The sequence below is a fragment of the Coffea eugenioides genome, chromosome 7, assembly GCF_003713205.1.
Source record: "Coffea eugenioides isolate CCC68of chromosome 7, Ceug_1.0, whole genome shotgun sequence".
NCBI classification, from domain to species: Eukaryota; Viridiplantae; Streptophyta; class Magnoliopsida; order Gentianales; family Rubiaceae; genus Coffea; species Coffea eugenioides.
Genome location: NC_040041.1, coordinates 19,264,235 through 19,336,323, shown reverse-complemented (window position 1 = coordinate 19,336,323; position 72,089 = coordinate 19,264,235). Strand labels below are relative to the sequence as shown.

The 72,089-nt window shown below is 34.2% G+C and overlaps 5 protein-coding genes and 1 non-coding gene across 6 annotated transcripts; 1 reads left to right on the top strand and 5 right to left on the bottom strand.

Annotated features, from left to right (window-relative positions):
- The first annotated feature begins 3,460 nt into the window (after window positions 1-3,460).
- LOC113778208 lies at window positions 3,461-10,278 on the top strand. The gene is made up of 7 exons (XM_027323525.1): window positions 3,461-3,496; window positions 4,021-4,758; window positions 5,930-7,602; window positions 8,188-8,376; window positions 8,517-8,694; window positions 8,769-9,626; window positions 9,981-10,278. Exons 2-6 carry the CDS (start codon window positions 4,032-4,034, stop codon window positions 9,587-9,589), a joined length of 3,588 nt encoding a protein of 1,195 aa, XP_027179326.1. The 5' UTR covers window positions 3,461-3,496; window positions 4,021-4,031; the 3' UTR covers window positions 9,590-9,626; window positions 9,981-10,278.
- Window positions 10,279-15,314: 5,036 nt separating this feature from the next.
- Window positions 15,315-21,052, bottom strand: LOC113777084. The gene is made up of 9 exons (XM_027322129.1): window positions 20,914-21,052; window positions 20,230-20,720; window positions 20,023-20,124; window positions 19,709-19,790; window positions 19,579-19,599; window positions 19,379-19,439; window positions 16,250-16,329; window positions 15,978-16,085; window positions 15,315-15,867 (listed from the first exon to the last, which is right to left on the bottom strand). The coding sequence occupies exons 1-5, from the start codon at window positions 21,050-21,052 to the stop codon at window positions 19,583-19,585; spliced, it is 831 nt and encodes a 276-aa protein (XP_027177930.1). The 3' UTR covers window positions 15,315-15,867; window positions 15,978-16,085; window positions 16,250-16,329; window positions 19,379-19,439; window positions 19,579-19,582.
- Window positions 21,053-24,935: 3,883 nt separating this feature from the next.
- On the bottom strand, window positions 24,936-28,736 carry LOC113777083 (putative late blight resistance protein homolog R1A-3). The gene has a single exon (XM_027322128.1). It carries the CDS (start codon window positions 28,734-28,736, stop codon window positions 24,936-24,938), a length of 3,801 nt encoding a protein of 1,266 aa, XP_027177929.1.
- A 14,310-nt stretch (window positions 28,737-43,046) lies between these two features.
- Window positions 43,047-46,844, bottom strand: LOC113777082 (putative late blight resistance protein homolog R1A-3). The gene has a single exon (XM_027322127.1). The coding sequence runs from the start codon at window positions 46,842-46,844 to the stop codon at window positions 43,047-43,049; it is 3,798 nt and encodes a 1,265-aa protein (XP_027177928.1).
- Window positions 46,845-54,482: 7,638 nt separating this feature from the next.
- On the bottom strand, window positions 54,483-56,192 carry LOC113777081 (protein FAR1-RELATED SEQUENCE 5-like). Its single transcript, XM_027322126.1, has one exon. It carries the CDS (start codon window positions 56,190-56,192, stop codon window positions 54,483-54,485), a length of 1,710 nt encoding a protein of 569 aa, XP_027177927.1.
- Window positions 56,193-68,463: 12,271 nt separating this feature from the next.
- LOC113778882 lies at window positions 68,464-68,570 on the bottom strand. The gene has a single exon (XR_003469349.1). It is a non-coding gene; the product is annotated as a small nucleolar RNA R71 (small nucleolar RNA).
- Between the last annotated feature and the right edge of the window lie 3,519 nt (window positions 68,571-72,089).

Here is a 72,089-nt window from a genome sequence, read left to right as displayed (position 1 = left end):
GGAAGGGTGGATGTTTGAGATAAGTTGAACGAATTTGGGAAAGGATGCTTATTTGTTTAGGTGTTAGTTTTTGACTAATACATCAAGTCAATCATATATAAATATAATTTTTAGCATGATTAAATTTTCTTTTATTTGTCAATTATTTGTTTCCTTACTCTAACGTAAGGATCCACTAAATATATTAAAATAATAACAATGAAATTTAATATATATATATATATATATATATAAGAAAACTAGAATGAGTTATTATAAAACACATTTTTAAAGAGAAATTAAGGAGATAAACATGTTAACTGGTCAAAAGCAACTTATTGAGGGGGTAAAATGGTAGAGTTCAAACCTTCTATAAGATTAGCAAGCCAAAACTTCTATACTGTTACATAATTGAAAATACGGTCTTGGGTGAATATCATATACACCACTTGATTTTTATTTTTTTTTTTTGGTACCTTCCACTCCTATGGGACCACAATTCATTGATTTTTTTACGCCCCCCTCCCCAAACTCCTTCCCAGTTCAAGGATCAACACGGACCATTTTCTCAAATAAAAAAAAATAGGTCGAATATGGAATACTGACTTCTGATCCATATTCTATGTGAACCTGTTTACATGAATTAATAGTTATAATATATATATACATATTTATAATTATAAAAAATATATATTAATATATAATTTCGAGTAAGAGTATACTCCATCTGTACGGGTCTAGGTTCGAAATATTACTCGATTCATTGACAGGTATAAACCACTCTAGGGGGGTGGCCCAATAGGGTCACGGGAAATCGACGGGAACTAAATCACCATCGTACCATACTGGTGCACAGCATCCACATGGATCTTCGAACCATACTGGTGCACAGCACCCACATGGATCTTAAGCAAAGCCACGTTAAATGACCACTTTTGATGGGAGACAAGGATTGAACCCCACACTAAAGGTGGTGGGCAACTCCACTAAAGGAGTTGGTTTACCTGATGCATATCATCATAAAACTAGTACAAGATATAATTATACAAATCAAATAATCCTATTTACACCCTCAAATATGTTGCACTATCAAATCAAATACTTATAGACGACAACTCAATTTAGTAAATTACAAATAAAAGAGAAAAGAGCTTTATCAATTTCATGAAGCAACCAAGTAAAAAGCAATCAACTAAATTTTAAAAAAATTTAAATTTGAAACTACCCAAAACATCTTCACTTCATCATATCAATCACTCACAAAAAAAAAAATTGTCCAACAAAAAATGCCCACATTGCATGGGACATAAAAGCACCCAAAGCAAGAAAATTTTGAAGATACATATTAGTCAATCTCAAATTTTATTTGAGCAATAATCATTAAAGCCAAAAATTAAGATAATTTACAAAAACTAGAACAGTCACTTTCTTATAAAACCCAGCAAAAGAAATAAAAAACAGTTGAAAAAGTCTAGCCTTTCCACTGATGTTAGCTTTGCAAATTCTCACTTACGTGTTGTATGCACATTAATCCTTTCGAAGGTTGCCACCACATGATTAGAAACTTAGCTATAGAGCTCCATTTCTAAGACAGGAATACAAAAGAAACAAACTCTATTGAATAAAATTAAAGAAATGTAGTTAAATTAAATATTTCATATAAGAAAATTATAATTATTGAGAATCACCGATTTCACCATAGAATTTTTTTTTTGATAAATATTGGTTGAAAACTACATCCATGTATAAAGAGGTTGTATGTCTAAATCTCGCGAGGTTTATGTATTTTATTTTTGTGTTTACTTTTTCCATTAGGTTTATTTCATTGGTTATATCGAACAATATGTGAATGTGGCTGTTTGGATTGTTGGTCTTCGTAGAAGAATTTTTGGAATATTCTCTAAATACGTTTTTTAGTTTTTTTTATTTCATATATAGTACATTGTTATAGTATATATATTTTTTGTCAATATTTTAAAAAAAATTTGCAATTTAAATGAACTCTAAATGTCCAACATTGATATTGTAATAATTTTTAGAAATCTATTGGATTGTGATTTTCCATAGAAAATTTTTTATGTTTTTTGTGAACATATTTTCAATTACATTTCTCACATACGTTAAATCGTTACAATATATATATATATATATTACAAAAATTTCTAAAAATAGCAATCCAAACGGCCTAAAAATTCTATGCACAGTCTATAACTTTATCTCTGAGCTTGTTTGGCAAATAAGTTTTTTGCCAAGTTTGTTTTCTACAAGTTTTTTAACAACTTTAGTTACAGTAATTTTAAAAAATTTCTCAAAATTTTTAAACTATACATTTTAAAATACCCAAAAATGTACACAATTTAAAATTTTTTCATATAATTTTTACAATAAATTATAATAAAACTTTAGATAAACACTTAAAAAAACCCATTTATCAAACGGGCCTAACGGGACATGCCATAGTTTGCCATGGCTTTGCCCAAAAGCAACCTCACGTCAACAAGCAACTTGCTCGAAAAACGTGACATGCAATTTGTTTATTCCAAGTTTCCCCCTTCAATTCCATTCTAGGACGGAACCAGGGGACAGGGAGGGGCGAGGTCCCCCTCGCCACCCCAAAGTTTTAAAAATTTAATTTTTTTTGCGTTACAAAATTAAAAATTTTCAAAATATACTTCATAAATTTAGACTTCGTTTAGATTGGCTATTTTTTCAAAAAATAAGTTTTTCAAATACAATGTTACAGTAATATACAAGAATTCAAAAAACATCCCACCATATTATTATATCAAATATTTCAAAAAAATTGTATATTAAACATATACACTGCTAGAATAAAATATTTCAAAAATACCCCTAAAAACAGCTAATATTTATGAAGTATATTTATTTTAGTATATTATACATATAAGTTTAAGTATATTCAAGTTTGCCTCCTCAAGATCAATTTTTTGGTTCTGTCTATGATTCCTTTACTCTTCTGTCATGCTAAAACTATTGGAGGATGCTAAATAAAATCACAAAACCATAAAAAAAAAAAAAAAAGCGTTGAAGGATCTTGAATTTTTTGGTTTTGTCTACGATATCTTTACTCGTCTGCAATGCTAAAAATGTTGGCTAAATAAAATCACAAAATCATAAATAAAAAAATGTTGGAGGTTGAATAGTAAAAAATTTGAAGTTAGTTTGAGACACTAGAAATTAAAAGTTCTGGAGTCGAGCCTCCCAACTTCTTCGCCGCTTCTTTAAATCCTATCCTTCTCTGCTGGAAAAAAAACAAAAAAAAAAAAAACTTGGGTTAACTATTGGTCAAAAGCGCAATTACAGAAAAAAATACTTAGGGCGCTTCTTAAATAAAGAGAAATACCTGAAAGAATACTAGTGCTAGTAGAATAGCAAAGCCATAAAAGCAAAGCAAAGCAATAAAAGCAGTAGGGGTATTGATTAGGAGTACTTTTTGGAGATTGAGAATACAACGGAAAAGACAGAGGGTCTATTCTCTTCTCATCCTCTCTAACTGGTATGATTTTCCCCTATTTGTTCAATTCCAGGACTCAGTCATAATCTTTTGATTCTCTACTGCTGCAATTGCATGCGTCATTATTTTAATTGATTACAGTAATTTCAAGAATTCTTCAGTTTTTAGTTAAGTTTCGTACTGTATTTGTTTATTTAGATGTCTATATGTTAAGCAAGTACTGGTTTTCGGATGTATTATTCCCTCATGTTTAACAAATTTCATCATTCAACTTTGTTTAATTTATGTCTGAATTGGGAATTTGTTTCTGGGTTATGTTCATTTGATTGATTGATAGTAACTTTAGCCTTTTAATTTGTGTCTGACTTGGGAATTTGTTTCTGGGTTTTGATCAGTTGATTGATTCATTGTAACTTTAGCCATTTAATTTATGTCTGACTTGGGAATTTGTTTCTGGGTTTTGATCAGTTGGTTGATTCATAGTAACTTTAGCCTTTTAATTTATGTCTGACTTGGGAATTTGTTTCTGCTTCTTGATCAGTTGGTTGATTCATAGTAACTTTTAGGCTTTGGTAAGATGATGGGTTTTGGGTATTGGGGTGGTGGAGGACCCTCTCCATCATCATCATCAGCAGCAGCATCTTCATCGGCCTCCTCCAATTTATCACCTTTAGCCCCACCTTTTAATGTTGAGCGATTTAGTTTAAGACCACCCACTTCGAACCCTTCTGTGCAATTATCTGATTCGCAGCCTTATGCTGCTGCTCATGTAACCTGGCAATATTCAAACCCTTCAGCTCCTACTTGTAGGCCCCATGTGTATCAGAAATGTGATTTGAACCTTGACTCTACTAGGACCACTTCTGTACCTATAGGAAATGACTACCATTTTGGGTATTCAGTTCCCCAGTCTAATAGTGATCCTCAAACCACTCATTGGTCCAGTGTGAATCCTTGTGCTAAATCTTCCTCCTCTGCTACTTTCTCTTACGATGCTAAGGTGAATTCGTATTACTCCCCTTATGTTTCCCCAGTGGTCGACCATGATTCTCCCCTGCTTGCCCTTACTGAACCCAGTTATGACACTTTGCCCTCTTCTGGCTTGTTATCTTCGCCAAATGTGCCTTCTCAAGTTGATTATACTCAGAGCTTATCTGGTTTGGAGTACCCGCCACACTGGCATACTGGCTGGAGTGGATTAATTGATTCAAAGCGGGGTAAACGAGCAGAACTTGATATGGGTTTCTCCTTGGATATCACAAATGCTGGTGATTCACGTGCTTATGGCAACCATATGAATCAAGGTACCTCTCCTGTCTGAGATATTAATGCTCAATATGATAGTATTTGGGTGTACTTTGTCCAATAAACCACCTCAGAATGTTTTGTATCATTAGATTACCACTAGCCTTTTATTCTCTGTAAATGATTTCTTCCTGTGTCCAACTCATCTTATTGTTTTTGATCTCTCCATCTGTCATCGAAATTCTTGCTTCAAATTACTGCATGACTATCGGTGGCTGGTTGGAAAAGCAAAAGGTAGAAATAACTTTGACTTGCATTAACGGCACAGTTAGAGAATATGCTTTTGCTGGATCTTTGATTCTTGAGATTTGAATGTACAATAATTATATAGCGTATGGTAAACTGCCAAGAATTTAATGGAATTTTACCTGCTTCTTCCCCAGCATGCTTCACTGGTGCTTCTCCTACTACTGCCGCCTCATTCTTTTTTCTGTTAATTCATGTCTTTACTGCTCTGAAATTGATGCATAATCATGTTTCTCCCAGCATATTAGCCAATCCTTTGCATTCCATTATTATTTGTTAGCCAATCTATTTGTCCTTAATGATAGTATTTCTTTTTTGGTTCACTATGTGCGAATCTCGTTTCTGGAGTTTCATTTTGGTTTACTAAACGACATTAGCTTCAACAGATTTGAAATTTGTTAGCTAATATTATTGAACTGAAATTGCAATATTCCAAGGGATCAAAGATGTGTCTTACATGTTCTTGCTGGTTTTCTTGAAGAATGAATCTGTGGTGCTGTATGACATGAAACGTGAGTTCATACTCAAAGTAGATTGTTTATAGTCTTAAAATTGAATTTTTGAATATTGATTTTTGGTTTTGTATACAAAATGTTTTCACAAAATTTTATAATTTTTCAACACATATAATGGCCCTTAGTTTTGCAAGCCAGTTATTTGCTAGGTATTGTCAATATTGCTACTATGGACTAAGTCAAAACATCTTCACTAAAGTTTGTTATGTTTTAAAAAGGCATTTCTAAAGGATGACAATAAAATCTAAGTTCATGACTTTAAGTAATTAGAATTAGATTTTTGCTTCAGAGCTATAATTTGGATTGTGTGCTCAATAGATGACAAATATTTTCTTTTAGTATTTCCAGACTTTGTCATTGGATTCTGTGCTGGATTTTCTATTTTATAAGTATATCTGTCGACTTGCAGGTTATCATACTGTTGAATACGGGGACATACTTGAAAAGGATTCTAGCATTTCTTTTGGGCAATTTTCTGATGCCAATGGAAGAGAATACGCTAATGGTTTGATAAGGATGGAACCTGTGGATAATACATCACTTTTGGCTCAAAAAATTCTCTCCCCTCCTTTTGATTACTCAAGGACAAATATTTCAAGTACCAGTTTTCAAATTTCAGCATCTGACTCTCCATGTTCATCTTTGGAGTTGCCTAAGAATTTATTTGACTTTCAGAATTCTCAGAATGCCTATGAGAAATGCATCCTGCCACATGATTCTAGCGTTAATGGTTCTTTATCTGTAACAAAATCTCCGGCTTTGGTGATTAGACCACCAGTAACCCGAAAAGCAGGCAAAACTGTTGATACTGGTAATGGTTCTTCAGGCAAAACTGTTGATACTAGTAATGGTTCTTTAGGCAAGACTGTTGATACTGGTAATCTTGCAGCCATTCATCTGAAAGGAGGACTGGGTAGCAGTTGTCCTGCTAAAGGAAAAGAACATCAGATTTTGTTTGATCATGAAGTTGAAGAAGGTTCCTTAATCTCAAGTCAGCTCAAGTATCAGAAAGAAGGTAATGGCCAGCTATTTTTTGTACCATCTGCTGTGACGGAGGAACTATCATGCAATCCCCAGATTTGGGATGGCATAAATAGTATTTCGAAATCAAAATCTGGATCACAAGTCCCAAGTATTAATGTCTCAGATGGCTCTTCACTGTCAGGAGACTGCTTTCAAGCTATCAAGTCTTCTGACAATGTACCAGATTCTTTAGATCATCATAATTTTGCTGTGGATTCTCCCTGCTGGAAAGGAGCCCCAGCTTCTCACTTCTCTCCATTGGATGTGGAAACCGAAAAAACACATCCATTTGAAAAGAAAGTGGATAGATATTGTCAGTTGGATCTTCAAGTTGATGAGAGTTTTTCTCTGCCAAATGATTCTATAAGATGCTCCTCTGCAAAAGAAGGTGAAGACAAAGTGCACGAATGTAACAGTGCAGGGAGAGGCATATCACATATTTCAGAGAATATTTCAGAAGCTGATTGCACTGCCAGACAAGTAAAGTCAATTGATGCTGTAAAAGCCAGATTTAAAGGCCCAAGTGAAGGAGTTCAACCTTGTGAGGCTTACAATAAGCCTAGAGAAGATTGCAACCTGCAGACACAATCAAAGAATGATTCTGATTTGAAATCTTCAGGCATCAAACAAGTTGGAGTCGAAGATTTTATCCCTTCAGTTCTGAATTTTCACTCTTCAGTTATGGACTCTGTGTTGAACACCAGTGTCACTGCAGAAGGTTCTGTTGCTGTTCGTGCAGCTGAAAATGTTCTTCGTTCTCCTTCCTCTGAAGAAGGTGCTGCTGAGCAAGCAACACAGCATGGATGTGAATCGGCTCCCAAAATAGATGTTCAATCATTAGTTAAAGCATTGCAGAACCTTTCGGAGTTGCTTGTCTTCAACTGTATAACTGATTCATCTGCACTAAAAGATGAAGACTTAGAGGCCCTTAAGCATGTAATGAGCAATCTGGATGTGCTTGCTTCAAGGAAAATGGAGTATTTCATTCAACCACAAGAGCGAATATTTCGGCAGCAAGTTACTTGTCATAAAATTCAAAACTCCGTTGATCCTCATGTGGTATGTTTGAATAGTGTATCATGTCGAAATCTTAGATTTGCATTATGAGATAAAGCTATGTTTATTAAAAGAAGTGTCTGCTGTGAGTTGTTCGAAGTTTTAAGTTTAATTATTTAAATATCATGGTGCATATGACTTCTGTATAAGTAACGTTGAGATTGTTATAGCAGTAGAGGAAATTATTCTGGTTATTCATGCCCAGTTAGAGGTTCGTCAGCATTGTTAATCTGCAGCTTATATAGTTTGAATTCTGTTCTTTTCATTGTGTCAATAATGTTAATTTGGTACATCTGAGGCTGCAGAAGAGAAAAAAAATAATTGGGTGATAATTTGGAGTTGCAGTTATATCTGCTTATAACAATTGCATCCTTTATCCCAGGAATTTGTGGAGGCCAAACTCAATTCACAACATACTTTGAATATTTTGTTTCCATTTGTTTGTCCATTAAGCATTTTTTCTTTGTGGTAGAGATTTTTTTGTTTACCACGTGTAAACATAAAGACATAATACGCGAGATAAAGATAATCTTTTGGGTATATAAGCAGCATCTGATTATGTGTAAAACCAAATGGTATCTTTTACAGAGCAATGCTGCAGGCAGACATCAGTTTGAAAATGAAGTGGGTACAAATTCTCATTGCCATCTTGATTTTCAAAATACCGATGATGAGATGGGGAATCACAATGTTACCCAGGAAAAAAATGAGAAGCTTCAGCCCCTTTCTCCTGTAACAGATGGTTTAGAAGTATTGAAAGATGATAATATGGCCCAGGTAGGGTTATGTTCCTCCTAAGAAACAGTTTTGTGTTTGCATGTGGTTAACTTGAATGATCTATGTATCTCTGCTAAGTTGTTCTGGAATTTTTTTAAAATAGAATTCTCAATACATTTGTTCGGATTATTGTATTTCAGGCAATAAAGAAGGTCCTCGAGGAAAATTTTCATTCTGGGGAAGAAATGGATTCACAAGCTCTCCTTTTTAAGAACTCGTGGCTTGAGGCTGAAGCTAAATTGTGTTCCATTAGTTACAGAGCTCGCTTTGATAGGATGAAGATTGAGATAGAGAAATTGAAATCCAACCAGAAAAAAGGTAGGGATTTCTTATTGCAATTCTCTATGTATGATTGATTGCTTACCTGATTTTCTATGCTTTAAATTTTTCAGAAAATGCAGCTGCTTTGGAGAATATGTCAACTTCTAGTTCACATGACTTGAGAATATCTGATGTGCCACCACCTAAGGTTGATGGCTCGCTGCAAAAGACTACAATCTGCAGCTCAAGTTTGAGCTCAACCAGTAATCCTAATGATGTTGAGGCCTCTGTTATGACCAGATTCCATATCTTAAAATGCCATGATGACTCAAGAAGTCCGAATGTGGTAAGAGAAGATGCAGTTATGGCTGATGATCTCTGTTCGGATGAGATGCCATTTGTTAAAGACCAATTCCTGGATGGAAGACTCAATGTAGCTGTGGCACCTAATTCTCAAAAAAAATATGATATTAATCAAGGGCAGGCTGACTTGAATATAGGTTGTTCCCAAAATGAAGCAGTCAAAGATGATTTGAGCTCAAATAGGAATATCGATAATGTTGATGCAGCCATTATGACCAGATTCAATATCTTAAAATGCCGCGATGACCTGAAAGGGACAAATTTGGTATGGGAACATGCAGGTTTAGTTGATGCTGTCTATTCTGATACCATGCGGTTTAGTAAAGATCAATCGGAGGATGGTGGATTAAATTTAGCTGTGGAACCTGATTCTCTCAAAACAGGTGATGTTAACCAAGGCCATGTTAGCTTTCATGTTGGTGGTTCTGGATATGAATTGGTAAGAGACTTTTTCCCCTCTATCCCAGATGTTGCAGTAAACCAATCTAGTGCAATGCATGGACGGGGAAACCATTTTTCTCTGGGGTTTAATGATAATTGCTCATCAGATTGGGAACATGTGCTAAAGGACGACGTGTCATGGCATTAACAGAAGAAACATCTAAAAGGGTTTGGAGGGCTTCAAGGTGAGTGATTTCTCCTTATGTGCTGTTTCTCTTGTGAAGCTTTTGAAAGTAACTGATGTATATTTGTAGAAAGAGGGGATAATTGATGAACTTCTTTTGTCTTTGCTTTTCACTTGTAAAAAATGTGCTTCTGATTTCTTTGGCATTTTATGTCCTATGTCATACTGATTTATATGACACGTCCTTTGGCTTCGGGGTAAAAGCGGCTTGTGATGGTGAACTTCTTATGTTTTAATTGCCCCATCTTTGCCCAAACAATCGATTTGGTCACTAGGTGCTTCCTGTATTAGATCTGTCTGCTTAGCAGAACTTGTGTTTTCAATGAAGTGTAACTGTAGTGTTCATTCATTGCAGGTGCTTCCTGTATTAGATCAGCTATTGAAACTCCTCCTCTCTCTTGGATCGTATGATGTCATTGGGATCGAATTAGGAACCTTTAGCTGTCTTGCCGTCTTTTGAGATGGGGTGGTTGAAATTAATAGCAAATGTATTGTGAGAGTCCTATGTGATTTTGTGGTATGCAAATTGAAAAAGAATTCTAATGTCCGACATGGACAGGAGTAGAATGGCTGCTTTTTACGATAGTAAGGTCACTGATCCTACCTCTGTGGTTTTAATCTTCATTTTCTATTTATACAACTAGTTCAAACTATGGATAGAGAAGGCATCACTCCAATAAAGGTTGAGTGCTTCGCGAATGTACACACCAAATAAGGACCTAACTTAGACGGTGAAGTAGAGCAAAGTATCTGGGTAGTTACTAAGAGTTTTAGCCGCTCAACCATTAATAGAATGCTTTTACCCATTGAACTATTAAATGTATAAATTTTGGATCATTCTGCTCGATTTTACCGTTAACTATGTCAAATTTAACTATTAATAGTATATCTCACAAATTATGTGATTTTTTAGGTCTGTTAAAGTTAACGGTGAAATTAGATGGAATGGTTAAAATTTACATATTTAATAGTTCAATGGATAAAAATATTTTATTAATTATTTTTTTTTTAACAAACGATAACATTTTATAGATATTAACACTTGAAAAAACAAGAGTTAATTACAAAAAGGGTAACTACTCCCATATCTTTCCTAGCTAAGTCTGCTAGCCACGTTGGGAATGAGGTTTCCCAATCAATGTTTCTAATTGACTTGGCTGCAAATTGAGCCATTGCATGACTACAGCCATTCGCAATTCTGGGGCCAAAAGAGACTAGGCAGCTGTCAAAGCTATTCTTTAGGGTCTCAATGTCTTCTAGGATTGTTTGTATCTTACAATACTGAACATTACCCGCATTAATAGAGCTCACTACATTTTTGCAGTTAGACTGGACTTCTATATTTGTCCAACCTGCAACTTGAACCATTTCCAGCGCACTTTTGATCGCTAATGATTCCTCTGTGGCGGCTTCCCCTCTTCTCCTTCCACCGATTCCTCGAGCTTTCACTAGTTCCCCACGCCAGTTCCTTGCAACTACCCCTAGTCCGGTCCTGACCATTTTAGCTGAGATTGCTGCATCCGTATTAATCCTCATGACTCCCTCCTTGGGTGGCTCCCAAGCATGCTGAACCAGTCTTTCCCTCTCTGATGATGCAGTTGGTCGGGAGTCTGTGTCATTTGTCGCGTCATATTCGATCCACTCCTGCTGAGCTTTGTCGATTATCATTTTTGCATCCACACTCTCCATCTGGAATACCATCTTGTTCCTCGCTTTCCAGAGCTGCCAAAGAATATTCGCTGTGAGCTTGACACGATCCACTCCTTGCACCACCTTTGCTGATTCCATCACAGCATCCCACCATCTCCATATGTTGCCTTGCAGCTCAACTATCCCTTCCCATCTCACAGGAGCTAGCCTCCAAACCACTCGAGCTTTTGGGCAAAAAATGAACATGTGTTCAATGGTTTCAGTAGCCTCTCCACAGCAATGACAAAGATTGCTTCCCTTTCCAACTCTCTGATAGAGTTCTTCACTAGTAGCCAGCCCATTTTGCAAACACCTCCATAAAAAGTGCTTCAGTTTCATCTTAATATTTAAACTCCACAATCTTTTCCACACCGTATGCTTCCTAATTTCCCAGCTAGTCTCAGAGTCAGGTGTTGACCTGCGGTTCATGGTGTCCCTTCCCCCCTTTGCAACCACATAACCTGTTTTAACTGTATAAACCCCAGACTTGCTATGCTTCCAATATAATCTGTCTTTCCTGTCATAAAGGCTAAGAGGAATGCTAGTTATGTGCTCCACATCATCTGCATTAAACCAGAGCTGCAAGTGATCTGTCTTGCACCCCCCTCCCTCTATTAGCTCATGAACGAACTCTAGCTGACAACCCGCTGGTTTTGCCTGGCTACTTTCCCATTGATAGATCCAGGTAATTGGGTAGCCAAATTTTAATTATTTAAAAAGTACTATGCGGATAATTTGTTCGGTGAAATATGATTGCTTTTGAAGCAGTAAGTGGCATTGCCACGGGTCCGCCTTGGCCATTTAAAATTCCTGAAGATAGAAGTGGATCGTGGATCTTGAGAAGGTATTGCATGCTTTATGAGTGCCACAAGGTGTATGCAGAGCACCTTACATTTTTGCTGCTAAAGCCATTGTTCATCATTATATGATTGCTAAATGGTATAGGTGGCAAACAAATCTATTTAGTTAAATTTATCTATGTCCGTTCATGAGTAGAGATGGGTATGTGTATCTTAAGTTTTTGCATATGGGTATTATTGGGTAACCTATCAAATCTAATTAATCCATTTAGAATAGTCTTCTCCCACTCTTATTGAGCATTATAAGTAAATATTTAAAACTAATTATAGGTGTAAAGGTTGATATAAATTGATAAAATATTTAAAACTAATGACGGGTGTAAAGGGTGATATAAATTGATAACTTAGCTTGCAAAAATGAATTCAAATGAGTTTATAAAAAAATTAAAATAAATGGTTATAAATGGGTAATTGGGTTACCCAATTCATTTTTTAACATACACATTTATACTCATATAATTAAATGGGCATAAATGGATTCTCACTTATATCCATTACTTATTTTAACCAATCCAAATCCATCCAAGTTACCGATTTTGACACATCTAGTTTCAATTGATCAAAACTCATCAATTGTCATGCAGGAAAGTCATTCAAATAAGATAAAAATGGATTTTGTAATTTTGGTTTTGTTTCATTTACAAAATTCAGATGGTCTTTACCCCCTTATTCGTCTCCTTTAAAATTTTGTTTCTTATCTTTAGATCCTAAGTGGGGCTTAGTTATTGAGACAATTAAGATGGTGCTTTTCTGGGATCCTTACCCATCATTGGGTTTAGACTTTATACATTTCTTCAGTCCTTAATCCTTTCAAAATGGCAACAACATACCAGTTACTGGAATTTCCTCCTGGCGTCCTGTGGACAAAAACACATTGGGCCAAAAAAGTTTGATTTAGCCCCAACAAAATTTCATTCTATTTCTATATCGAATGTATAGTCACGAAGTTATTCCAATTTATTAATTTGTATTAACCCAATTCTTGCTTCAAGAAATCAATTAATACTTTCTACATGAGCTCTATCCTGTCATAAAATAAAATATAAAAGGAAGAAACTAATGAATAAATAGAAATAAAAAAAGAAAAAAGTCTTAAATGGGACTTTTGATGCAATATTTAAGATACCATAGGAAAAAGCCTATCAAAAACCTCAAAATGTCCCCTCAACTTTGCATTCTAGGTGTATAGAGTCACCAAAACAATTTCGTGCTTAAACACTAATAATCTTTTGATTTTTTTTTTCAAGTCATTTTACTAACCTAGAGCTGTTAATAAGGTGAATCTTGATCTTGTTGGAAGCAAGAAACTTTGGCTCGGGAGATTAATAAAGACAAAGAATGGTTAAGTTATTAATCTCAATATTTTCCTACTCAGTAAATTGATTGCCAGGTCACGAGTCTTAAGATCCAAAAGAGTTCATTTATAATAAAACACATAAATTACATATCACAAAATTTGAAATAAATGAAAATAAAACATGCAAAATTCATAGAAAGTAGTAAAGGAAGTTACCCAATCACGAGCCTTTATGAAATAATGCAAATAACATTTCTCTATTTAAAAGACAGTTTGCTTTCAACTGCTTCTCGAATTTCGAGTGCCTCTTCAAGCTTAATACTGTCATTTCATTATGATTTCATATGTTCTTATTGCATTGGGTTCAAGTGAGTGGAGCTTAGAGTTTTGGTACCACCTACTTTTCTTTAATTCTTACATATTTAAACAAATATGAAATCCACTTTCAGTATCTAATATCAATGGATCGAGGTTAGAAGTAGATATTGCATGTATGCAAACATATCATAAATTTGAGAATTGGCGAGCATGGGTACCCGACCCATATAAATATACCAATTAAACTTTTAGAGATAAGGATAACTTTTTTTATACACTGTTAGTATACAAATTTTATTTTTACACTAATAGGTTAAAATCATGCCGTATAATATGAATTTAAATATAAAATTTAAATCATGCACATATGACATATATAAAAATTTGCAAATATAAAAAAATTACTATACTGTTAGTTCATAAAAAGTTAATTCTAGAAATAATTTCTTCAATTTGATTGTGTACTTGCAATCAAATTCTCAAAATCTATACTTTTGACATAAGATTGGCTTTGTAAAACACGTTAATTTAAAAGAAATTCAGCTGATCTAGAAAACATAAAAATTGGTAAATAATTATCACACTACATTTTCCGTGTAAAAAAAAATCCTAATACAAACTACAATTAAAGTTGATTTCTTTTGGTCTTGTGCTTTTGTAGAAACTTCATGCTTAACCATGGAGCAATTTTTTGTACTAGATAATGATGGTTGAGAGGTGTTTTGTGAATTTTTCTTTGGGAAATTGCTTAGAATGTCTCTCACATATTGTAAAATGACTTTTTCCTTACCTTATTTTTAAAAATGTAATTTTATATCCCTTATAAATTTACATATATAAAATTTGGTTTCTACTTAGGTTTTTGACTTATTCTTGACTGGAATTTATCACGAGCCTTATACGTGATCATTTTTTGGGATAAAAATGTCAAATCACATTTCACATAATCCGATTTATAGTCCCTCACAATTTATAAGATGAATTTTTTTTGTCCCTTACATTTGACAAAATAAATTTTTTCATCTTTCATTGATCATGTGTACAAATAATTTTTTCTTTTTTTCAAAATTCATGTATATATCTATTTGATTTCACCTAAACAGTATGAATAACATGTAATATATCTCTATTTAATTTTATCTGAACAAGCTAATTGTAGTTGTAGGTGAAATCACATAGACATATACATGAGTTTTAAAAAAAAATTATGCATACACATGATCAATGAAGAATGAAAAGAATTCATTGTATAAAATGTGAAGAATGGAAAATTTTATTTTTGTAAAATGTGAAGAACGAAAAAATTCATTTTATAAAATGTCAGAGACTATGAATTGGATTATGTGAAATATAATTTGACAATTTTACCCCTAAAAATAATCACGAGCAAGATACAGAGTATATTCCACCTAAAAACTAATTAGAAACCTAGATAGAGATCAAATGGATCAATGTAAATTCATAAGAGATGTAAAATTACACTTTTAAAAGTGAGGAATAAAAAAAGTCATTTCATAAAATACAAAAGACATTTTAAACGATTTTTCCTTTTCCTTTTAATTGAGTTATATTGGACATTACACAATGAAGTCCTATGTAATTATGATATTGTTTCTAACACGATGTTTGTGGGCGATGAGACTATTCACAGGTGGATACAATGATGATCCTAAGATAGTCATGTGAGACAGATGGGGATTCTGATGAAATGGTTCATTGAAGCTACCTTTTCTTTTTCTTTTCTTTTTTTTTTGTTTTGGTGAAAATTGAATTATCATTGAGCTGGTACTCTTTAAACCCCTGTCCGAGTCTTGAAAATGGAGTATGGAACTGTTCAAATCAAGGCTAGAATCTCTCTATGATGTCGCATCTCTGATGATAAGAATAGGCATTGGCTTTTGGAATGAAGAGGACGAGTCTCAACTTCTTGCTTCTGTTTAGATCATCTCCAGCTCCATCCAGTTGGCTGCATCCAAGCATTGCAAGTTGACTGTAATTTATCCTGACATTTATTACTCATCATCAGATGAACTATCTACATCTGGTCGCAACCCAAAGTCATCTACAGCAGCTGTGCCCTGCATCGGCAAGAAAGGCAGAATTTCGACAAGCAAATGAGATGGGATGTTGCGTTACAGAATGGCTATCTAACACTCCAGAAAAAGGAATGATTTCGAGGGATTCTCACTGGCATCTTATCCCAGTCCTTCAACTTAGAGTTTGTTAACATGTAATTATCACGCAATGGCGCCCATGCAGGAGCATCAACAGAACCAGTGCCAGCAGATGCACCAATCTACACATAGTATAGCAAATTAATTGACTGCCTTATTAAGAATTTAAAAGGGCAAAAAAATTGATGAAATCCAAAATATGTCATGCACAAAGAAAAAAAAAGGTAGAAACAGAAAGCAATTTAGTTCAAACACCACGACTAGGAACAAACATGTAGAGATTGACCTTTTCTATGCTCCCGGTTTTTTGGGAAGGGGTCCAGCCCAAGACTGAGAAAAAAGCCTCTTTCCTCCGCTTCTTAATTACTGCAGGTTTAAGATAACAGCAAAAATATCCATATCACTCGATGTTAAAAAAAATGAGAAATTGTATAAAGTTGCTCAAGAGTGAAAGCACTTAACGTTGGTGCACAGATTAAAAAGAAAGGCAAATTAAACCTAATCGATGCAACTATGTACTTTACCAGCCAAGAAACTCCCGACAGCCAAGAAAGGCAAATTAAAACTAATCAAAATGATTATAACCTCAGCTCCCAAAGGGATACTCAATAGATGCAACTATGTGCTTTACCAGCCAAATTCATGTATGCTTTGAAGGCCACAAGCAGTGAGATGTACATTATGATTACTATTTAAGTGCACAAATGAGATGGAGATCACCACCTCCCAGCTGAAATGAAATTATCATTTCCTAACTTTCATGCTAAAACAATTCCTAATAAAGGTTGACATGAGGTCACCATTTCATAATCACAGCATAAAGGACATGTATTAGCTTAAATTTGAGTTGAAATATCATGTCAATGTACTTTTGCAGCTCAGGGAGAATTACAAATAAATCCCCTTAACTAGACAATCAAAAACCTACTTGTTTCTTTCTAAAACTGATTGAAAAATGACTAATCAGAAGACCACACTTTTCAGTTGCAATACAACCACTTGAAGTAGTAGCTCTGCCTAATATTACAGAGGAGGCAGTGTGAGAGCAAGTTTCGGCAGAGTGAACATTTGTAATTTTGAAGCTCGATAAATATACTCTCTCTCTCTCTCTCACACACACACACACACAGTTCTCTGGTTATCCCATGCACTACAAGCTAGATAAAAAGAGACCAACATCATATTTAAACTACAAAGTATCTTCATATGACATCTCAAGTTCCAACTATGGAAATTTGCTGCTTTCCAATTTAGGCACAATGATCTGCAACTAATACTAGTTCAGAAGACTTGTATTATAAGGCAAGTAGAAGTGGGCAAGTACATAGTCTTCATGATCACACACAGGTTTAGGAAAACCAAGAGAAAACCTTGAATTGGGCTGTTCTTTGCAAATCATCAAGTTCTTAGACAAAAACAAGTTATAGTATTTAAAACTGATTAGTGTTAACTACATCTGAAGGCTCTAAGAAATTAAATAGGTAAGTTATATCTCTAGAGAAGAACTTAAAAAAAGTAATCTGTATCTTCTAATCCTAATGGCTAACATCCTCATGTAATTCAATTCCTTCCTTCCGGTCCAGATCTCAGTAAACTTCCATCCACTCCCTTGGCTCGTATGACACTTGTCCATGCAATTCGAGTTTTACGTAGACTTTGTACCATCAGAAGAATCTCCGCCATCAAAAATATTTCCACCAAAGAAGATGTTGTCAAAGGAGATGCAATTTATGATAAAGAACAAAATTAAACTGATTTACGTAGCTCAACAAGAAAACTTTTAAGCCTGACCACTAAATGGAATTTTAATCTAAATAGCTTATTATTTCTTTTTATTTTAAATTACTAAAGTCCTAAAGCATTTGACTAATTATCGTTTTTCTTCACATGCTTTCTACTTATCTAAAACTCTCTCATCTGTAATCTAATCTAATAGAAAACCTGTATCAGTTCTCAATGATTTGAAGCTTCATCCTCTTGAGGATTCCCAATTACAACAGCTGGCTAAGAATCTGCATATACGTCTTAAGTCTTAACTATGGACTGGAATCTGATCAAAACCAAATCTTTCATCCTAATTTCATGTAATTCCTTACCTTTTGACTGCAACCTGTTGTTATCCAACTTATCTAATGGGATTTAACCAGCATCATCTTAATAATGGTTTCTTATATTTGCAGACATCAATGGTCAATATGTAAACCAGGATATCACTGATCACCAAAAATGAAAAAAAAGAATAGACAACCAGTTATAGCCTAAATTAACTGCTCAGAAAAGCATCAAATGCTGAGATTCGTCACCTATAGCTTTCTCCAGTAAAAGTCTCAATTTCTTTTTATTTGATTGGAGATAAATTTGACACACAATCTCACACTCCTATATTTAGTTCTTAGCATAGCATAAAACTTTAACACAAACAACCCTTTGCTACTACTGTCAATATCCAACCGAAGATAAAGTTCCATAGCAACACATTCTGTAATAACTACTACATTGTGAAATGAAAAAACAAGGTACATTATTTCACTGGCAATAGAAGGTTAACTATCAATTATCCTTGTTAATTGTGGTTTTATATCTTAAACGAAATTCTTTTATACAATGATGACGCTTTGCACAAATTCCATCCGCATCCCAAGATGAAACTCCAAAAAACTCATGCAGAAAGAAATTCATGAAGTAACATGTCATCAGACAAGTTCATGACTACTGCTTAACAATTCAGGGATCATGGCATGATCCAGAGCAATTCGCCATTAAAATTTCGAGGTGAAAACATTCTAAAATTAAACCAGCTTGAAATTGCACCCCATACAACTTAAGGATAAAAAACAGAGTAAGGATTGAAGGCGTGAATTAGTAATGAAGCACCATAATCCTCCTGGGAAGGAAGTTTTGCTCCCTAATATTGTTAGCACTCTTCTAACCACACACTGAAAGGGACAGAGGAATTCATCTTAAAGAGAGCAACTGACTAACACGAACCTGTGTACAAAATTAATTATAATTGATTACCTCAGGTTGTCTACTGTGATACAAGCAGCAGTAATACTAGAAAATCTCAAACCCAGCACATATACGTTCTAGTGACTGTAAATAAGGAAGTTATGTTAATTTCTTGGTTGAGGATCCCCATTATAATGCATTTTTTGGAGCAAGAGAAAGCTTTTGATAGACATTTCGAACCAAGTAACTAAAGCCTCAAAGTCTGAATACAAATTCAAAAAGTAAAAGAGAAGGTATTGATGAATATCAAGTCAAAGAAAAATATTTGGCTTCAAAATTAGATTGTTGTGAGAACAGAAGCTAAGGGAAAAGATAATAGGAATAAATACCATGTACTTGAAGCAAGGACCTTGTTGTTAAAAAATAATACATCAAAGTTTGAAATGTTGAATTGATTCAGTCCTACCATTTTCATCTTTCAACCTTGAGGGATTCAGTCCTCTCTGTGAGTGTTGTGCCTTATTGACCTGTATGCCATATAAATAATCATTTAAGTACCACAAAGTTCATCTACATAAACCACAAAAACTAGAATAAAAAGAAACTACCAGTCATATTTAGTTGGAAACAAAATCTGAAAATAATAGGTTTGGAGAAGCCACTTACAGCATTAAATAATTATGACCACTGGAAAGCACAGCAAGACACGTGAAACACAGAAGCTTCATCAGTTAAAAAATAGACCTTTATTTTCCTTGCAGAACAATTATTCCATTATCAATAAAGTCAGGAATACCTCCTCTAGTAGCAACTCCAATGAGATGCTTTTCATGTGAATCCAAATAATTAGCAGCCTTCACATGCCCCTTCTCTCCAACCTTTTGATGCAAAGAAAACCAAATCACGTGAGAACTAATTATAATGGAAAAGGCAAAATTTGCACTAATTTGACCATTAAGGCTAAACTTCACTCATGTAAAACTCAATGAAATTACATTTTCTAAATTCCGCTACTTGAACCTAAACATGAAAATAACAAATTTTTTTTTTTTTTTATCAAAACGGCAACAATGAAAATAACAAAATAACTAAACAAATTCATCAATATACCAGGTGTTTTTCCTTCTTTGCCTCACCCTTAACCTTTCTCTCTGCTTCTTCTTCAGCTAGCTTCTCGGCAACAAGTTTTTTATGTGCTGATAACACAGGACCCTACCAAAAAGAAGAAGCGCCCCTAATCAAATTCAATCACAGTTACAAAAATAATCTCCAAACATGATCAATAGCAGAAGTCAAGAATTTGTTAAGCATACTCACCAGTACATCATGATCGGTTGAAGCAGTTTTCTTGGTAATCTTCTTGAATGCCAACCTAAAAGCCTTACAACCCTCTGAAAATCTCATTACTCCTGGCTGAATTTCACCATCTTCATCCTCCGAAACCTCAATTTTCTCTTCACCATTCTCTTCTCCTTCTTCCTCACTATCCGAAAATTTCGACTCAAACCCACCTTTTACCTCATTTTTCACTACTCCTGACTGCTCTTCTCCCCCCTTCAAATTCCAGTCTTCTTCTTCCACCTCATCATCATCTGAATTATAGCTTCTAGCCTTTTTCTGAAGAAACTTTTTCATCTTTTTATCCATTTTCTTAACCCTCCCATCTTCTGAACCAGGCCCTAAAGTTCTCACATTTTTCTTGTTTTTGGATTTTTTAGAACTCCTTTTCTTCCATTCCTTCCTCCTTTTGACACCCTCTGCTGCAGTTCTTCCATCATAGATTGCCAAATATAACAATCTTCGTTCCCCTAAGCATATAAAGAAAAAAAGCAAATAAATTTCTCACAAACAACACGGAGGGAACTAAGAATAAATTAAAGAAAATTATCTCAGTAAACTTACTAGCGACTCCATCAAAATTTTGAATTTAGGCCACAATTAAGAACTGACTGGGTTAAAAATTAAGCTGGGGCAGAATTTGGGACATGAATTTAATCTTACCTACTGTCCGCAGGGGTGCTACTGCCGCGTGCAAGATACCGGCTGATGGGACTGTAATCTCGGTAGCTGTCAGTCTGCTAAAAACGATTGACAAGCAAGAGCCGAGAGAAACTGTGGCCCGAGAGGAAACACAAGTCATCTGAAGATCAGGCCAGGAAAAAACAGGCCAAAAAAAAAAGGAAAATCGCTAATTTAGTCCCTAACCTTTTTTGCTAGTGTCCATTTGGTCCCTATCTTTTAATTTTGTCCAATTTAATACCTAAACCTATTTTTCACTTTCAATTAAGGAGCGCTGCTGCGGCGCCACCAAGAAAATCGAACATGATTCCTAATTGACCGACAAAAGAGGGGTATTTTGAAACATCATTAACGGGTCGTTAATTAAATTGGGTAATCTGATAAATTACACACCAAAATCCTTCAGAACAAAACAAGATAAAAAAAAAATAAAACCTGTAGAAATAAAAAAACCAATTCCCACAAGCATAATTCCGAAAGCATCATTTACTAAATACTGCACGGAAGTCAGAACTTCACATAGGTGAATTTTGTTTCCTTTCCCATCTTAGTTATCTCACATAATCAAATCCAAATTACTCAGCGAGAAAAGAAATGAACTTACACCTTTAATTTTCCCAAAAAAAAAGAACCTTAAAATCGAAAAAAACACATCCCAAGAAAAGAGCCAACAAAATTGATAAATTTCCCACCATAAGCAATGCTAAGGTTTTGTTCAGCTAAAGGCAAATCCTAGACAAACCAACTTTTGTCATCAATTTTAGCAAACAAATTCAAAATTTCTCCCTCCAATTCTATTATACCCACAACAAGATTTTAAATTTCTGCCTAAAAAACCAGAAAGACAAAAGAAAAAAAATTGACAAAGATGAGCCACAAATATGCATAAAAAGTAAGTAAACCAAGATATAGAAAGGCAACTTACCAGAAATTAGGCAATGGAGTTTGAGAAGAGAGGTTTAAGGTTAGAGCTGTTAAACGAAACCAACTGTTCAGTAACTCGAGTTCGTTTCGGTATTATCGTGTTCGTGAAAGACTCGTTCGAAACCTAAAATGAACCGAGTTCGAACGAATTTTTTTGTTCGATTAATAATCGAGCGAACACCAGCATCTTTGCGAGTTTTAACGAACATTCGCGAACACTAATATGTTTGCGAGTTTTAATGAACGTTCGCGAATATAGACATAATTATCATATGATAAATTTTAGGATTAATTTTATGACTAAACTTTTATATTTGGAGGGTTTTATTTGTTATTTTTATGTTAATGTTAGTTATATAGTTAATGAATAATAGAATTTAATCACTTAGTGCTTTAATTATTTTTTAGAATGATTAATGATTTGTATGGCATATTTAAGGCTTAAAATAATTTGGATTCGGCATTTCGAGCATGTTCACAAATGGCTTGTTTATGTTAAACGAGCCGAACTCGAACATGAACTTTGCTTAACTAACCGAACACGAACACAAGTTTGAAGTTCGAAAATTAACGAACGAACACGAACGTTGTTTGAATCGCTTAACGAACAGAGTTCAAACATAAAATACTTGATTCGATTTGACTCGTTTACAGCTCTATTTAAGGTTAAGGGCTTTAGTTTATAAGAGTAGAACAAAAAGGTAAATGGTAAAGTGAACAGTAAAAATATGTTTTTACTATTTACATTCTCTCTTGGGTTAATTTCTTGGGGGTAAAAGTACAATTGCTAATTTGATCCCTCGAGTTGTCATGTTCTAACTTCTAACGTTTGCCTGTTTCTTTAGTTTTCATTTGCACCTCGTATAACAGTAGTGTAGTGTAGGAGTTTGTGTAAAATGACTTTTTTAACCTTTATTGTGAATTTACTATATTAACCTTAAATTATAGTCTTAATTCAAGGTTGGCTTTTTAAGAATATCATGCTAACCAATCAATTAGAAGTTGTTAAGATAGTTTTAATTGAATATATCATCAGTGGATTTTTTTTTTTTTTTTGGTAAGTGAGAGGTCTCGAACCCAAGACCTATGACTTACATTACTTTCCCCTGTACCACCCAACCAATCCCACCCTCCAGTGGATCAATTTGTTTTCTGTCATTACAACCACAACTATTTTGAATTCTTTTTATTTTTTCTGAAGAGATTTTAAAAGTTCTTCCTGACTACTAGACCAACCAAGTGGTTAACTCTTTTTAAGTTATTGAATTTGTATTAATTACTATCCTTAATATATCTTACTAACCAAGTGACCCCTTCTCCCTTAAAATTCCATTCGTTTCCAATTTCTTTCCATATAATGCTTTCAGTTTAGCAATCAAGACACATCGACAAATAAAAAAAATTAATCAATACCATTTTTCATCTTTTCTATCTTTATTTTTTCTTTAATCCAAAAGTTTTTGATTGCATTATATGGTTTTACCAATCTGTAGAAATAGGCCTAAAAACAGTCAGTAGGAATTAGATTCAAGCATTCAGTTGTAGTTTTCATCCCCCTTCTATGGTTTTATTGATTCTCCCTGTTTTCCGTATTTGCTTAATTCTCCAGAAACCCCCTCCAGCAAAGGAAGTGCACAAAGAAGATCAAGTCGCCAAAGTTAATATCAGATGTGGAAGCCTCATCACAAGTGAAATTCATGCACATGGATCCCAAAATGCTCATGGTTCTACTGAACTTCAGAGATTGAATTAAGTGGTAATGATGCATTCAGGATGTAAAGTGATTTTTTTTGTTTATTCTTTGTATGAATTTTGAAAAAGTTGCACCTGTTTTTTTCTTTAATATCACTCGTTCTTTTTACCCTTTTTCAAATATCACCTTAGAAAATTATATCCGAGAAACAACAATAATTACATTACTGAATGTCCCTATTTTATGTAATCTTCTAAAAGTTGCTTCTGTAATATCTTCTTTTTCCAATGCACGTGCTCAAATTTTTCTCTGTTGTTATGTGATAAAAAATTTCAGTAAAATGGAGTATAAAAATGTAATTATTTTCACCAAAACGTAGATGAAAAAAATCATGAACGAAAAAAGATAAGTTGGAATGCACAAAGTAGTTTTGCCTAAAAATATACTTTGATTAGTAAAGATGTTGGCTTTAGAAAAGGTAAATGGGAAAAAAAAAGGCTCCGCTATTTGAATATATTAATGAGTGTGTTTGGATAAGAGATCATTTGGAAAAAAAATTATTTCAAATATTATATAACATTTTTTGTGATGTGATATATATAAGATTAAAAAAAAAGTTGTTGAAAATTGTGTTTATGATGTAAATAGGATGATATTTACAAATTTTTTTCGCCAAATTAGACTATCCAAACGGATCAATTGTCTTCTTGTGCCAACAACGAACTTAAAAATAATGAAAAGATGTATGTCTTTTCACCCTAGGGACCAAGGTGCAACAAATATAATATTACACAACAAGAATAATAAAAAGAAGAAAACAGAAAGAACTAATTTAAGGGACTTGACTTGAGCATGCAGGAAGACGACCACCTACTAATTTAAGGGGGATTTGGACATCATCTTTTTAGGTTGAATTAATCCACCAGATGTACATTGTAGAAAATGGAGAGGAGCTCAAGCCCCTAATTTAAGCACTCCTTCCCACTTAATATGTAACTTCTTTTATATACAATAGTTCCAAAGGTAAAAAGCAACATAACCAAGTTTCTTTTCCCTTTTTTTCTTGTGTCTTCTTAATATTTGTTGCAATAAAACAAAAGGGATGCTTCAACATATTAATTAATTGAGTGTATGGTTCTTTGTTGAGGAAAAAGAGAAGCAATTAAAAAGTTTCTGTACTACTCTGACCGAAATACAAAGAAGGAAAAGTGTATCTTGCGTGCGTATAAACTTGTGCTTAGCTAACTATAAGCATCATATCAATCTGTAGCAGAATTGAAAAAAAGAATTGACATTTTATGGCTAGCTGCATCTAGTCAACAACAAAAAAGGGGGATTCTCCAGAAATTGCTTTCAAGAAACTTGAATTAGACTTCTTGTGAGGGATTTACCATCCTTCTTCGTCTTCGCTGGAACTCCATGTATCAATGCAATCTTCAATTAAGATCTTTAGAATCTCATTTCCCATATCTATCTGTTCTTGTTGAATTTGCTTCACTGAATTTACAACAGACTTGCGACACCCACTCACCTCAATCATTTCAAGAGTCGGACATTCCCCTAAACAAGAAGGCACCTCTTCCAACATCCAACAATTGTGCACAATCAATTTCTCAAGACGGGGAAAATTATCAGAAGATGCAGTCCAGCTGCGAAAGCCCCACAACCTTGACAATTTCAAGACTCGGAGCTTAGGGAACTCCTCTTCTTTCATTTCCCATTCTTCCCCAACGAAGGAGCCATCGAGTAATTTAAGCACTTCAAGTTTGGGCAACTTTCCAATTGTTGAAATTTCACTCCATGGCTGTTTAGTTATTCGGAGTGTCAACTTCTTCAAATTCAAAGGGAATTTAAATCTGTACCTATCAAAGTAACGCAGAGTAAGTGATTCTAGTTGATTCAAACAGTCAAACATGAGAATCCCGTCGCCAACTCTGGTAGGTTCTTCTCTTGATGCCGTCTTCTTACATCTTAGCCTGCGGATGTTTGGTAACTTTGTCAGTATCTTTTGCAAGCTTTGAGAGGAGGGGTCAATGGCAAGGCTTAAACTGTCTAAACGATCTAAACCTGAGGATACTTCAAGATTTTCAACAGGAAAAATAAAACCAACTTCGGGATTTGTAGTCCATAGATGCCTCAATGTCTTCATGTTCCAGATAGTCTTGGGTAACAATAAATCAGAGACATATTCTCCTCGTACCAGAAAAGTTTGTAACCTTGAGAGGTCTGCTATTGCAGCTGGGATAGAATCTATCAAGTAAAGACGAAGAGCCAAGTATCTCAAGTGAGCAAGCAGAAGTACTTCCATCGGAAAATATTCAACAAACACCAATTTCCCCAAATCCAACACTCTTAGAAGTTTAGGTAACCAAAACCCCAAATCATCCTCCTTAAACGATAACAAACTGCGGGCATTGGGAAATTCTAGCATTGACTCCCGAATCATCAAATTCCTAGCACTTCGATCACAAACTCGAAGGGGGTTGCTTGGGCTAGTAAGAATAAAACAATCATTCTGACTATGCAAAATATGTAGAAAGTTTTCTTCTTGGGCTTTTTTCACACAAAACTCGTGTACCAAATCATGAACTCGGCAGGCTTTGGCACCACCCTTAATTCTTTGTTCGGAAACTATAACTAAACTTCTATCAACCAGATCCTTCAAGTAGTCATCTGCCACATCCTCTAATCTCATTCCTTCGGTCTTTCGTACAAATCCTTCAGAGATCCAGAGCCAAAACAACCTTCGGACGGGAACGTTTTTGTCTTCTTGAAATGCACCAAAGTAAAGAATGCACGGCTTCAAATCATCCGGTAAATGAGTGTAACTCAGCTCAAGTGTCTTCATGCAGTATTCATCATCAAGAACAATACTAGAAGTTAGACTCTTTGTAACTTCTTTCCAGCAGTCTTCTGCAGTATTAGCAAGAATTCCAGCAACAAGGACAACTGTGAGAGGTAAGCCCCTACAAGATTTTGCTATTTGAGAAGCAACTCCACTTAATCTTGGAGGACAACCTTTTTTGCCAAATAGCTTTTTCTGTAGCAAATTCCAACTCTCTTCGTCGGTAAGGCGGCGGAGATGGTGAACCTTGCTATCAGGTTTGAATTGCAGAGACAAATTCTGCAATCTGCTCGTGATGAGAATCCTGCTTCCATTGGCGTCATCGGGCAATGATCTCTCCAACAAATTCCAAGCCTTAGCGTCCCATAAATCATCCAAAACCAAGAGATACTTATTTCTCAACAAAACTTGTTTTAGCTTTACAGCCAAATCATGTTCATCCATCTTTTGATATTGTTCAAGTTTCCCAGATTCAATACCACCCAATATCTGAACTAACATGTTGTGCATGCTATATGATTGAGAAACAGTGCACCAAGCACGAATATTGAAATGCAACATTACTGATGGAGAATTGTCAACTATATTGGCTAATGTGGTCTTACCAAGACCAGGCATACCCACGATGGGAACCACATCCAACTGCCTTGATCCTTCTCTTGTAAGACCATCAGTGATAGTTTTCACCTCGTCGTCGAGAGGCACCAGCTCTTCATTGTACGCGGCGACAGCAACTTGTGATGGCACGCGAGTGAAAGTCTTGGTAACTCCCTTGATGGTTTCACCAACATAGCTTATGCTGTCATAGATCTCTTGAGCCTCAATCTTCATAACATTGATTTCTCTAGCAACATCATCCAAAAAATATTCACATCCATCACCAACAAGTGTCCAGTCAATCACTAACTCTGCTTTATATGCAATCTCCATAACATGACTCCAGAAAGCTTGAAGTTTTTCGTTCTGATTGCGTTGCTCCTTGATTTTCTCCAGAAAAGATCTTAAAAATTCAAAATCTTCTTGGATAGTCTGGATTTTATCCACTGGAAAAGCATTCGAACCATTAATTTCATCAGACCTTGCTAGTTCCTGTAGATTTCTTAGGAGAAAATCCATAGAGCCCAACTCACAGATCCTAGGAAAACCAAATCCCGATACTGATGTTAGTGGATGGACCTGTGTAAATTCTGCCCTCATAAGCTTGAGCACTTTGAGCAAATGAAAAAGAGCAAGATCGGTTTCCTTGGCCAAGCCTTCTTCGATTGGATTCACAAAAAGAGAGAAAATTACAACCGCTGCATCACAGGCCACAACTCCAATAAGATTCTTCATTTCATGGCATAGCTCTTTGAACTTCTCCTGATGCCTGAGAAGGATTGTCAGGAGTCTTAGCCCCTCAACAATTTCGAGCATTTGATCCATAATCGGGACTGGAGTACTAGTACAAGGTTGCAGTAGCTCCATAGTAGTCTGAACGAGACGATCCATAAAGTCAGCTACTGTTTGCTTACTCTTCTCCGGAGCTGAAGTGTCTGATGATATTGATAACTTTGAAGCAGTCAAGACATGGATGTAAGTTTCTAGCACTTGGGGCTCAGTGGGATTAATCTTCTCACTTATTAGCCGTGAAATTTGAGGTTTTACTTCAGGAGGAGGATTATGTCCGGAACGGTCACGCCGCACTATATATCTGAAACAGTCAGACCACGATATAGAAGCCAGGCGAAATGCCTTCATAGACACCTCTTCAGTATGAATCAAGAGACCTATCAATTGCTGACCCTCGACACCGCGAAGCATAGCAAAGCGAATGAAACTCTTCAAGAACATTAGCCGCTCGTCAAGGCGTTTGAAATGGGGTTCTTTAATTTCCTCCAGAATCTCGGAAACAGAATCGATGAAATCAATAACGAGCTCTGGATCTCGCAGCCAGTAACAGTCCAGCAGATAGTTGATGCACGATTCGTTGATAACTGTTTCGAAAAACAACTTGATTGCCTCCAGGAATATGATGAGCTTACTTCCAACACGAGTCGAATGAAGCGATCGAGAATGATCCGAGCATTCACTGCAAACAAATTCAAGATCTTGCATTCTCTTGATAATCAGATCTTGAATTCTGGAAGACGTAACATCCTTCTCCTCCTCATCTTGTTCCAAACAGGTTTCATGGTTCCTCCTCCTCCACAGTGTCAGATACCGATCAAAGCTTTGTAATAGTCTCAGTCCGATCTTCAGATTCCAGACAAGATAAATGTGCTCTGTGCCGGTATCATCCAAGCGGCGAAGATATTCTAGAGCGAACTCGAAGCAACTAGTGCTGCTGCTGCAGGATATCTCCATTATTGTATCTTCTATTCACTCTGAGATCAAATTTGTATAAACATTATTAGTTCAAGGTTTACAACTTTCTCATGATATGAAAATGGTCAAATGTCGTCGGCAAGACACTTTAATTTTCCTGGCCTGGCCTGTGGATACATTAGGGGCCCTTTCCTGGGGCCTAAAGGGATCAGCTTTTGTCTACTTTCGGCCGAAGTGCGTTTCCAAGTAAACGATGCCAAGTCTAGATGCTAAAGCAGTAATAAATGTTTCATAATACTTGCTGTTCATTTTCGATACCCACAAAAACTGTAAATAGTTATAATTTTCATCAATACCATCATTATCCTTGCCAATGCCAACTCAATTAGAAGTTTGAGGGAACCCAAAGCTCCAGACAATATTAAGGTAACAATTCTTCATAAAACTCCAGGTCACATTTGCTAAAAATCCATGCACAAACTCACCAGACAAATTATCCTGCCAATTGAGAAATATGATGGACTTTTAACTGTGATTCTCTTGTCAAAACGAATTGTTTGTACGATGGACTACTGTCTAGGAGGACAGCAATTAGCTAACATAAACCTCAAAGGTATATAATAATGGGTCTAAACCAAACCCTACCTCTCCCCCTTCCTCTTTGGGGCCGGGCACGCTTATTTGGTGGTCTCAGGCTACAAAAATAGAAAAATCATAATTTTGAAGCCAACTTTCTGTTAAATACTTCAACAAGAGTACACACGTTATTTCAAACTAATTACTTTATTTGTATCATTTTCATGTCAACCACTATGAGGATTCTATATTTAGAAGAATATATAATATCGTTCAGTAGAAACATATACGGTTCTCAGTAGAAACTATTTTTTATAAAATATATACGGTATCCTGTTAAAAAATGTATCAAGAAATATTTTATCTTCATGATTGTTGTATCTTCCATTCCGTCTGAGACCCGATTGGAGCAATTATTGAATAGGATAGGTTAGGCTCACTCATAACAAAATAAGTTGAATAAGAGTATTTAAAGAAATTAAAAATTAATTATATTTTTCAATTAGAAAGTGAATTATAATTTGGGATAGATAAAAATGAAAAACAAGACTATTAAAATGGAACTGAAGGAATTATTATAATACTAAAGCAGTAAATAGTTATTCCTTCTATCCTAAAATAATGTTCATTTTTCTTCTGTGATTGTCCTACATTGCCATGCTCACATTTAATGTACATCTTTGTCAATAAATATACTACTACTTATTTTCAGAGTAATAAAAACAACACTAAAACTAGTATTAGGGAAAGGACATATGAGGAAATTACTAAGCAAAAATGATTGCACTAAGTATACATTAATTTACGTATTTTAATCTATATATATAATTATATATATATATAAGTAGAAGTTAGCCTACACTTACGAGAGGTATATTTTTTGGTGTACATACATATGGATGTTCAGTGCATCCTGCGTGTATAACCAACTGGAACATGCGGCATGTAAGATTTTTTTTTTAATAATAAAAAATTTGAATGGTGAACATGGCCATGGATAGGGGTAAGTCTACCAGATTATAAGTCATTTATAGGAGTTCTTACACATTGCTCACCAATACGATCATCATATAGATAGCAGAATTCAAACATACGATTTTTTATAAGGAGGTGGCACGATATTACTAACTGATCCAACTTGTACCGGTAAGGGACATGTAGGAGTGGATGCTAAAGTACAAACACTAGCATATTTGAATGATTTTGCGATTGTGGATGAAAAAGGAAAGAGATAGACTGGTGTATATTTTTATCACATTTTATCATTTTTCCGAGGATGTGCCCATGATGGTTCCAATTGGGCAACTTAACTTACCTGACTTATGATTGCAAGCAAGAGAGGTTTCCATGGACAATTTGTTGTGCATTACCAATTAGCAGTTCCATACACGTTCAAACAAAGTCTTGCTTAATGTATTCAACCCGAACCTGTGTCCTTCAAGAACTTTACGTTAAAAAAAAAAGGAAAAAAATCCCCAGCCTGCCTTGAAAATGCATTCCTAGTGAAAAAATGCATTCCCACAAAATTGATTCTCTCCCAAGTACAACATACAAATACACATAAGGAAGAATCACTATCTATGCACAAAATCAGTGTGTAGGCTCAGTGTGTATAGCACTTCATCATGAAATTTGTCTTCATCATCTATAAACTGCAAAGGATAATTCTCTACATTTTATTCAGTGAACTGCAATTGAAGATCGACTTACATCCAATCAATTGTAATGGTATTGCTCAATATCGCGACTGAAGATAACTAGGAGCAAACAATGTAGAAGATTAGTTTATTAATCCAGTTGCTTCCAAGAAGAAGAGAAAAGACTATAAGATTATTAAAATGATGCAAACACTGGCAAGATACCAACCCAAATACTATAATGCCTTGGGCCATTTGCCCAGTCCACAGGCTAATGATAACATTTTTTTTTCTTAATCTTCTATCATTAACACACGTCATTTCAAATTAAAGAATAGCTATTGACTAAATAATTCCGTTTACTTTTTTTTTGTCTTCCCATTTGATACAACATTCACGAATCTAGAAATAACTAAGGGATGACTAAGAAGGAAGAGAATTGACATTGCTCCCTTCATTTTGGGTTGACACCAACTTAATTAGGAGTTTAAGAACACCTAAAAATCAAAGCATATAACTCCGATAAACTATACCTATTGCGACTACGAATATTCACGTAACATTTCTTAAAAAATTCAAACACGAACTCAACAGACAAATCTTGCCAACTTAGCAATAAAATGAACTTTTAACTGTAATTCTCTTGGCAAAAGGAATTGATTGTCCCTTAGACTACTAGCGGAGGGCAGAAGAAAACTATAGCAATTAGATAGCATAAAAGCCATCATCAAGGCTGAATTGCTAAAGTCATCTTTGCGACAAGAGCTTGCCTCGTCAACTAACAATTATCTACCTGAAAATTATGAAAATACACCGTGATAAATGCAAGGTATTATCCCGACATTGAATTTTCCAGCTGAAAACATAAAACTGAAGAAATAAAACACCCCTTAAAAGAAGTATTGCCCATCATCTTAAATATTTGGGAGAATTTAGGACATGGAAACCGGAAGAACCAATAGTCAAAAATGGTGGGGGACTTTTCAAAAGTTCATAAAGTGGGAATAAGATTCAAAATGCAGTGCAACTATTCAATCAATATTAAATGTAATAAGATTCAGCTTAAATTACCAAAATGTCCAGGAAGAAAAACGCATTCAACTTCTACCAAAATGAATTCCTTCTTCATTTCCCTCAGTCACTCACCACCCTTAACCTACCACCACCAACTTTTCCACAAAAGATCCATCTTACATTCATTCAAAATTCAGGTCAATTTGGATTGCTATATTTTGAATTTTTTTATAGAAAAATATAATGTAGTAATTTGATGTACGAGATGTAAGAAAGCGATTAGAATTCATGAAAAACATAAATTTTTTTGGAAAAATTACAAACTAAACAAGGCTTAAATTTCCCAAGAACTAGATAAGGGAGAAAGTCAATCAATGCTTACTATCTCTCACCAGATTGACAATTATCTATCGCCCAAGTTTGATATCATAACCCTGCCATCCACGGTTGGAATCATTGGTGATGCACTAGAAGCATTTGCAGGGGAGTTTTAGAGGTCAATAATTGCTGTACAAAGTTATCCAATATTTGGACTTTCCTGAATGCAAACTTTAGTTCTAACAGAACTCAAGACTGCTTTCCGGACAATGACAAGTGTCGAGCCTGTGCAATAATAATTATTAAAAAACCCTAATTACCACCACAATTAGTTATAGAACAAATTCGAGTACTGGAGCAGGGATCCTAGGTGTGCAATGGGTTACTTGATTCACCCTGTTCCCGAACAATTTGCTTGATCCGATATACCAGAATTGTCTATAAAAATATTAAATTTGCATACAGTAGCAAGTAGGGTCAATTTCACAAGGAACGGGTAGGAAGTTATTTCTTTCCAAGTCAACAGAGTAAAATTGGGGGATATTTAATGGAGTGAAAATGAAAATAAAATAAACAAAATTCAAAAACTAACTTACCAAGTAAAATTTACTAAAAATAGCAATTAATAAAATTCTACCCAAAGGATCAACTTTTCAGACACGGTCCAATTAAATGATCATCGATACAAAAATATTTCATCCATCCGTCACTAGGTTGGTTATAGTTATCAATAGAGCTGTTAATCGAGCCGAGTCGAGCCGAGTATTTGGCTGCCGAGCTCGACTCGAGTTTAATTCGAGCCGAGCTCTCTTCGTTAGGAAAACTTTAAAATGTGTTCGAACTCGACTTTAAATGTACATGTGGCTCGAGCAGCTCGAACTCGTTTATCACAAACGAGTCGAGCTTCACGAGCTCGAGCTCGAGCTCGTGCAAATTAACCTGCTTCTCTAATCAGAAAACAACCCTAGGTATGATCGTAGGAATTTAATTATCAAGTTAGTTATCAACAAACTCTGACAGCCAGTTCTTCCTTACTTTTTCGACAGTCAAGGTACGACCATTGACTGCTTCTCTAATCAGAAAACAACCCTAGGTATGATCGTAGGAATTTAATTATCAAGTTGCATTAGAACTAGAAGAACCCAACCCTAACCAATAAACATGCTAAGAGAGTTCATTTAAATTAAATCTTGCATTCCCCCAATATAAAGCCAATTATGATGGTTGTCACTAGGTATCAACTAAACGAACAATTACGGATTCTATTTAGTTAATGTAACAGTAGGCTATTAAATTAAATCAAATACTCAACCGTTGATATTCAATTAATAAAATACCTATGAACAATTAATCCAGGAAATGTAGGAATAGCAACAAGTTGGAAGAAATAATGAAAATTCGATTAGATCTCACAGAATTATAAACCGCGCCTTTACGTCGACCTCTGGGTAGAGAAGAAAACTAGCCGCTCCTCATCGTATCAATTTCGCGTGATTTGATTGATTCCAGCCGCACAAACATCAAAGAATTTGGAACGATGAAGTACCGAAGAAAGAAAAAGGAAAAAGTCTTCCTTTTCTTTGCGTTGGTGTTCTACTGAAGTCGAAAAGTACAACGCAAAAGCCAACGAAAATTGTACAAGGCCAAAGCAAAAGCAAAAGTGTCAAAGCTAAAAAGCAAACAAAAGTTTACAATGTCTGACTACTATGGGAAAAGAAAACTAAAGCTAATGTATCAATTAGATGTGAATCTGGCTTTGCTAATTGCTGCTGAAGACCAAAGGAAAAAAACGTCTGACCGAACAAAAGCCAAAGCTCCTCTCTTTATTAGACATGAATTTGGCTTTTTTTTTCCTTCGTTGAAGCCGCCAAAAAGAAAAGAAAAGACTCTGCACTTTACTTCCCCTTTGAAGAGGGTTTTGATCCTCTGCATCTCCGCGGCCCACGTGATTCACTTTTGGTTCTTGATGTTTCACTTGTTTTACCAATTCCGCAGGTCCGGCTTTTAGGTGTAACTCTTCAGTTTTTGCCATGGGCACGCCATAAAATAGAGAGTCTTCTGGAAATTTGCCTCGTGAAAGCACTTTTTACACCAACCACCTACAATTCATACAAATATGAAATATGAGCAAAATCTCAATACTTAGTATAGTAAGTAGCCAAAATTATGACAAAATAACAGTGCAAAATGTGCCCAATTATTGCTCTATCAAATCCCCCCACACCTAGAGAATACTTCCCTCAAGCATTTCGAAACTCAGAAGCCTAATCAAGATAGCAACAGTTTCATAGTCATCTATACTTAACCCAAACATCCCACATTCCCGACAATATCGCCAAAATTAGAACATACCAGACAAGTGGTTATCCAAAGAATATGAACAGTAATACACATCACCTTCAAGAAAATGTATAAATACTGGGAACGCTCAAATCAACATCACAGAATGGAATTACCATAGGCTTGCACATTTATTACATCTCCACCACTGAAAAGTGAACTCAATACAAAAATCAAAGGGACTTTAATAGAGTTGTAATGGGGCTTAGGTAAAAAGGCAGGATAAGAAGGTAAAGATAGAGTGTAATGTGTCAAAAGAATGTCTGATATCCGCTACGTAACCACAATGATTTGCCGGAAAAATTTCACAAGCAAGGCGTTTCCATTTGCTATACCACTGTGCAAGTGTCGAAACTCTCTCTTTTTTTTTCTTTTTTTTTGGAAGAGGAGCCGTCTTGTAAGGTGTGGGCACGCCCTGAAATACAAAGTCTTCTATTCACCAGCTTATCGATAGTTCTTTTTCTCTCTTTTTTTCGATCTCAGATGCACAGAACTGGCACCATACAACTTCTATTCCGACAACACTTGCGACTCTAAATTTATTTGTCTTGCACAAGCAATGAAATTCAGACATCTCTCAACAACACAAGGTTGAACAAGAAAATCTAAAAAGATCCTGGGTTATAAAACACGGCTAACACATAAAAGAGAAGGCTAAAAGCTCAAATTGATTCACTATTGGGAGACAAGATGAAGGCATAGTTTGTAAAAAACTAAAGAAGGTTAAATCCTAAATGCCCTTATCATTTCAAATGCATCCAGTTCAACAAAATGTGGCCTCGACATGTATAAAATAGTAAGTTCTAGAATGCCAATACTATGTGTGATACCCACTCAATCAAACAAAAATAGAGTAAACAAGAATAATGTGCTCATGCATGACTCAAAAGCTCCAAAAAGTTACAAGAATTGGTCAAGTCCAGCACACTCAACATTCAATGATATTGCCCAGGGAAAACAAATGCCCAACTAGCATATTTGACCACATACCTGTGCATCATGATTGTCTAATTCATCATAGCAAAATACTCTAACAAAAGTGAACTAACTAACCATTTTTTTCTGCTTTTTTTCTGAAGCACGAGGAAATGATAAAAATAAACAGAAATAATAAAAGGGAATCACCCTCCCACACCTAAAACTTACATTGCCCTCAATGTAGAAAAGACAAATGAAGTATTAAGAGAAAAAGAGAGAAACTTCTCTGACCACCGAGCGGAGTAGCTAGACACTAAGGGGGAGGAGGGTGAGGCGGAGTGAATCTAATATGAGCAAAGAAAGCCGCTTGATTCTCTGCCTGAATACGGGCAAAGACCTGCATCGCTGCAAGACGGGCACCTAGTCCCTCAACTCGGTCGCCCAGGTCATAGATAGAGTCTTGGAGGGAGCGATATTGGGACTCCCAAGCAAGGGGAGTATGATAGGAGGACGGACCCGTTAATGGCGGAAAGTTACCACTAGGGCGAAATATAATATCCAAAATGTAATATCCACTAGGGTTGCATTCGAATCGAATCGAGCTCGAGTAGTGAGGTAAAATAACTAAGTTCGAACTCGAGCTCGAGCTCGTCAAGCTTTTAAAATTCGAGCTCGAGCTCGAGCTCGACATCAATTTATATTACTCGAGCTCAAACTCGAGCTCGAATTTAATTAAATGTAATCAATTGAAATCAAGCTCAATCAACCTTATTCGAGCTCAATCAAGCCTAATCAAGCTCAAGTAATAAAAATTAATATTTTATATATAATTTTAAATAATCACAATAATAAAAATTAAAATATATATTATAAAAAACTCGATTAACCTCGTTGAGCTTTCAAGTGCGAAATATTGAAGCTCGAGCTTGACTCGTTACTTCTACCAAGCAGCTCGAGCTCGGTCAAAATGAGCTCGAGTCGAGCTGCTGACCGAGTAGCTTGCGAGCTCGAGTCAAGTTACTCGGTTCAGCATCAGCCCTAGTATCCACTAGTTTTTTCTTAGTTCATTAGTATAGTGTAGTTAGTGTAGTTTATCTATCTTGTACTTATAGTTAGATTTGGATGAAAAATTAAGTAGCAAGATGGAGAGTTGAAACTCATATGACAAGTGTAACTTCCCTCCTATCACTTTCTCTTTTGTATTTGGGTTCATATTTAGTTATAATACAAATATGGTCTTTTCTTTCATTCTCTTCATGTTTTGCTAAAGGTTATGCCTAGAGTTATAGATGAATTTTCTATATTTTATTAGTGATATTTAATTGGTTATATGATATTATTTTGAGCAAGTTATGTATCATTTAACCAATTCATGGGACTGGCATGGCTAACACAAGGCAAAGTCATGTCAGTCAAGTTAATAATGAAGAATTGCAAACTTCCAGAATCAACTCGATATAAATTAGTTTCATAGGAGAAAGAGATGGGAGAGATTGGAATCGCAATCCCCAAAAGTAATTTGCAATGAGGAGGTTGGGATATGTGAGATTCATGTAAGAAAATGGTTTGATTATTTCCAATTCTTGTAAGAGATATTCATACTAGGCCATAAAGACTAGAGACTCTGCCCCATAACCTAGCGGAAAATGTGTTTTGAGGGACCTTAAAAGAAGGATATCACTAAAACAATCGAGGGCTTGCAAAATGATTGGTTCAATTGTTCCAGGTTTGGCAAATTTCAAGTATTTAATTTGAGCGATGGATTTTTTAAAAAGGCACAAGTCTAAGGTCCTATCTTCTTTTAAATATGATTTGTCTTTTCATTAGACAGGAAATTCCTAATAAAAAAAGGTCAAAGGCAGAAGAAAGAAAAAAGTTATTTTTGCTTGAATTGATCTTCATCTATTTCATTCTTTTTTAGAACCAATTGAATAATCTTCTTCGCCCCTTTCAATTTATCCTATAACATAATGTGCAATCCATCACTTAATGAGAATACCTCTAAGTAAGCTGATGACTGAAGATAATATCCAAAATCTTTGCTCTTTGTAGCATAGGATAATAGTATCTTCTGAGAAACTTCATATAGCAATAAATTTAAGGCTACACAAATTTCAACATAAACTCCTTATTTGCTATTCACAGTACCAGAAATTTTTTTTTTTCCCTTTTTTGGTAGGTTTAGTACAAAACCTATCTTCTCAAGTCTAGCTTTTCATCTAATACAAGTCATCCAGCTTTAGCCACAAGCATAAGGATTGAAATTAGTGAAAACTGGCGTTCATTGCTATAGATAGTATAATTAGAGTAAACATTGACATTGTGCCTGTTCTATCTGCATTGACCCTCAAAAGATTAAAAATTCACAATGGTTACCATTTACAAGAACTTTAAATCTACTTAAGGTTAATTATGGAGGTTATTTCGAGAATAATTTCTTTCAGAGTTTCTAAATGTAAATAGAGAGAACGATTTTCATTTCTAAATTTAAGTGCAATATGACTTTAAAACGTATTAAACTTAGAAAAATACTACAATATAAACTTCAAAGCGTATTAAACTTAGAAAAAAGAAGTTATATTTCACATAAATATTTATTGGTTTTAATTATATTATTACTTCATTTCATGTATTTTCGGAGGTGGAATCCCCCCAACCTAAGGTCTTGACTCTGCCACCAGTTATTATAAACAAACCGGATATGTTTTGGATACTTAGCGTACTTCAAGGCAGAGAACAAACATAAAAGCAAGTCAATTAGGATACCAAATTAAGTAGTTAGCACAAAGAATAAGAATAAGTTGTACGAGATTATGCCAAGAAGAAATGTAAACAATGAATGGGAATTGTCGAGTTAGCAGATGTTTTAGACAAACAAATGCATAATATTTGGCAAGATCAAACTTGAAAGCATGGGCCTGTAGTTTTTGCTGGGAAAATTGATAATGGAGGAATCAGGACTTGAATTAAGAATTAAGCAGCAATTAATCAAATTTAGTTTTTAAAAAAACTGATAAATTCTAAAAAGGTAGTAGGTTGTATATAAAAAAATGATAAATTTTGACATAAAAAAGTGAATCTTTTTTGCTAAAAATCTAGTAAGATTAGGTATTTAAATAGTAAGTTACATAAATTACGAAAGTTACTTGTTTTCTGCAAAAAACTTACAATTAGTTACACCAAGTTCACTACTACAATTTTGTCGCCAGTGAAAGGTGTAATAGTAGGTTAAAACCTACCCGTGGCATCATATCAACAACTCATTTATGAGTTATAGCAGTGACTCCTCGTCATCGCAACACTCTCCATTTTCAAATTGTATATGTAGTGAAAAGAAATAGATTACGTCCAACCCTAAAAAAAATTGATACAATTTTTCTCTACAAATTGTAGAGCACAGAGATTTGTGTAATAAAATTAAAAAAATTATGTTAACAAAAATATGAGCTCTTTCATTAAAAAAAAGTATTTTCTGGAAGAGAGAATTTTGATATGTGAAGCAAAGTGCATTATGAATTTTAAAAAAATCCTTTTTGCAAAAACTAGTGATTATTAATGCAGTCAACTTGTTTCCATCTCAAAATATTTTAATTTGATTGTCATTAATTTCGCTAGAGGAAGGAATAGTTGCAGAGCAAGAACAATTGATAAAAAAAAGTACAAAAATTGCTCTACAAAATTGTCATCTAGTTTCTTTGAATTTTCATTCTGATCAGTTTGAATAGCTAATCACTTAGAATGAAAACTAAAACATGAAACTGTTAAGAAAAAGTTTTAGAATATTTACTTTCTTTAGACTTCCAAAAGTACCGCTAATTAGAGAAAGTTAGCACATAAAAATAGTGTAACGAAGAAAGACACATATAAAGATAACTGTCGCACAAGTTTTTAGATCCTTTTCCTTTTGGTTTGATGGAAAATATTGTAGTAACTATAGTTATGGTAACTAAACAGTTTTTACTTGATATAATAAGTTATTATACTTTTAGCGATCATTTGATTACCTGTTTGACCTATCCACCTAAATAGGATAATGCCTAAAAATAAGGAAGTAAGTTTCTTATCTAAAATAGTAAGTTAACCGTAATAATTAGTAACTTTTGTGTCTCAAAAGGTAAATTGGAATAAATATAAAACTTACTTTTTAAATAAATAAATTACTATTTTATATCCCAAACATACTTTTGAGAGAGTAAGTTTAGTTCAAGTAATAGTAAGTTTTCATACATAAATAGTAATTCTTACTTATAACATAGTAAATTTGATTAATGACCAAAACTTACTAATTTATGGCACAAATGTACTATTTTGCTTAAAAAAACTTATACCAAACCAATACTAGGAAGTTTGTTTGAAATAACAATAAAATGTTTTATTAATGATTAAAACTTAGCACCTTAGTTAGTAAGTACTCGTAATATATTTGTATAATACATGATTATATGTATAATTTAAAATTTTTTTGTATTTATATATTTTAAAATATTGTGAAAAATATTTTGACCTTTCACATAACCTTATAAAATAATAAAATTTTGTTGTATTATAATTTTGAATAATTTTTGAAAAGTTTAAAAGTTTGGATAATAATAACAACACATCTTCCTAGTTATATATAGAATATTACTTATCTATGTAATTTCTATAATTTAAAACCTATTAATATAATAAGATGATAAAGTTTTAATATATTTATTGTCTGGGACACAAGAAATAATAAGAATTAAACTTGTATTAATATAGACCTAACAAAATGAGAGAAATAGTGTAAAAATTAATACAACAATAAAAATAATAGAATTAGTATAATCTGGATTTTTTTTTCTCTGGAGATTGTTCATGAACATAAGATCCAATCACTAAACAAAAATCACATGCATATATAATCTATTGTATAATTTAAATTAAATTTAGTTCATGTACAAAATGATCCTAAAATAATTAGCACACTACAATACATATTATTTTAACAACAAAAATGTTTTTTGCCAAAAGTCTCCAATATCCATTACATATGTATGAGAGATATTTTACCATATTTTTATCTCTTTTTTCCATTTTTGTATCTCATGTCTAATCATTGATGTTAATTTGAGGACGAATATTTTTTATAATAAAATCATTTTGAATTTAATTAACAAGTTGAGATTTTTTAAAAAATAAAAGTGAAATATTTTGGGAACTTATTTTTTATTTTCCCAAAATTAAAAGATTGCTAATTGTTACCAATTGTTGCCATTAGCATTTCATTTTCTAGACTATTTTTTATCAATGTAAAATTAGTTTAGTTAACAATAATTGAAGTTCTGTTGGTCCGAGGATTGGCACGCTATTGTTGTTATTTTACATGTAAATATATAACCTAAGTAATAAAATAAATAATAGCTACTTAAAAAAAGGAAATAGGTGCACAATTGATTGCATTCAAACTACGAATTCTGTTAATGCATAATTATATTTTTATTTATAAGAAATCAATATGCATCATATATTGACCAGGACTAAATTACTGATTATTTAACAAATCATATCTAAACACACGATGTGATATATATTGCATTTGGTCACCTTTATACTCATACCATTTTCCTTTCTTTCTATTTATATTTTAAAGGTGCAAAATTCTCTTGATTATATTAATGAAAATGCATAAAATCTTTTACAAAATTATTTCAATTTATTTACAAAATATTATTACTTTTAGGAGAAGCAATGCATTGTAGGAATGGTTTACTAATTTTTTAGTACATATAACTACTACATTAAAAAGTTAAAAAAAACTTGATTTTATTATGCTTTAATTAGGAGTGCTTTTGAAGAGAAGAATTAGGGGATTAATTTCTTTGATTCAAGAATTTTTAGAGATTGTAACTCTCTTATTATTTGATTTAATAAATTTGACATTCGTGTAAGTTTTCGTGTCTTTTATTTTTGGCAATGAAATTTGTGCTTACAGTTAGATACAAATACGGTAAAATATCCCTCATATGTATGTCATGGATATTTGAGACTTTTAGTACAAAAATTTGTTGTTGTTAAAATAACATTGTATCATAGTGCGCTAATTATTTTAGGACCGTTTTATACTTGAACTAAATTTAAGTTAAATTATACAATAGATTATATGTGCAAGTGATTTTCATTTAATTGTTGGATCTTATTTTTCTGAACAATCTCCCAAGGAAAAAAGTCCAGATCATACTGATTTTCTTATATTAACCGTTATATTAATTTTGTCATTTTTATTGTTATACTCTTTCTCATTTTGTTTGGACTTTAACTCTTATTAATTCTTGTGTCCTAGATGTAAATTTATTAAAAATTTATCATCTTATTATATTCATAGGTGTTAAATTATAAAAATTGTGATATATAAACAAGTGATATTCTATATATAACTAGGAAGATTTGTTGTTATTATTATCCAAACTTTCAAACTTTTCAAAAATTGAAAATGATTAAAAACTTATAATATGACAAAATTTTATTACATATTTTACAAGGTTATCTGAAAAGTGAAATTACTTTTCATAGTATTTTAAAATATATAAATACAAAAAAAAATTTAAATTATACCTATAATCATTTATTATACAGATATATTACGAATACTTACTAACTAAGGTACTAAGTTTTAATCATTAATAAAACATCTTATCATTATTTCAAATAAACTTCCTAATACTAGTTTGAGATAAGTTTTTAATGTAAAACTGTACATGTATTCCAAAAATCAGTAAGTTTTGATCATTAATCAAATTTATCATGTTATTAGTAAGAATTACTATTTATGTATAAAAACTTACTGTTACTTGAACTAAACTTACTCTTTAAAAAGTAAGTTTGGGATATAAAGTAGTAATTTATTTATTTAAAAAGTAAGTTTAATATTTATTCCAATTTACCTTTTGAGGTATAAAAATTACTAATTTATTAAGGTTAACTTACTATTTTAGATGAAAAACTTACTTCCATATTTTTAGGTGTTATCCTATTTAGGTGGATAGGAACTACAAGTAATTAAATGGTCGCTAAAAGTGCAATAACATGTTATATTAGGTAAAAACTATCGTTACCATAACTATTGTTGCTAAAGCATTGTCCTTGGTTTGATATCCAAAGCTATTTCTAGCTCTAATGCCAATGAAAATGGGCTGCATATAACAACATTACGCAAATTGCATAAGACAACCATTTGAGGCAAATTTTACTGTTCTTTTGCTACGCCCTTTCTCTTTTTGAAAAGCAACATAACCAAGTTTTTTCCCCCTTTTTCTTCTGTCAATGCTTAATATTTGTTGCCAAAAAATACGGATGTTTTAACATATTAATTAATTGAGTATATGGTTCTTTATTGAGGAAAAAAAGAAGCAAGTTAAAAGTTTCTGTACTACTCCGACTAAAATACAAAGAAGGAAGAGAAAAGTGTATCTTGCATATAAACTTGTGCTCAGCTTGCCATTGCAGTCACAAAGTTACAGGTAGCTGCATCAACTCAAACCAAAAAAATAAAAAAGGAAGCTCCAGAAATTGCTTTCAAGAAACTTCAATTGGACTCTTGTGAGGGGATTGATTCTGTTTCTGAGGGATTTGACACTTCTTCTTCTTCGCTGGAACTCCATGCATCAACACAATGTTCAATCGAGATCTTCAGAACCTCATTTCCCATATCTATCTGTTCTTGTTGAATTTGCTTCACTGAGCTTGAAACAGACTCGCGACACAATTTCACCTCGATCATTTCAAGAGTCGGACTTTCTCCTAAACAAGAAGGCACCGCTTCCAATTGGTGACAATCGTGCACAATCAATTTCTCAAGACGGGGAAAATTATCAGAAGATGCAATCCAGCTGCGAAACTCCCACAAGGCTCTCAATTTCAAGACTCGAAGGTTAGGGAACTCCCCTTCTTGCATTTCCCATTCTTCCCCAGAGGAGTGCTCAAGTAATTTAAGCACTTCAATATTGGGTAACTTTCCAATTTTTGAGATTTCACTCCATGGCTGCTCATTATGTATTAGAGTCAACTTCTTCAAATTCAAAGGGAATTTAAATCCATATTCATCAAAGAAAGGCAGAGTAAGTGATTCTAGTTGATTCAAACAGTCAAACACCAGAATCCTGTCGCAAATTCTAGTAGGTTCCTCTCTTGATTTCCTCATCTTACATCTTAGCCTGCGGATGTTTGGTAACTTTGTCAGTATCTTTTGCAAGCTTTGAGAGGAGGGATCAATGGTAAGGCTTAAAGTGTCTAAATGATCTAAAACTGGGGATACTTCAAGATTTTCAACAGGAAAAATAAAGCCAATATAGGGATTTGTAGTCCATAGATGCCTCAACGTCTTAATGTTGCAGATAGTCTTGGGTAACAAACAATCAATGTCGTTTCTTCGTAGCAGAAAAGTTTGTAACCTTGAGAGGTTACCTATTGCAGCTGGGATGAAATTTACTTTTGTAGTACGAAGAGCCAAGTATCTCAAGTGAGCAAGCAAAAATACTTCCATAGGAAAATATGCACCAAAATCCAATTCCCCCAAATCCAACACTCTAAGAAGTTTAGGTAACCAAAATCCCAAATCATCCTCCTTAAACAATAACAAACTGCGTACATTGGGAAATTCTAGCACTAACTCCCAAATCCTCAAATTCCTGACACTTCGATTACAAACTCTCAAGAGGTTGTTTGGGCCAGTATGATCATTCCAACTATGCAAAACATGTAGAAAGTTTTCTTCTTTGGCTTTTTTCACACAAAACTCATGTACCAAATCATGAACTCGGCAGGCTTTGACACTACCCATAGTTCTTTGTTCGGAAACCATAACTAAACTTCTATCAACCAGATCCTTCAAGTAGTCATCTGCCACATCCTCTAATCTCATTCCTTCAGTCTTTCGCACAAATCCTTCAGAGATCCAGAGCCAAAACAACCTTCGGACAGGAACATTTTTGTCTTCTTGAAATGCACCAAAGTAAAGAATGCACGGCTTCAAATCATCTGGTAAATGACTATAACTCAGCTCAAGTGTCTTCATACAGTATTCATCATCAAGGACAATACTGGAAGTTAGACTCTTTGTAACTTCTTCCCAGCAGTCTTCTGCAGTATTAGCAAGAATTCCAGCAACGAGGACAACCGTGAGAGGTAAGCCTCTACAAGATTTTGCTATTTGAGATGCAACTTGACTTAGTCTTGGAGGACAATCTTCTTTGCCAAATAGCTTTTTCTGCAGCAATTTCCAACTCTCTTCGTCGGTAAGGCGGCGAAGAGGGTGAACCTTGCTATCAGGTTTGAATTGCAGAGACAAATTCTGCAATCTGCTCGTGATGAGAATCCTGCTTCCATTGGCATCATCGGGCAATGATCTCGCCAACAAATTCCAAGCCTTAGCGTCCCACAAATCATCCAAAACCAAGAGATACTTATTTCTCAACAAAACTTGTTTTAGCTTTACAGCCAAATCATGTTCATCCACCTTTCGATATTGTTCAAGTTTCTCAGATTCAATACTACCCAATATCTGAACTAACATGTTGTGCATACTATATGCTTGAGAAACAGTGCACCAAGCAAGAATATTGAAATGCAATATTACTGATGGAGAATTGTAAACTATATTGGCTAATGTGGTCTTACCAAGCCCAGGCATACCCACGATGGAAACAACATCCAACTGCCTTGATCCTCCTCTTGTAAGACTATCAGTGATAGTTTTCACCTCGTCGTCGAGAGGCACTAGATCTTCATTGTAGGTGGCGATAGTAACTTGTGATGGCATGCGAGTGAAAGTCTTGGTAACTCCCTTGGTGGTTTCTCCAACATATCTTATGCTATCATAGATCTCTTGAGCCTCAATCTTTATAACATTGATATCTCTAGCAACATCATCCAAAAAATATTCATATCCATCACCAACAAGTGTCCAGTCGATCACTAACTCTGCTTTATATGCAACCTCCATAACACGACTCCAGAAAGCTTGGAGTTTTTCGTTCTGATTGCGTTGCTCCTTGATTTTCACTAGGAAAGATCTTAAAAATTCAAAATCTTCTTGGATCGTCTGGATTTTATCCACTGGAAAAGCATTTGAACCATTAATTTCATCAGTCCTTGCTAGTTCCTTCAGATTTCTTAGGAGAAAATCCATAGATCCCAACTCACAGATCCTAGGAAAACCAAATCCCGATACTGATGTTAGTGGATAGACCTGTGTAAATTCTGCCCTCATAAGCTTGATCACTTTGAGCAAATGAAAAAGATCAAGATCGGTTTCCTTGGCCAAGCCTTCTTCGATTTGATTCACAGAAAGAGAGAAAATTACAATCGCAGCATCACAGGCCACAATTCCAATAAGATTCTTCATTTCATGGCATAGCTCTTTGAACTTCTCCTGATGCCTAAGAAGGATTGTCAGGAATCTTAGCCCCTCAACAATTTTGAGCATTTGATTCATAATCGGGACTGGAGTACTGGTACAAGGTTGTAGTAGCTCCGCAGTATTCTGAACGAGAAAATCCATAAAGTCAGCTACTGGTTGCTTACTCTTCTCCAGAGCTGAAGTGTCTGATGATATTGATAACTTTGAAGCAGTCAAGACATGGATGTAAGTTTCTTGGACCTTGGGATCACCAGGATTAATCTTCTCACTTATTAGCCGTGAAATTTGAAGTTTTGTTTCATGATTATATCCGCTACTGTCAGACCACCATTTAGAAGCCAGGCGTAATGCCTTGATAGCCACCACTTCTGTGTGAATCAAGAGATCTATCAATTGTTGACCCTCGACCCCGCGAAGCATGGCAAAGCGAATGAAACTCTTCAAGAATATTAGCTTCTCGTCAAGACGTTTGAAATGGGATTCGTCAATTTCTGCCAGATTCTCGGAAACCGAATCAATGAAATCAATAACTAGCTCCGGATCTCTCAGCCAGTAACAGTCCAGCAGAAAGTTGATGCACGGTTCGTAGATATCTGTTTCAAAAAACAGCTTGATTGCTTCCCGGAATCTGGTGACCTCCCTTTGAATATGAGTCCAATCAGACGAACGAGAATGAGTCAAGTATTCGCTGCAAACAAATTCAAGATCTTGCATTCTCCTTATAATCAGACCTTGAATTCTGGAAGACGTAACATCCTTCTCCTCCTCATCTTGTTCCAACCAAGTTTCATGGTTCCTCCTCCTCCTACACTTTGTCAGATACAGTTCAAAGCTTTGTAATAGTCTCACCTCCATCTTCAGATTCGAGATACCATAATGGAACGCTAAGGCCGTATGATGCAACCGGCCAATATATTCTAGAGCAAACTTAAAGCAACTAGTGCTACTACTGGAGGATATGTCCATTATTTGTATCTTCTATTCACTCTGAGATCAAATTTGTTCCTTGAATAAACATATAGTTCAAGGTTTACAACTTTCTCATGATCTGAAAATAGTCAAATATTGCCGGCAAGACTTTATTTTCCTGGCCGGGCCTGTGGATACATTAGGGTCCCTTTCATGGGGCCTAATGGGGTCAGCTTTTGTCTACTTTCAGCCGAAGTGCATTTCCATGTAATGGACATTTTTAGGCCGCATAGAAATTATAGCAATTCGAGGCAAATCTAGATACTAAAGCAGTAAATGGTTTATAATACTTGCTGTTCATTTTCGATACATACAAAAATTGTAAATAGTTATAATTTTACCAGAATGTAAACGCTATAGTCAAAACTGCCCATATTAATATCAACACCATCATTATCTATGCCAATGCCAACTCAATTAGAAGCTTGAGGGCACCTAAAACTCCAGGCATATTAAGGCAACAATTCTTAAAACTCCAGGTAACATTTGTTAAAAATCCACACAAAACTCACCTGATAAATCCTACCAATTTCGGGATATGATGGATTTTAACTGTGATTCTCTTATAAAAAGATATTGATTGCTCTTTGACTGCTATACAGGAGGGCGGAAAAAGCCATAACAATCAGATAACACACGGAAAAGTCTGAAGTAACGATAGTTATGGTAACGAATCTATTTTTACCTGATATAACAGGTAAAAATACTTTTAGTGACCATTTGATTACCTGTTGTATTGGTCATCTAAATGAAATAGTACCTAAAATTTTGGTTAGTAAGTTTTGCATAAAAAATAGTAAGTTAACTCGATATATTAGTAACTTTTATGTCTCAAAAAGTAAACTTGAATAAATATGGATCTAACTTTTTGTTTTTGAAGTAAAATACTACTCTATATCTGAAACTTAGTTTTTGGAGAGTAATTTTAGTTCAAGTAATAGTAAATTTTTATAGATTAATAGTAAATATTGTTGATAGAATAGTAAATTTGGTAAATCATCAAAACTTAATAGTTTGTGGCATAAATTTACTATTTTACTTAAAGAAACTTACAATTGTACGTATCATTTATAAATGTTATATGTTTGAAGCATTTTAAATATACCATGAAAACTTTTTTTTTTTGCATATGACCTTATGAAATATGTAAGAATAATTTGTCACATTTTAAATTTTTAATTATGGGAAAATAAACAACTAAGTTCCCAAAATATTTCACTTTTATTGTTTAAAAAATCTCAACTTGTTGGTTAAATTTAAAATAATTCTATTGTCAAAAATAGTTTTTCTCAAATCAACTTTCATGATTAGATGTGAGATACAAATATGGTAAAATATCTCTCATACATATGTAATGGATATTTCAGACTTTTAGTAAAAAAAATTTGTTGTTAAAATAACATATATCATAGTGTACTAATTATTTTAGGACCATTTTATAGGTGAACTAAATTTAATTTAAATTATACAATAGATTATACATGCATGTGATTTTCATTTATAATTATTGGATCCTATTCTTATGAACAATCTCCCAAGGGATTTAATCCAGATCATACAGATTTTCTTATATTAATTGTTATACTAATTTTGTCATTTTTATTATTATATTATTTCTCATTTTGTTTAGGCTTTTACTCTTATTATTTCTTGTGTCTCAGATGTAAATTTATTAAAACTTTATCATCTTATTATATTCATAGGTGTTAAATTATAAAAATTTTGATATATAATCAAGTAATATTCTATATATAACTAGGAAGATTTGTTGTTATTGTTATTTGATAGGGTGTTAATTGTTGGTTATTTTATTGTTAATTTTCCCCTTTATCCTTGCCAAATATTGTTTTAATTATTAATATTTACTTATATTTGGTATTTGACTCAATTTCAGGAAGTGAAACAGAAAACTACAAAAATGAGGGACTTTTTGGAGATAATTGGGATTTCAAACAATCGGGCCCACATGGTACTACAAAGAGATTGCATTTCCTTTGCTGATTAGGAGATTGGAGTCCTACGGGCAATAGGAAACTAAAAGCAAGGAATTCGATAGAGTCCCACTTTTGGGTTGATTCTCAATTTCAGCAGGGGACCACAGGGATAAGAAGCTTTAGTCATTGTTGGCTTTAAAAAGGAGACAAACATACAGAGAACTCTTATCAATCAATAGTTTTAGCTTAGTTTTTAGCATAGTTTAGTTTTATTCTTTCTTGGTTTCTCTTATGGCCTGGACCTCAATTAAATTACGTGGAGATTTTCTCATGAGGCGTGGCTAAGTTTCTCATCTAGTCGAGGAACAACGAAGGACTTGGTTCTACTAAATTTGTGAGATCGAATTAGTTTTTATTTATTTCCTATTATTCACTGGTATTTGTCTATCTTCTGCTTTATGTTCATATGGTTGTTTTATTATTCGATTATCCAGGGCCCGGATTCTAGATTAATTCAATAACCTGAAGCCAATTAGGGTAGTTAAATCCGTAATTGTTTAATTATTCTAAACTGGTGGCAACTGGCATGATTGGGTTTGTGTCAGGGAGATAGACAGGCTAACTTAAAGAGACCCTCGTAGCGTGTTGATTGGTTAGAATTAGGCTCTTCTAATTATTCATGCAATTAGGGAATTGAACTTCTATGGTCGTACCTAGGGTTATTTCCTGATTAGAGAAATAGTCAACGGTCGTACCTTGGCTATCGACAAATTGAGGAAGAGTTGGTTGTTTATCGCGTGTATGACAACTATAACTAATTTATCAGATAGTAACTGGAATAATCCTTGCATCTGTGATCGAATTAAGTGAACCATCTCCGAAGTTGTCTCTTGACTAGAGTTCGTCCATTATTATTTTTATTGTGATAATTAGTTATTTGAGTTGTAGTTATTTTATTTTATTTTAATTTATCCCAAGTAATTTAGTTACTATCATTTTCAAAAAACCCCCCATATCTGGAACTTGAGAAGAAATTAGATTATCCCCAGTCCCTGTGGATTCGACCCTGCTTACCGCTTTATACAGAATTTGTAATTTATTTAAGCAGGTATTTATTATTGCACAGGTTTGACGCCTGTCATTATTCGAACTTTCAAATTTTTCAAAAATTGAAAATGATTAAAGGCTTATAATACGACAAAATTTTATTACATATTTCACAAGATTATGTGAAAAGTCAAACTATTTTTCATAGTATTTTAAAATATATAAATAATTTTTTTAAATTATACCTATAATCATGTATTATACAGGTATATTATGAGTACTTACTAACTAAGGTACTAAGAATTAATCATTAATAAAACATCATATCGTTATTTCAAATAAATTTCCTAATACTATTTTGAAATATGTTTTAAAATAAAATAGCACATGTGTCCCATAAATCAGTAAGTTTTGATTATTAATCAATTTACCATGTTATTAGTAAGAGTTACTATTTATGTACAAAAACTTACTATTACTTGAATTAAACTTACTTTCTAAAAAGTAAGTTTGGGATAGAAAGTAGTAATTTATTTATTTAAAAAGTAAGTTTAATATTTCTTCCAACTTAGATTTTGAAGTATAAAAGTTACTAATTTATTACGGTTAACTTATTATTTTAGATAGAAAACTTACTTTCTTATTTTTAAGTGTTATTCTATTTAGGTGGATAGACCTAACAAATAATCAAATGATCGCTAAAAGTAAATAAAAAAATCAAAAATGGTCATCCAAGTGTTATCCTATTTATGTCTTAAAAAGCAAATTGAAATAAAAATGAAAGTTACTTTTTAAAAAAAAAATAAATTACTACTCTATATTCGAAACTTACTTTTTGGAGAGTAAGTTTAGTTCAAGTAATAGTAAGTTTTCACGGATTAATAGTAAATCCTGTTGATAAAATAGTAAATTTGGTTAATCATCAAGACTTACTAGTTTGTGGCATAAATTTACTATTTTACTTAAAGAAACTTATATGAAACAAGTATTAGGAAGTTTATTTAAAATAATGCTAAGATTTTTTTATTAATGATTGAAACTTAATATTATAATTAGTAATTGTTGGTAACGTAAATGTATAATATATGATTGTATGTATCATTCATCAATGTTATGTGTTTTAAGCATTTTAATAAATGTATGTATCATTTACAAAGGTTATGTGTTCTAATAAATTTATTTTCTAGGTCACAAGTATAAAAGTTAAATTTGTACTAATGTGGCATAATCTTTGAAAACTATAGTAAATTTACTCACATATTAAGTTTCGTGAGATTCAAATATATTTTGTATCATTTACAATATGGGTTTATATGCACATTTTTTTTATCAAACTTACTTTTAATTGGCAAATAGTATGTAAATTATTAAAAAATATCATTTTATAATAATCATAATTTGTATAGGTGAATTGTATATAAACTGCTAAAATTGCCAATTTATAAATGATCAAATACTACTTTATGGCATATATTAGTTTGGTCAACTAAAAAATTATCGTAATTAAGTGTACGTTGGTTGTTGATTTGAAATTTGCACCCCTGTCACTATTTCGTTGTTTTTACCACAAGTTTTTCTAATCAAAGTAAAACAAAGTCAAATATCTTTTCCTTTTGTATGCAGTATTTATATTTAGTTAAAAATTAATAAACCATGATTACATTTCATAATTTCTAATGAAATTAGTAACATTTTCTAAATAAATTGGAATAATTTGTAAAATATGTTATTTTTTTACCAATATAATTAGGGGTGACAATCGGGTCCAAATCGGAGTGGCGGGTCGGGTTGAGACCCAGGAATAAGAGAAAACTGTCTGACCCGAACTTGACCCGCCAACCCGAAATGGGTCAAGATATCTGACCCGAATCTGAAAATTCCAGGTTGTCTGGTTGGCGGGATGACCCGAATGACCCAAAACTTAATTTTAATTTATTAATTTACCACTATAATTTCTAATTCACACAAGACTAATTACATAATCAAGTAATAAAAATTTAAATAAATAATCCCAAATAATGCCCGTACTAGTGTCGAATGCATAACTAAAATAGGAAATTGCAACAAAAAATAATTTTTACAGGAAAGGTGCAAATAAGTAGAACTTTTGCTAACTTTAACCCAAAATAAAAAAAAAAGGATAGGCTTTTTTGTAGTGTTGAATTCAAAAGTGTTGTGGTTGTGATAGAATTCTTTATTAAATTTTGAAACAGTTAAGAATTCAAGAGATAAGTACCAAGGTGACTTTTATTAGCCATTAATTTTAGTTAGAGTAGGAAAGGTCGATGCCCTAGTAACGCTTGGATTTCTTTATGCCAAAGAATTCATAGTACCTAAAGCTGGTAGCCTTTTTCCGGATTCATTGAAGGTATTTATGAGACCCCCACAATTATTGTGTTGTGGTTCCAATCCCCCGTTGCTCTCTCCCTGTTTATTAATCAAGCACAAAAATTAGGTTCAATCTATATTTTTTCCCCTTACCCTATAACGAAGACAACAAATTGAATTATGGATGAGCGACAAATAAATGATGTAAGTAAATTATGGTGTGAGATTTTATGCTTGTAAGATCTTTTGTATATTTTATTCCCGCTCATAAGCATGTTCTATTATAGGTATTTTTTTATATTCACCATATTTAGTGAATATTTATTGCTAGAATTGCTAAAAGTTATTTTCATTCTATTTCTTTTGGAAGCAAGGTGAAGCAAACAAACTCCTTTAAAGATAGATTTTTTTTTTTTTTGGGTAATAGAACGCTGAGGTTAGAATTGTAGCATAATTGATGTCGTTCATGGTAATGCACCCCATAATTGCAATAGGAGGTTAATATTGATTGGCTTAGGATATAATATAGTAACGCACCCCATAAAGAGTTTAATAATTGTTGTCGTATCCGCCTGTTTCCTTAATTTGGTGATAATATTCTTGTGATTACTTTTCCTTGAGTGACCATTCAATTGTAGTATGGAATCTTTTGACAATGGTAATATGATAATATTAATTTATGGATGAAACGTAAACAGAAAGGCAGAAAGACTTAGCACTACTTATAATAAATATATAATCACTTGACTTCTCGTGGCCAAGTACCCATAGTTATAGTACTACATGATTAAGTAGATTTTATTTCTGGGTTTTGGGGGAAGTTGTTAAAAATATCGCCATGGACTTTAATAACTGCAGTTTCCACGATAAATTTAAGGTACCTTGCTTAAGTTTTGTTAATAATGATATGGACACAATCTATGTTAAGTTTTGTTAATAGCATGGATTTTACACAATATATGGACACTTGAAAATGATACAATTCATAAAAAAAAAGGGGAAATCCCATGTTCCAAGGTGAAGTACTATATATAATATCAGTTGCGCATCTTTGTTTGTGTTTAGTCCTGTGTTGACTCGGTGACTCAGTGCACCGACCATTGTCTATTATTTAGTCAATGTTAAAATGATTAACCAACTTCTATCTCTACTCCTTTATACTTTACGCACCCTGCCAGTTTCTTTTGTTGGAAATTGTCATGAGTTTCTCTTTTACTACGGAACACACCCAGCACTCACATATGTGGAAAAATCCTGTGTTGAGTGTGCATACAAGATCGCCCTAACTTTTACACTTTTCTCGTCATTTTTATGTACATGTACAACCAAAAAAGTGCCTGAATAGTATAAGTGTCTCAATAATATTTTCTTACATGAAATTATGTATAAGTGCCTCAATAGTATCATTGAAAATCTTTTTTCTTGTAGTGTCTATTGATTAATATGGAACTATGTTGATAATTATTATTGTTTTTTTATGTAGGCTAAAGTTCTACGGATTAAGTGGAATTCACTATCCCCTACAAAGAAATCAATGTACAAAGAGCGTCATCAAAAAACTAAAGTTGACTACATCGCAAACAATAGAGATGACAATGCCAAGGTATGTAAAGATATGAATTATAAAATTACTTATTGTTCTAGAAATTTGTAATACAATCTACTAAACTAGGTTATTAATCTTTCTTTGAAATATGTGGCATTGGTGATGGAATTTAGAGATATCACTTATTGCTATGTTTTCATAATATCTTATGTTAGAGATTAATCATAGTTGTGCTGCGTATTTTCAGTTAACTATTCCAACCAGAACATCACTCCGAGGTGTACATGACATCATACAAAATCTAGTTCCGGAACAAAGAACCTTAATCACGGGAATTGGCATGGGAAGCTTACTTGAAATTAGGTGCAAGAACATTCATAATGCTTTATGTGAATGGTTAATAAATAGATTTGATTATAAAAATTGTACACTGAATATTCATGAAAAGGTCATTCCAATAACTACAAAAGATGTTGAGATAGTCTTGGGTCTAAGTTGCACTGGGGTTGACGTGAGTACAAATCGATGCATAGCAGATGATGTTAAAAAATTGTCAATTGACCTTGGTTTTCAAGAGTCTGGTTTAACGCTTAGCAATTTGAAGGCAAGGTTGATGTCAAGTAATGGTAGCTGTGATGATAATTTTAAAAGATGTTTTATTTTGTACATGTTGGGAGCTATCCTATGTCCAACTACCGGACTAAGTGTTAAGCGCGGTTTTCTTCGAGTTGTGCAAGATGTTTCCAATCTTAGCAATATCAATTGGAGTAAAATGGTTCTTCAAGAGTTGATCACATCTATGAATGGTTCTTCAGATTTATCCAATTCCACTTGCCAAGAGCAAATTTGATGCAAGTACTCAGTGAATGTATATAACTTTACCTTATCCTGATCAACAACTGAAACGAGCCGGAGTGAAGCTTCAGCAGAAATTTCATCACGAATCTTCAAAAAAATCTTTCTTGTGAAAATGCTTGCAGCATTTCCTTCCAATTCTCTCAAATGAGTAATCAGAACAGGAGATGACTGACTTGTGATACATTCTTCCTTGTGTTCATTCCGTCTAACTTTTGATAAAAAAAGCTCAAATCGTTGAGCAAACGGGTAAAGTAGCATTTTGAATTGAAGGTACTTGTGTGCCGTAGCATTCAATTGCTCTGATCTTTGGGTTGATTTCATTCCAGCAAAAAAGTGTCCTCTCAAAAATGCAGCAGCCCATTTTTCCCTTTTGTTGTATAAATCCACAACCCATTGGTTATCTCTCAAATTGTGTTTCTCAACTAGCAAATGCCACCTTCTCTCAAACTCCTCATGGCTGCAAATCATGTTCATAGCCATATCAAAATCAAGAACGAACCCCTTATTTGTATTGGTAACAACATTTCTTTTTAAATGCCAAGCACATAATCGGTGACGGGCATAAGGAATAACTGCCTTTATTGCATTTCTCATTGCACCATCCCCATCAGTGACAACTGAGATAGGTGCCTTTTTTTCCATGGCCTCCAAAAATGTTTCCAATACCCACTTATATGTGTCCTCGGTCTCATCAGCAATTAATGCACACCCAAAAATTGTGGTAACATAGTGATGATTTACGCCGGCCAAAATTACTAGTGGCTTTCTATAAGCATTAGTGCGGTATGTGGAGTCAAAGACAAGAACGTCACCAAAAGATTGGTAATCCAAACGAGATTGAGAATCTGTCCAAAAGAGTCGTATCAATCGCTTCTCCACGTCAACGGCATACTTGTAAAAGAAATTCGGCTCACCATTTGCTCGACCATCCAAATATGCCAACACCTGAGAGGCATCACCAACTTCAAGTGGATTCCTATGGAATTGGTCAACAGCATTTCGTAGATCCTTTTCTGTGTATCCCATCTTGTTGTGGCCCCCAGCTTGGTAAGCTTGAAGGTCCACTATTTGAGGAATTCGAATACCAACTCCATGCATCAAAATAGCATGCTCCAAGTCTGCTGGGTTGACACTCCTATGTGATCGAAGAAATTGTACAAATTCTTGATTTGCCAATTGGTGATTGTGATCCATAGTAAACTGCTTAATCGTAAACTTCTGAATATTCTTGTTCCATTGCACAATTATAGTTGCCAAACAACCAACTCTCGTAAGACGTTTTGCCTCTTTCTTACGGTTAACTAAATTTAACCATTTGCTATTTCTAAAGCCCTCTCTGTTGCATACCCATCGTTTGTATGTCACAATACCTTTCCGATCTTTCTTTTCATCCCGTTCTCTAATACCAAAACCGACCATTTTTCTATGACATAGGTAAAATTCTCTGGCATCTTCAATGGAATCAAATGTTAATAGTTGAATTTCATCAGAAGATAATTTGTCAAGCCGATCAACAATGGTTCTCCAACTTATACCACCACCAGGCTTGGCCGATTTGTTAGATAACTGTACTAGCTCATCTACATGAGCTGTCATTTCTTCCATTTTCAGCATGATTCTAGAAGCTATCATGTTAGTCAAAGAGGCTATCATGTCAATGTTTGTGTTGATGTATGTTTTCTGAGATTTTACTTAAATTCTTTGGATTACAAAAGAAAATATTACAACTTTGGACTCCTACGCAATCTATACTCAATTTGATCATACCCAAAGATTGGAATCCTAGGCAACCCATACCCAAAGATTGCTGAAAGTTATGTTAAATTGCATAATTCCTCTGGAACGACTAGAATTTAAGAGGGAAAGAGAAAAATACTATCTAGATTCAAAAATAATTGAGTAACTATAGTAACAGTCCATTTGGCAATTAGAACTTTTAATTTTCTGACTAAAACTTATCTTTCAGGCATATACTTACTAGTTTTAATTAAAAACTTACTAAAGTTAATATTAATTATTTTAATAAAATATTTAAAAAAGTCGCTAAAATTTTGATCTGTCACTAAAGGTAATAGAAACCTATAATAGTAGATTTTCCTAATATCGTTACCATAACTATAGGCACTGTAGCATTGTCCCTAAAGGAAAAGAGTGAGCATCAACAAACATGTCATAATAATTATGAATCTTAAAATTAATTTTCCAGTCAGCCCACCCGAACTGAAATCGCGCAAATTTAACACATGTTTCACACCATAAGCACCTACAAATGCTAAAGCAATTCACTCCTATCTATCTGCAGGAAAAGTAGTCGCAAATTCTCAGTTTTTACTTCAACCTCAATAATTGAAAACTTTGCTTACCAAAAAAAAATAAAAATAAAAATAATTACAATAATAAGCAACGCAATTACACATTATTGACTATATATGATAAATCGACCGGAACTGATCAGTGGTCTAAATAATGGTATTCCCAAGTCACTTTTACACAAATTGATGCTTAATTCCTTGACTTGGAGGGAGACTATCTGAAAAATTTTACGAAGGAAATCATACTACATATAGAGCAGAGATCAGTTCACTTAGCTAAGCCTTAATTAAACATATGTTATCTGCATTTTCCTTCAGAAGATTCCAAAAAGAACCAATTCCTAGCCATGAGATCTCCCCCCCCCACCGCCAAAAAAGAAAAAATCTTTAGACAGCAGGGCAGGGATTCACGAAAACTCTACATATTAATGAAATTCATAAATACTTCTACTGTAGGAAATACTCTAATCATGTTCACTGCCCCAAAGTCCACTGTAGGAAATTTGAGTTATACAACAGATTCTCAAGTCACCTATGCAAGTAAGTTCTAACTGTTTCTTGCAATAAATAAACCACATACATAAATTTTCTTTTAAAACGAATTTGCTAATGTTATTCTCAATAAACCAAAAATTGACTTATTCTCGATAAAAAAAAATGAAAAAAAATCATAGTTTTGCATAAAATAAGACAAAAAAGTCCTTTTTGGCCCCTTTACAAGATAAGGCAAAGAAAGTCTTACAACTCTAGCTATTGTATTTGACAATAATTTCACCTTGTTCTACAGCCGTTGTTTAAAAAAATGATACAAGTTTAACACTCGTAAAATCTCGAGTGGATACTACCAGAATAAGATATATTCAAAATCACCTTTTGAATACTCGATTAACAATTGAGTAAGCAAAATTGTGGCTCTCAAAGATAGACTGCTCCTTTCATTTAAATTTTGGAAGAATTATTATGAAGCTGTTAGGTTGGATAGCCAAGAACAACTACATAACGATAGAACAATAGCAGAATATGTGCTATTCTTCCTTCAGGTAATTATTTATGGTATTTTTCATCCTTTTGTAGTGATGAAGTAAATGTTAAGGGTTATTTTGTATGGTCATCCACGGAATAATTCAACTGGAAGTAAATACATTTCAAAATGTTTCATTATTGCATAAGATTGATTATGTCATTTTTTTTTATTTGTTTGTTCTTCTATACTAAAGATGAAATAAATGAAAATACAAGTAGGCACATTGATTGCGTATTTGTTTAGCAAGATGTACTTTGTACCATGCGTTTCCTGTCTTAGGAAATATATAAGTGAGCTTCTCAAATATTGAACAAAGTTGATTTTCTCAAAGAACATGCGACTCAAAAAAAAATTTTGGCAAATGGGATTGGTCAAAAAAAATAGACGTTTTGGTTTCCTCTTTATTTGGGGTTCCTTGCCAATTTTGTTCTAGTCCCCATGGTATTGAGAATATTTGCATGCGGTACACATATAGATGGCTCAGGTTAACAGCAATTTGTACAATTTTCTTCACATAAAACCTTTTCTAATTAGTTAGTTAATACATCCTATATGATTCCCCGAGCTTGATTGAGATTCACCAGATAAACCATTAGCTCTCCGGATTCTGAATCCAACACTTCTTTTATTTTTTCCTTCTTTTAGAGGAATTCAAGAAGACAAAATTGAATAAATTAATTAGCAACTTTCTAATTGCAGTCACATGCAAGGCATATACTGCTATTTATTTATTTATTTTGGGGCTAAATTCCGGCATGTATACCTTGATTCAAACAACTAAAGAATCCCACTTGACTTGGTGGCTCTTGAGAGTTGAGCCCATGAGATTCTGAAATAGTATTGCAAATTATTCATTTCAAAGCAGCCCGAGAAAGCAAATTATTGGCATTTTCTCCAACCTTCTTCCATGTAATGATACGTGCATGGATGTTCTTATGGCCTTTTATGTTCTCATTATTGCTCTTTTATGAATGTTCTTACAGATATAGAATCATTTGACTGCTTCTGAAAGTTGACCCTAAAAGACTATAAATTATGATTATGTATATATGCCAGGAACGTGCTTACGAAATTATTAGAGACAAAGTCAATGGTAGTTATCAAAAAGCTTATTATCATCAAAAATATTAAAATGTTTAAGAATCAATTGTATTTTGTCCCCCAAACTGAAAATCAAAACCCAGTTTTCTACGAAATTATTTCTCTTTGACATTTCACCGAACATCTTATATGCATTCCCAAATTAATCACATTTAACTTAAACACCTAGTCTCAAGTCCTTTCCTAGATGTTTCATATGGCTATTAAGCATATTTTACCCGTAGACAATCTAAACTACAACCATTTCCTAGATGTTTTAACGGACAATTTCAGCCCCAAAATTGCAATAAATTCTTCAAATTCTCAGCCCTGATTTCACAAGAAAATCTTGACAAACAAAACAAATGAAATATAAATAAATTACAGCAATATAATCAAACGATTTCAAGAGAACATGATGGTCTAACCTCGTAACCGCTATTTTTCATATGCTCTTTGGTTGGCTACGTACCACCGTTGCTAACCTTTTGTTGTGTCTGACAGGGGGGAAACCCTTTCTCCTGAACCTGGGCTATCTATAAAGCATATTTAGCTTTTCCTCCGCGCCTAGGCAGGCCAATTGATTGACCGAAATGAGAATCAATGTAGTAGAAGGCAGAAACAGAGACTGAGGCATGAAACCTACCAGAAGAGTTCAGCCTGAAGATATGATAGAATTGCTTAGCCCGCTTGATCAATTTTCTAAATTTTAGCAAAAGCTAATCCTGTTCCATAAGATGATGATTGTACTCCTTCCTTTTCCAGGAAAAAATTTCTACAATCTTCCGTGAGGTGAGAAGATAATAAAAAGAAGGGAAGCAACTTTAGAGAGATGTGGAAACCCAAACCGTTTTCAGAAACCGATTATTTTCTTACTTTAATATGTAAATTTTTTACTTTTAGTATTAATAAGTTTAAATTAAACAAAAGTAACATTTGTCAAATAATAAGTAAATTAAATTACTAAAAGGGTAAATTTCTATTTTTGACTAAAACTTATCTTTCAGGCATATACTTACTAGTTTTAATTAAAAACTTACTAAAGTTAATATTAATTATTTTAATATAATATTTAAAAAGTCGCTAAAAAATTCGATTTGTCACTAAAGGTAATAGAAACCTGTAATAGTAGGTTTTCCTAACATCGTTACCATAACTATAGGCACTGTAGCACTGTCCGATAACACACACCGTCAAACGCTGATTTTGTGGTCTTAGGCTACAAAATAGTTTTGGAACCAATTTTGTTAGGATGCTTCAATAAGTAAGAATACAGATGTTTATACTCTAATTATTCTGTTTGTTGTCAACCATGAGGATTCTATAGTTAGATGAATATTCGCTAAGTAGAAACATATAGGGTTCTCAAGATTGCAGTAACGAAAAAAAAAAAAAAAGGAAAAACTGCATAAATAGGTCTCAATATTGATTTTGGGAGTTTTACGAAAAAGATACAAAAATTCATTTTGACTAACTATAAGTTTTTTGAATTTTTTTTTATAAAACATATACTGTACACTATTATGATTTAATATATGTAAATTCAAAAAGTGATTGAAAAATGCATCAAGAAAGTGATTGAAAAATGAAGATAAAATATTTTTCAAATTAGTCCAAAACACAATGGGGTTCTATAGGGGTTTTCAAATAATAAAGAAGTTTTATGATGATAGAGTATTATTTGAAATAATTACTGTAACACTTTTTGTAATGTGATATATGTGAGATAAAAAGATGATTGAGAATATAAAAAGGTGAATTGAGAAATATGTTTATGATACAAATGAAATATTATTCGAAATAATTGGCTATCCAAACACTCCCTTAATATATTTTACCCCTTCGGATTTGTACCTTGACTAAAGTTAGTCAAATATTGTGGGCGAGACTCTTTCTTCTTTCCTTGTTGCAGCTTGCAAGACTCCTATCTTCTTCTACTGGTGGAGACTTTAGGCGGCAGGGGAGCAATCAATACAACACCAAAACTAGTATTAGCCAAAGGAAATATGAGGAAATTAGTAAGCAAAAATGATTGCACTAAGTATACGTTAGCTTACATTTTTTAGTCTATATAGAAAAATAGAAGTTAGCCTATACTAGCGAGGCGGATGCAACAGCCAACAGGAAAGACATAGTCTAGTGTTTTGGCAACTTGTCTGATTTGTTCTTTTCTTGTTGCAACTTGCAACCTGCAAGATTGTTTTGTCTTCTGGTGGTGGTGCTGACCTCAGGTCCCTACCCTGGGGCCTAAACGAGGGAACTTTTGCCAACTGCGGCCAAGTTGCATTTCCAGGTAATGGACATTTTTACACCGCATAGAAACGAATTTGAGGCAAATCCAGATACTAAAGCAGTAAATGATTTATAATACGTACTGTTCATTTTCAATAATATCTAAAAAGATTGTAAAATAGTTATAATACTAAAACAACTATTGAAAGAGTAACTTTATTAGTATCCTTACATTAATATTAGGAGTATGATCAATCATTATATCTTTATATTAATTACAACAATAATATTAATGAAAGTTGTATCATTTAAGGCATGAATTAGAGCAATTATTGAATAAGATAGATTAGACTCACTGATAACAAAGTACATTAAATAAAAGTATTCTAAAGAACTTAAAAGTTAATTATACTCTTCAATTAGAAACTGAATTACAATTTAAGACGGTTAAAAATAGAAAACAAAAGCAATAAATAGTTATTCCTTCTGTTCTATAAGATAAGGTCATTTTTCTTTTGTGATCGTCCTAAATTATGAACTTGTTCCCTTTGAAAGAGGGTAGTTAGTTTACCAATTTACTACCATGCCCACATTTAACGTGCATCTTTATCAATAAATATATTATTAATCATTCTAAGAGTAACAAATACATCACTAAAGCTAGTATTAACGAAATGACATATGAGGAAATTATTTAGCAAAAAAGATTGAGTATGCATTAATTAACATTTTGAATCTATACTAGAAAAAAGAAACAATAGAACTAATCCAAGATATAATTTATAGAAGGTCAATTACAAAACCAATACTATGATTGCCAACTATGCTAAATTAGCATACTTAAATGATTTTGTGACTGGTGGATGCGATAGGAAAGAGATAGTCTGGTGTCTGCTTTGCATGACGAGATTTTTTTATGAAAAATTAGGAGCATGAGATTTATTAGATAAATGAAGTAGAGAAAAAGTGGGAAATAAAAAAGAGAAAATATATTTTTATACATTGTTAATGTATACTTGTGCGGTATTAAAATATCTTCTCTAAATAAGAGTGCAAGTAGCTCACAAAGCAATAACAAAGAGGACAGTGTAGAAGATCAGTTTATTAAAATAAAGACTGTAAGATTATTAAAATAATGCAAACATGATAAGATACCACTAGTAGATATAAAGTAAAAACCCATTAGGAAATGTATTATTTGTTTTCCTACTTACCCAAATGAAATTCTAACCACGTATTTCCTTTGAATTTTCTTTTAAGGACAATAGTATGGAATTAATTTAGGTACCAAAGGACGTACATAGATGTATGGTTGGACGTTTTGCATTTTTTTATTTTTTAAATTCGAAGAACGCTAAACTAGAAAAGAATTTAAAGCCTTTTCCTTTTTTTTTGTTTGAAGAGGCACTACTTATTATAGTACTCACAGAAACAAAAGTTTGTACATCTGTCCATGTTGAACACTGATAGTACATAAAAAAAAAAAATCACACCTATATAAATTGACAGTGTATAAAAACATTACCCTTAAAGATTTCTCTAACTACAAGACCGCAACTCTATCATGGATTGTTTCATATCTATTTCAGAACTTTCTTTTTTAATATAGACACATAGCATATTTACCTTGCATCGGTCTTCAAGGGATTCACTATTAAGGCCTCAAAGGTCCATAAAATTTAACATATAAATACCATATTCAAAATTGCTCACACTAAAAAGTATTGTTTAATGAATACCATCATTATCATCCTGGTGAACACCGACTTAATTAGGAGTTTAAGAACACCTGAAAATCAAGACATAGAGCACCGATAAACTATACCCATTGCAACTATGATTATTCACGTAACATTTCTTAAAAAATTCAAACACGAAGTCAGCAGACAAATCCTGCCAACATAGCAATAAAATAAACTTTTAATTGTAATTCTCTTGTCAAAAGGAATTGATTATCCTTTTAGACTACTAGTGGAGGGTGGAAAAAACTATGGCAATTAGATAGCATAAAAGCCATCATCAAGGCTGAATTGCTAAAATCATCTTTGCAGCAAGAGCTTGCTCAGTAAACTAATAATTATTATCAAAAAAATTATGAAAAAACAACGTCACTAAATATAAGATGTTATCCCAACATAGAATTTTCCAGCTGAAAACATAAAAACTGAAGAAATAAAACATCCCTTAAAAAAATATTGCCCATCATCTTAAATATTTGGGAGAATTTTGGATATGGTAGTCGGAAGAATCAATACTCAGAAATGGTGTGCAACTTTTCAAAAGTTCATAAAGTGGGTCTAAGATTCAAAAATGGAGTGAACCAATATTAAATGTAATAACGTTTGTCTTAAATTACCAAAATGCCCAGGTGCAAAAACTCATTCAACTTCTACCTTAGTGTGAATTCCATCTCCATTTCCCTCAGTCACCACCCCTAACCTACCGCCACCATCAACTCTTCCATAAAAGATCCATCTTACATTCATTAAAAATCCAAGGTCCATTTGGATTGCCATTTTTTGAAGTTTTTATAAAAAAAAATATTGTGATGATTTGATATATATATATATATACATATATATATATATTATAAAACATGATTGGAAAATATATTCATAGAAAACAAAAACATTTTTTATGAAAAATTACAAAGCAAACAAGGCCTTGATATTCCCAAGAACTAAATAAGGGAGAAAATCAGTCAGTGCTTATTATCTCTCACCAAATTGACAATTATCTATTGCCCAAGTTTGATATCACAACCCTGTCGTCCATTGCTGGATTAATTGGTGATACACTAGAAGTACTTACAAGGGAATTACAGAGGTCAATAATTGCTGTACAAATTTATCCAATTTTTGAACTTTCCTAAATGGAAACTTAAGTTCTAGCAGAACTCAAGACTGCTTTCAAGACAAACAGAGGAAATTCTGTTTCTCTTACCTAGGATTTTGTTCTCATTCAAATATCAGTGGTTGTAATCTTTTAATTGGTGTGGTTGAATTTCAGTAGCAAGTTCCAGTTATAGCAATTTTTTTTCTTGAATTTTGATAAGGGCTGAAATTTGTTGAAGATGTGGAAATTCTGAGAGGTAGGGAAGCATAATTCAATATCGCCAAAATTGGACAATATGTGCACTCTAATGAACATAAATGTGTACTTCAATAAAAAATAGAGTAAGCTTGAAAAATAAAAAAATAAAAAATAGAGTAAGCTACTTCAACTTGCATGGGAATGTCAACAACATTCCTCTCACTGCTACTTACGATCCGATTTATAATAGCAACTTTGAAGAAAATTAAACCAAGCTTAATTATATTACCAAATTACTTCGAAGTTAAAACCGCATATGATATGGGACCTAGCTGGTTTTGAAGCTTATCAAGTTCGTTTGCATCAAGCTAGAGTCATCACGTTGTGTCTTGGCTGAATGGTCTCGTTTATGAGTTGTTTGTTGTTTATTTCAATTGTTTCATGTCGTTTGGTTAATTCCAGATTTGAGCTTAGTCATTTAGGTCAATTAGTTAATAAAAGACTTAAGGTCATGTTGACCATAGTTGGCCCTAGGTTGAGTTAAGGTTTAGTTAAGTGAGTTTTAGTAGGGTTAGGAGTATTGAGTCTTGTATAGGCTATAAAAGCCTTAGTTTGATCGTTTAATGACATTGAATAATAACTTGAGAAAATTTCAGATTTCTTTCATGAGTGAAAAGAGCCTTTCTTGGCTTGAGAAAGCCGCCATTGAATATCTTAGAGTAGGCTTAAAGTAATTCGATAACTTATCAATCAAGCAGCCACCTTAATTGTGGCGTTGTTCTACCCGTTCTAATCTTTCTTGAGTGATCCAAGATTGATTATGAATTCCATCCCCAAACATTTATTCCTAATCTAGATCCGGGCTTGTGGTTCACATTCTTGATTCGTCTTAGCATTTCAAGAATCGTATCAGTGCATAGGATTGCTTCATGTGAGCCATCACGCATGTGAGAACCCTAAAATCTTCACATTTCCTTAGCCTTTTGTTTATTTTCACTTCCCCTTTTACGTGAAAATTTGTTAACTAATTGTTTTAAACAAAGGAAGGTTTTGTTAGTACGTGTATTTGGGTGAGAGGTATATGTATATGTGTATGTGTTGGAAGTACGGTTGAGCGCGGCATCGAACTTGAAAAGAGGGGAAAATATTGGTGAAAAGTTGAAGGGCCAAATCCGGCCAGTTCTTGGCCGGATTGCTGGCCGAATTGTTGTAAGTTTTTGAAAAAAAAAATTGATTTCCTCTCTGGCCTGTATCCGGCCAGGAATCCGGCCGGATTGTGACGTGGCAGTTCCGGCAGCCACCTTTGACCAGTTGTTTTCTTTCATATATATCTTGTTTTGGCTGCAATTTGTCCTCATTTTTGCTTCCCTCTTGTCCGGCTCTTTGGAGAGAAAAAAAGAAAGCTCTCAATTTTCCTAGTTTCAATCTTTGCCAAAATCATGAGTTTTCACCGTTGGATTTTCAAACTACTCCGTACAAGTGCTAGCTAAGGTGGGTTAAAGGTGCTAGTGGAGTTGTTTTTGGAGGGGAAGTCTTAAGGTTCTACCTTTCTTGAACTCATAAGGTGAGTTGTTAAGAAACCCCCTTTTGTTCTAAAATTGGTTAATTAGTGGTTTGTAAAGGTTAATTAGGCTATATTGTGGATGAATTCATGGTTTTGAGTGGAGTTGGTCCAATTTCTGATTTATTGGGGATTTTTCTGATTTTATATGATAATCATGGATTGGTTTTGGATCGATAGATTAAAATGGTGTTAATTGGGGCTTGTGTGCGTTAATTGCGATTGATTGCTGATAGGTTGCAATTTTACTATTTATTTTATTATTAATTTCCCCTATTACCTGACTTGATGTGGATTAATTGTTGGATTCTATTCACTTTTTGGAATTTGCATTTATTTCAGGGAGTAGAACGAAAATATGATAACAGGTGCCAATTTGACAGAAAAGGAGTCCAGATGATAGACCTTGTCCCAGGAGTATTTTTGGAAAAGAAGATATTACGCCCATTTTGATAAATTTCGCGAGGGAAGGACGGTTGGAGGGCTTCGTTCTGATGATGTGCTGCCGCAATTAAAAGAAAGAAAGGAGGAAGTTTAGGGGGCTGGTTGATTTTTTTCCTAGAGGATTTCTTTTTTTTGCTTTTCTTACGCATGGCGAGGAGAGCTTAGCATTTTTGTTGACTTCTTCCTTTGTCTTTTAGCTAGTTTTTTTCTTACGCATGGAGGATTGCTTAGGAGCTTAGCTTTTGCCTTTGACTTTTCTTATGTAACTTTTTGGTTTCCTGCTCCTTTCTTCTCCCGTGAATGTGATGAGCAAATTGGAAAAGCTTTTGACTTTAATTCCTTTCATTCTTAGTCACTTTCTCTTCTTCGGATGTCGGACAAAAACAAAGACAATCAGTTGCCTCCTGTAGCTTGTTTTTCCGATTGAATAGAACAAATTGATTAGCCCAATTTTCCAATCGATGGCCGCAGCTCATGCTTCAATTCCTTGGGGATTTTGTTCATCAAATATGAACTAATCTCCTCACTCTAGTCAAGGAACAACGGAGGCTTTGATTCGCCTGAAATTATAAGATCGATTTAATTTCATCTTTTTCTTTTATTTATTGGTATTCGCATATTCCTTGATTATAGTGCTTATGATTATTTAATTAATTGGTTGTCTTGAATCCGGATAATTAGTTAATTTGGTAATTTATTATCAATTAGGGCATTAAATCCATAATTGTTTAATTGCCTTGAAATAGTGACAACTGGCATGATTGGGTTTGTGTCAGGAGGATATGCGGGTTAATCTGAAATAACCCTGGTAGTGCGTTATTTGGTTAGAATAGGGCTCCTCTAATACGTAAGGCAATTGGGGAATTAAATCTTACGGGCGTACCTAGGATTATTTCCTAATTAGAGTAGTGATTAACGGGTGTACCTTATTCTCCGATACAGTAAGAAGGGGTTGATTGCCATCGCTTGTTTGGTAGTTATAACCTATTTATTGATAAATAATTGGAATTGCCTTTGCATCGATGATCAATTAGGTGAACCATTGCTGAAGTTATTTCTTGGCTAGATCGTTAATTAATATTATCTTGATTTTAGTGAATTGCCGTTTGATTTTTAGTTGCCTATTTTATTTTATTTTTAATTGTCTTCTTGTTTTAATTGTTTTGGATCTTTAATTATTGTTACGTTAAGTTTAGTGAATTGCCATTTAATTTCTAGTTAGTTAATTATTTTTATTTTCTTTTTTGAATTTTTTTGATTGTCATCGTTTCTACAAAAACACCTCCCTTTGTTACTTTGGATTTCTTAAGAGACAAATATCCCTAATCCCTGAGGATACGACCCTACTTGCCCTGTCTACAAATTCATAATTATTTGTGAAAAAAAATAAACATCCCATTCCGGTATATCGGATCAAGCAAACTTTTCGGGAATAGGGTGAATCAAGTAACCCATTGCACACCTAGAATCCCTACTCCAATACTTGAAATTGGGGTTTTGGTCATTTTAACTGGCAATTAGGTTTAATTTTATTATTGTACAAGTTTCGACACCCTGTCAATTTTTGGCGCCGTTGCCGGGGACTGGCGTTATTATTTGTTTCTTTTTAAATTCAATTTTTGCTCTAATTTTCTGGTATTTTTCTAGTGTATGCCTCGGTCTTCTCGTACAGGTGATTTGATTTTTGACCCTGAAGTAGAGAAGACCGCGTGTAGAACGAGAAAGGAAACCAGACAGCTCAGAGAGGAGCAATCCAGTGCTGCATCTCAGAAACCTGAGTCAAAAGTTGAACCAACAGATTCGTTAGATGACACTTCGAGTGACTCTGACCAGGAGAAAGGCACCATGGCTAATGCACGAACATTAAGGGAGTTGGTTGCACCTGATTTAAATCAGTAGCCTTTATGCATTACTTTCCCCACCTTAAATGATAGCACTCCATTTGAATTAAAATCTGGTCTAATTCATCTTCTACCATCTTTTCATGGTTTACCAGGTGAAGAGCCATATAAGCATCTGCAGGAGTTTGATGTCGTGTGCAATAGTATGAATCCCCCGGGAATCACAAAAGATCAAATTAAAATAAGGGTATTCCCCTTTTCCTTGAAGGATTCTGCAAAGGACTGGCTGTACTACCTGCCACCAAGTAGCATCACCACGTGGGACCAATTAAAGAAAAAATTTTTGGATAAGTATTTTCCTGCGTCCAGGGCTGCAAGTCTAAGGAAAGAAATTTGCGGGATCAAGCAGCACCCGGGGGAGTCACTCTATGAGTATTGGGAGCGGTTCAAGAAGTTGTGCATCAAGTGCCCCCAGCATCAATAAGTGAGCAGTTGCTCATACAATATTTTTATGAGGGGCTCCATTTCAGAGATAGGAGCATAATTGATGCTGCAAGTGGAGGGGCACTGGTGAACAAAACCCCTCGGGAAGCATGAGAGTTAATAGAAGGGATGGCAAAGAATTCACAACAATTCGGTACGAGAGAGGATGTCCCAATACGCAAGGTGAATGAGGTAGAGACATCCTCTATCCAGCAGCAGCTAACTGAGTTGACCTCATTTGTTAGGCAACTGGCTGTAGGAAATGCATCTCAGGCCAAGGTGTACGGGATTTGTACTGTTAAGGGTTATTCTACAGAGATGTGTCCAGCGATTCAGAAAGAAAGTGCAGAGCAAGTGAACATGGCTGGTCACGCACCCGCACCAAGACGGCCCTATGACCCGTACTTGAATACGTACAATCCCGGCTGGAAGGACCACCCAAATTTCAGTTATGGAGGAAATAGACAGCCCAACTTTACACCGAACAGACAGTCTAATTTCGTGCCAAATAAGCAACCAGGTTACCAGCAGCAATACCAACCCCGACCACCTCCGTCCCCAAGCTCTGGTCCATCTTTGGAGGAGATGATGAAACAACTGATGGCAACCATTACGCAAAATCAACAAAGGACGGACTCCGAAATGCAGGACATAAGAAATCAGATGAGTCAAATGGCCACAACAATCAACCGTTTGGAGTCCCAAACCCAAGGTAAATTGCCGTTTCAACCTAAATTAAATCCAAAGAACGTGAGCGCAATGACCCTAAGGAGCGGGAAGGAAATTCAGAGGCCTGAACCTGTGATCTCTAAGGATAAGGATAAGGAAAAGATTGAAAATGAGCTTGAGAGGGAGGACAGCAATGGTGCAGATCCAAAGGTACTTCCAGACCCAGTAATTACAGTTAAAACTAACCCACCTCCTTTTCCTAGCAGGTTAGAAAAATCGAAAAAGCAGGATAAGGAGAAGGAGATCTTAGAGGTGTTTCGCAAGGTAGAGATAAATATCCCCCTCTTAGACTCAATCAAACAAGTACCGAAATATGCCAAGTTCCTAAGGGACTTGTGTGTCAACCGAAGGCGATTGAGGAGAGATGAAAAGGTTATTGTTGGGAAAAATGTGTCTGCGGTCCTGCAGAGAAAGCTTCCACCAAAGTGCGGGGAACCAAGTATGTTTACTATTCCCTGTAGGATAGGCAACACTGTTATTTGAAGGGCCATGTTGGATCTGGGAGTATCAATTAATGTCATGCCTAAATCTATATATGCTTCTCTAAAACTAGGTCCATTAAAAGAAATTGGAATAATCATTCAATTAGCTGACCGAACTAATACATATCCTGATGGGTTGGTTGAAGATGTGCTGGTAAAAGTTAATGATTTGGTGTTTCCAGCTAATTTTTATGTACTTAATATGGATGATGATCACTCCCCTGATCCCTCACCTTTGTTATTGGGTAGACCCTTTATGAGCACAGCACAAACAAAAATTGATGTTAATAAGGGTACCTTATCCATGAAATTTGATGGGAAAATTGTTCATTTTAATATCTTTGATACTATGAAATATCTCTCAAACTCCAACTTTAGCTCAATTTTCTCTGTGAGTGCTATTGACCCTGCGGTGCAGGAAGTGTTTGAAATTGTTGGCAGGGATGAGTTGGAGGTGGTTTTAACCAAGCAACTCGAGTTGGAGACAGCTCCTGAGGTGGAGTGGAGTGAGAATCTAAAATGCACAATAGGTGCATTACATTCATTGCCGACCACCACAAAAAGGTATGAAATCTTGCCTATTTTTATTCCTGAATCTCACTAGAGGGTATTGCCATCTGTGGTGCAGGCACATGTTTTGGAGTTGAATCCCCTACCAGAGCACCTGAAGTATGCGTATCTGGGTGACAACGAAACACTCCCGGTGATTATCTCATCGGCATTGTCAAAAACCCAGGAGGAAAAACTGATCCGGGTCCTTAGAGAGCATAAAGAGGCGATATGGTGGACAATCGCAAACATTAAGGGGATCAGCCCAGCCATCTGTATGCACCGGATTGGATTGGAAGAGAATGCTAAACCTGTCCGGCAGGCTCAAAGGAGGCTCAACCCCCTCATGATGGAAGTTGTAAAGAAAGAAATTTTAAAATTGCTAGATGTGGGGATCATCTTTGCAATATCAGATAGCCCTTGGGTGAGCCCGATCCAGGTAATCCCAAAGAAGGCAGGAGTGATGGTAGAGGCCAACCAAACGGGTGAGCTCGTGCCAGTGCGCAAATCCACTGAATGGAGGCAGTGTATAGACTACCGTAGGCTAAACGTCGTCACCAAAAAGGACCATTTCCCTCTCCCTTTCATTGACCAAATGGTTGAACATTTGGCTTGTAGAGCTTACTATTGCTTTTTGGATGAATTTTCAGGATATTTTCAGATAGCAATTGCACCAGAGGACCAAGAGAAGACGACCTTCACGTGCCCGTTCGGGACCTTTGCCTATAGACGAATGCCATTTGGGTTGTGCAATGCACCTGTAACTTTCCAAAGATGTATGGTAAGCATCTTTTCTGAGTATGTTGAGAAAATAATTGAGATTTTCATGGACGATTTCAGTGTGTATGGTGATAGTTTTGATACGTGTCTAGATAACCTGAAATTGATCCTAAAAAGGTGTATAGAGACTAATCTTGTGCTTAATTGGGAAAAATGTCATTTTATGGTTGACCACGGGATAGTCTTAGGTCATGTTGTGTCGTCTAAGGATATTGAAGTTGACAGGGCGAAAATAGATATTATATCTGCTTTGCCTTACCCCGCAAGTGTGCGGGAAGTACGCTCTTTTCTTGGACATGCAGGATTTTACCCAAGATTTATCAAGAATTTCTCAAAGGTTGGAGCCCCGTTGTTCTAACTTTTACAAAAGGATGTAACCTTCGAGTTTGATGATAAGTGTGAGAGAGCCTTCAACAAGTTGAAGGAATTGTTGACCTCACCCCCAATCATCTAGCCCTCTGACTGGAGTTTACCATTTGAGATCATGTGCGATACCAGTGATCATGCTGTAGGGGCTGTGTTAGGGCAAAGAGTGGGAAAGGCAACTCATGTCATCTACTATGCGTCCCGAGCATTGAATGGAGCTCAATTGAATTACTCCACCACTGAGAAGGAGTCTCTTGCGATTATTTTTGCTATAGAAAAATTTAGATCATATTTGTTAGGTGCTAAAGTTACTGTGTTTTCTGATCATGCAGCGTTGCGGTACCTAATGACCAAGAAGGATGCGAAACCGAGGCTCATCAGGTGGATATTGCTACTGCAGGAATTTGACTTGGAGATAAGGGATAAAAAAAGGTTCAGAGAATCTAGTAGCCGACCATTTGAGTCGCATACCAATTGGGGAGGAGAACGAGCCATTGAAGGATGCATTCCCTGAAGAGCATCTATTTTCTTTAAATTCTCAATTGCCTTGGTATGCGGATTTAATCAATTATTTAGTAACGGGTAATTTCCCTGCAGGTTGCCCGAAATCAAA

Coding starts and splice junctions, on each gene's coding strand:
- LOC113778208 (XM_027323525.1), top strand. CDS start 4,032: ATGATGGGTTTTGGGTATTGGGGTGGTGGAGGACCCTCTCCATCATCA. Junction 4,759..5,929: donor TGGCAACCATATGAATCAAG/GTACCTCTCCTG, acceptor GTCGACTTGCAG/GTTATCATACTGTTGAATAC. Junction 8,695..8,768: donor GAAATCCAACCAGAAAAAAG/GTAGGGATTTCT, acceptor TAAATTTTTCAG/AAAATGCAGCTGCTTTGGAG.
- LOC113777084 (XM_027322129.1), bottom strand. CDS start 21,052: ATGACTTGTGTTTCCTCTCGGGCCACAGTTTCTCTCGGCTCTTGCTTG. Junction 20,721..20,913: donor AGCACCCCTGCGGACAGTAG/GTAAGATTAAAT, acceptor TTATATGCTTAG/GGGAACGAAGATTGTTATAT. Junction 20,125..20,229: donor CAACCGATCATGATGTACTG/GTGAGTATGCTT, acceptor TCTTTTTGGTAG/GGTCCTGTGTTATCAGCACA.
- LOC113777083 (XM_027322128.1), bottom strand. CDS start 28,736: ATGGAGATATCCTGCAGCAGCAGCACTAGTTGCTTCGAGTTCGCTCTA.
- LOC113777082 (XM_027322127.1), bottom strand. CDS start 46,844: ATGGACATATCCTCCAGTAGTAGCACTAGTTGCTTTAAGTTTGCTCTA.
- LOC113777081 (XM_027322126.1), bottom strand. CDS start 56,192: ATGATAGCTTCTAGAATCATGCTGAAAATGGAAGAAATGACAGCTCAT.